We start from the raw sequence: 72,089 nt of genomic DNA, 5'->3' as shown, positions 1-72,089 counted from the left end.
CAATGAGTGGGAGTGGTTTGGAGGAAGAGAAAATGAGTGGAGAGCAGAGAGAAGCTGGTTAATGCACTGGGTTTTTAAGCAAAAAAAAACACCGAGCTTTTCTTTAGATTCTTCTTGATAGAATTAAGGCCTTTTGGTTTGGAGTGTCAGATTTAATGGACCTCGTTGTTAGCTCTTGTCAAAACTACATGGCACCCATTACTCATTCAGAGTTTGCAATCCCTTATGTCTGGCTATGGTTCCACTGGACTTCCTGACCCACAGTTTGGGAAGTCCTGATCAAGCTGAAGAGAACATGCCTGAATCTTGTCCCCTAGAAAACCCTAAGGAAATCAAAGTGGTTTCATGTAAGATGATCTAATTGAGGATACAGTATTTGTGAAATGTTTATACTGGTGTATTCCTGATTAGTACATCAGAATTTTTAAATTTGCTTACATGGCTCTTCCTCTCAAGAATCTTTTGGGCCCTCTTGTTCTGTACACTATTTCCTGCCTTGAAGAGAAGAGAGGCAGATGTTGTGCTTTGAGACTCTGCTCCTTGACTATCTAAAGAATACCTTAAAATTTCCCTTTTGACAAAGAGGGGAGAAAGATTTTGGCTTCACTTTCTCCTTCCTCAACACTGTCATTACTCATGTAATATCAGCTCTTACTACTCTAGGACAGCAGTATCACTGGCCTGTTTAAGTTGCCAGAGAGACCATCTACAAAGTGTCAGTTGCTGTTACTCAAGATTGGAATGCTTTGTCACTGTGGTTTGGAGTTTTAATTGATATTCTCAAGATTACTTGATGTGTGGTCTGAAGCTAATAATGCAAGAATGGAGAAGGTTGTGTCTAATGTTTTTCTTATGCCTAAAAATATATCAATCACCAGAACCAACACTGTAGATAATTTTATAGCAAGGCATGAATTGCAGACTAAAGGAATCACTGCATTTCTGCCAGATTCTGGAATGAAAATCTGGAATCCGTTTTATCGCTCCAGATCTAAACAACCTTGTGACAGTTTGACCCTACGTTTGGCATGTACTTGAATCAAGAATCCTCTCTCGATGTGAACTTTCTTATCATGTACTGCAGGTATAGCCTTAAAAAAAACTACACCACTCATGCACATATTGTTTCGCCTCCATTGCCTATTGCAATTATTTCTTTTATTAAAGCAAAAATGCATCCTACTACAAGTTGCACTGGTATGAATCCCCAATATTTAGAGAACTATTAAAAACAGGAATGGAGTTATAATTTATACTAATTTTTATAACAATTATAGTTTCTACAATGAGCTTTGTTCTTAAATATTTTGTTTATTTTATTTATAAGTCTGCTCCTGTTATGATATTTAATCATTGCTTCTGTGACATTGCTTCAATCGTTTGCATTATTCTTAGTATTTAATGATTTCTAGATTGGTGTTCCTTCTGAATTCAGAGTCCTTCTTCAATAATGTTAATGCCTCCTAGCTTTACAAACACTGGTAACTATGTTTGGTTCAGTTTCTCCATAATCTGTAACAATCTTTTCACTCTCCCTTAGTAGTACTCTTAAGCCACAGACCACATTGTGGTGGCAGAGTATGGCATCTTGGTTGAGAGGAGACAGTGAATCCTTGCCTGCCTTTTTGCCTGCTAAAGAGTAAAGTTGGTTAGACAACAGCTATGGACTCCATCTACTGTGAAGAAGTGATCTTACTAACTTGCTATTCAGCTGGAAATGAATGACAGCCTATCTAATCTTTCTGTGTTACCCTTTTAAATAAGTAGTCTATCATCAGAAAAAAGTGTTCTCTGCCCATTAAAAAGAACTCCAGATACTATTTTCAAAATAACGGATGACAACTGTTACTAGTATCCTTACAAACAAAAATAATAGAATTTTCAAATGATCATAAAAACCTTTAATGGATTGTATAGCGATCTTTTACTGTTTTAAAAAAAAACTACTGTGAATGCTGAAAATACTCAGCATCTGCAGGGAAAACCAAGAGTTCATGTTTCAGATCTGTAACCTCTGTCAACAATACTCAGTTCTGATAAATGGTCACAAGCCAGAAACATTGACTGTTTTTCTTTCTCCATAGATGCTGCCAGACTTTGAGTATTTCCAACATTTTCTGTTTCTATTTTAAGAGTCTAGTATCATGAAGAAAACATTGGTGGAGCTCCTTGCTCTGCAGTTGCTAATGTTTAGTGCTGTAAAAGGTACCAAATTAACCCTGAATAAAGAAAATCTTGATTTTTTTTGTGTTTCAACTTGACAGGGTGGGGTGTAGTAATGGAAATTATGAATTATCTGTGACAGTAGCAACAGTGCTAAAGGATGTGACTGCTCATTGTGTCACAGTGCCCCTGATATCTTGTCACATTTTCTATTACTGCATTTACTGTTGGTCTTATCTTTATAAATGAGAAAGCAAGAAATGGACAGCAGTGAGGTTCTGTAGACTGGAATTGAGATGAAACCAGCATCAGTATTATATTTGTTTACTGTAAGGAAAGTAAGAAAAAAGCAGAATCTTTTTTTCAAAAGATATGACAATGGTACGTTACAATTTGCACATTCTGTATATTTTTCCCCAGTTTGTTATTTTGCTATCACTGGTATTTTTTCTGTTCTTTGACTAGTAGGAGCAATGAATTAAATAGGCAGGTCTGATGTTATGTTGCTGTTTTCTGCTGCCTGAAACAACCCTGTGAAAAGTTCAGCCTGTACTCCAAGGCAGACCAAATAAAAAGCCTTTCAAGTAATTTGAAAGGAAGAACGTGTTTTCAAAATTACCCTTACTCTTTTCAGAATCAGTCTTAGATCGCATAAGGTCTCTTGAAAGCTTCATTAACCACCAAATTAAATCTGGAAATGATTTTATTAAATGTACTTTATCAGGTCACTGTCGCCACCATCAACTTTCCATTTTATATGTTTGAAAATAAAGTAGATGTGAGGAAATAATTCTCAGGTTCTTTTAAATAAAGATTCAAGTCTGAAAAACAAGTGGGCCAATATGTGACATTAGTTGAGTAATCTTCCATTATCTCACCAAAGTCAGCAATGTTTCTTAAACTTTCCAATTTTGTTTGCTGTCTGAGTGCAACATTACTTAGGGAGTAAGAGCAATATGGATACCTTGTCTTCTAAGACAGAAGTTCCTGGAACAACAAGCATCAAGTTATTTATACTTGGAAGGGCCAGATCTATCTTTTCATTTCTGCACTTGTACATACATGAGTACGAAATGCATACTTACACCACAATGCAGAAACATGCACATACAAGAAAGGGGGCACACAAATGGGAAAACATACACACCGAAGTCAAGTGCAGAGAAAATGCACAACAGCACACCCATTAACAGATGTACACGATAGAGCACATTCAACAGAGATAAGCGAGAGCATATGCACGAACATATAACCATGCACGTGTCCCAACGCGAACATGAATTTACAAAATGCACATATGTGAAAGCATAGACACTTGTGTACACATCCATGTACAAAATACATTTTTCAGAAAGTTTTTCACTAGCTTTCATTCTATCCAAGAATGGAGGGTAGTGCATCCACTACTATCCTGACTAAGATTAGTTTCTGCTTCTAACCTCCAATTACAATATTGAACAGTGTACTTGATGCCTGAATAGTAGTGAGGGGAATAGGGCAAGGCATAAATGCTCTGTGTCCTAAAGCAATGTTTTACAGCCAAAAAACCATTGGTGGTGGACTGCGTGTGACCTGAGGTAACATGGCATTACATCCTGCTTTTAAAATACCCATCTGCTCTTAGATTTTGTTTCTGGAGAATGTACCCGAGCCAGTAGTGACTGATCCAGAAAACAACCCTACGCACTTGGGGTGACATGAGTTGTGCTTTGTTTAAACAATGAGGTTTAATTACCTGTCTGCAACTTGATTGTGAATGTCTGTAGCCTCTCCTCCCTCCCTGGCCAAAAACGATTACATTTGCTGTAATGATGGTTCACAAATGGCAGCAGGAATCACTGCTTTTCAAAGCCAGATATCCTTCAAGCAGTAGTTTGGTGCTGTTGACTTATGGAGAGCAGAGCCTAACAAAGTAACTATAACTGTTTACGTTTGTTTTTTTTAAAAATGGACACTTTTACCTCATATGCTAAGTACCTTTACTCTATTATTGTCTTAATATAAAAAGTGGGCGATGGGTTGGGAAGCAAACAGATGAACCAGGAAAACAAAACTAGCAAAAATGCTATTTGAGATTATTTGGCTCATGCTTCCACGTTTAGTGCAGACAATTAAGGAGGAAGCGGCACCATGTTACTTAACTGTCCATTCAGGAGGGCAAAACAAACACTAGAACTGTTTGAATGTGCTGCACATTATGTAAAATGTATCATAACACTGGCTTACTATCAGTGTTTATTTTATTGTAAGATAGTGGTGTTCAGTTTTTTGAAAATTGTATAGATTTTTTTCAAGTTGGTTTGATAGGAAAAGGCAAATCCAACAAACTTTTTAAAATGTAATTGTTTTCTAATATTGTTTAAGATCCTGTGCTAAATAATTTTTGTTTCTACACTTGCACCAACTGTTTACTAGCAGTTTATGCCTCTTAATTACTCACTCTTCCCTTCTGTTTTAAAGCCATTGTGGTTTTTAATTGGTGGTGTATCTAGATAATAGCTGTACTAAAAACAAAGGACAAAAATTGAGATGCATCTGAAGCCTTTTGGATCAATTTGTATTTATTTTATTCTTTGCTAAGTAAAGATTGTACACATGCTTTTTGGACTGTTTTGATCATGTCTTTTTGTATGATGTAAGCCTGAACCAGCAGAAATATTTTTAGGATGACATATTTTGTTTTCTTTTTATTTTCTTTTGTTTTCTTTTCCTGAGGAAATGGTGGCCAAAATAAATTTTACTGGAAATTACAACCCTGCACCGTTTGCACTCCTCTGTATAACATTTTCAATCATTTGGGAAAATCTGTTGTGCACATTAATATTATTGCTTTCCCTGCTCATGTATTGGTATATCTAGTTTCGTCACTTTATTACCAGAAATGTCTAAAGAGCAGTTAGTGCGGTATTCTCACAGCTGAATTCTGGCTTTTACTGTTTGAAAGGCAAATTATGTACTGGATGATAAATAGACCCAATCAGAGTCTTCATGAACTTCAATCTTCAGAACCCCTCCTTTGCTGTATCTTTCCTTTGGAGATTTTATTTGCTCCCTAAATTGATTTATTTTAAAATTTAATTTGAATCTGGAAAAGTATTGCTTATTCTAGTTTACTTTAAATTTATTTCATTTAACTGGAATCTGTAAGTAGTTAGAAATGTGCTAAATTGTCAATAAATTTCGGGAGATGATTGGTTGCCTTCAAAATTCAAGCTTTTAAAAAACTGAGCAAAGCTAATGTAAGGAACAGAGTTCCTTCTTGTCCCCCTAACTTGTGTTTCCTGAATTTAAAGAATACTATTGCATTTCATGTTCTGAAGAGATTTTCAGTGGCTGGAGTTAAAAAATTGAATTACTTTTTTGCGGCCATCTACAATTGCTTCACTAAAATTTCCTTAACTTTAATGGAATGATTTTCTTCTCTTGAAATATGTGTCTTGTGGCTGGTAAGTTTGCGGAATAATTCATGTCGTGTAATTATAAAGCACAATGAAGATCCTTCAAGTAAGATTGTAGTAACTGCACTGTTTCTGACATTGACTCTGTGAACCCAGTATTGTACCAATGAAAAATTAGACACTGGAGTTCGGGTAACTTCTGTAAGATCTCGATCATTACTATAATTGGGGTGCATTTGGTTATGATTTAATCATATAAATAACAGGGAAAACAAGGATCACTCCCCTTTTCAAATGTAATTAAAAAACTCTTTAAACCATTTTAATTTGAGACATTAATGTGCCAAATATGTACATCATTGCTGTTTAATCAACTCCAGAGCTATGAGATTTTTATGCACTTCTTTCTGTTCCCCTTTAAGAAAATTAGTAGCTAATTTATCTCCCAAAGTTGCTGAGGGACTACTCCCCAAGTTTAGAAGTGGTAGCTTGCAAGCCACGATAACTATTTACTTTACCATTTCTAGCAGGAAATGATACATCCAAAGGCAAGTTGATGAATTAGAGAATCTGTGCATTTTTAGTTTATTTCATTTAAATGATGCGCATTATGGTCTTATGTGTACGTAACATGTTCTATAACGATATAGAATCATCAGCTTCTACAGAGTGTAAAGGAAGAAGCTAGACTCATAGTTCTGTGCTCACATGAGTGATCGCTATTTCTCCAAGATACCAGAGGTCCAAGTATTTCGAATCAACTTGTTTGAACATGTTGTGACACACATCTGCCACAGCTGGAACTTAACGCACAGGACCTCTCTGGCCAAGAAGTAGGGACAGTTGCTACAAGATCCCAATCTTTGGGCTGTGTCTTGGACAAGTAGGCTCTTTCTGGAGACTGGAGAAAATGTGCTTTTAGTGGAGGAAGCAAAACTTTTGTATTTTGCTGTCACTCAGTCTTTAGTTCTGAAGTAGATTCTGAATTAGTAAGCAGTCAGCATTTGCTATGCAGTAAATTACTGGAGTGCAATCAAGGTGCAGGATACTGGTGTTCATTTTATTCAGAGGACAAATGCCTACCAACTAAGGAGTGCTAACTGTACATTATTAGTAAGTACCTAACTTTTAAACAATGTTTGTTGCTCACTCCTCTGCTGTCTTAACATATTATTTTGCTCATTCTTCCTTCACATACACACAATTCTCACAAGTAATTTGAATCTTATTTTGAAATGTCATGGCATCATATCAACCTGTACCGGCAGATAACATTGCAAGTTTTCAAGACCATCTTACAGTGGAAGAGAATGTCCCCAAGTAGACACAAAGTATCAACCAGTAAAGTCTATCCCAACCAAAGCATTCTCAGTGGTAGCCTTTGCAATTTCCCACCTTTTACTTCTATATTTTAGCCTATAACATCAATAATTAGCCTCTTTCAAAAAATAACTTAATTGAAGTGCTTTTGCTGAGGTCCACAACTGGAGTCAGGATGGCGGGATTGCAATGAAGGTAGAGCAGAAACAAATCTTCCTTTCTCAATTACAGAATGCGTTTGATTAACTCTAAGCTGTACCTCTCAGCCTAATTCCTCTCACCACCTCCGTCTTTTCTCTAAAAGATATTAGGCTAATTCTTTACACAGAGGGTTTGAATGTGGAATGAACTTCCTGACGAAATTGATGTGGGTACAATGACAACGTTTAAAAGACATTTGGGTGGATACATGAATAGGAAAGGTTTGGAAGGATATGGGCCAAGAGCAGGCAGCTAGGACTAGTTTAGTTTGGGATTATGTTTGGCATGGACTGGTTGAACCAAAAGGTCTGTTTCCATGCTGTATGACTGACTCGAAGTCACATTTCAGCGCTCCACATTTCAGGACCGTTCTCTGCTAAATCTTCTCCAGTGTGTTCTCATTTGGAATAGAGAGCTATCCTTCATTCAGAAAGTGTTTTCATTATTTGTTGTTTATGAATATAAGTGCTGCTGCTTAGGCCAGTATTATTTCCCTCAAGAAAATGACATGAGCTGCTACCTTGTTATGGGTCTATCCATACTGCTGTTAGGGAGTTCCAGAATTTTGACCTAGTGACAGTGAAGACAGACTCCTAAATTGTGTCTTACTGATTGGCTGACCAGCTTTGAGTGTCAGGAGATGCATTACCTCTTGTTGAATTCCCAACCTTTTAACTTTTTATAACCACAGCATTGTATTATTGGTTTGGCTAACCAGTGGTAACATTCAGGATGTTGATGTTGGGGGAAATGAGTGACTTCAGTGCCATTCAACATCATTTGAGAAGTTTAGATTCTCTCTTGTTGGATGTGGTCATTGTCTAGCGTTCAGTGTTGTCCAGGTCTAGCTGCACATAGTCAAGAATTGTTTTATTGCCCGAGGAGCTAAAGATGAAATTGAACATTGATATCATCAACTAACTGCCTTGCATTGAAACAGGATCATGGCCTGTTTGGAACACAAATCTTAAGCACAACAACAGCTATTGATATAAGTTGGCATTGAAGAGGTTGAATCAGTTTCCATTAGTTATGGGTTAAATTTTCAATAGTATTGTAAAAGCAAATGGGGACCACAGATGTACAAAGGCAGGCTTTAAGAGTGGCTCCTTCACTCTCAGGAGAAAGTGAGGTCTGCAGATGCTGGAGATCAAAGTTGAAACTTTATTGCTGGAACAGCACAGCAGGTCAGGCAGCATCCAGGGAACGGGAGATTCGACGTTTCGGGCACAGGTCCTTCTTCAGGAATGAGCAGAGAGTGTTCAGCAGGAGAAGATAAAAGGTAGGGAGGAGGGACATGGAGGAGGGGCGTTGGAAATGTGATAGGTGGAAAGAGGTCAAGGTGAGGGTGATAGGTCGGAGTAGGATGGAGGCGGAGAGGTCAACAGTCTCGGACTCCTCCCTCCCCTTCCTAGACCTTTCTGTTTCTATCTCAGGCGACCGAATCAACACGGACATCTACTACAAACCAACCGACTCCCACAGCTACCTGGACTACACCTCCCATCCTGCCCCCTGTAAAAACGCCATCCCATTCTCCCAAATCCTTCGTCTCCGCCGCATCTGCTCCCAGGAGGACCAGTTCAAAATACGCACAACACAGACGGCCTCCTTCTTCAAGGACCGCAATTTCCCCCCCGACGTGATCGACGATGCCCCCCACCGCATCTCCTCCACTTCCCGCTCCTCCGCCCTTGAGCCCCAAATAAGAGTAACTTATTTGGCCAGGTCACAGTGAGGAAGAGAGTAATAATTTCTAAATCCAATCGACTGTGTGCATGTATGGGCCTGCGTGGAGTATGGCGAGTAAGATTGGGGAGTTACAGACCCGTATTACCAAGTGGAAATCTGGTGTTGTTGCTCTTACAGATGTGGCTCAAATGAGGACAGGACTGGGTGTTAAATATTCCTGGATACAAGGTGTTCAATAAAGATAGGAAAAGGGGAAGAAGGTGTGGGATTGGTTAAGATCGGTGCAGAACTGGAGAAAGAGGATGTCCCAGAGGGGTCAAGGGCAGAATGGATTTGGTTTGAGATAAGGAACAAAAAGTGTTGATTCGGTCGCCTGAGATAGAAACGGAAAGGTCTAGGAAGGGGAGGGAGGAGTTCGAGACTGTCCAGGTGAATTTGAGGTCGGGGTGGAAGGTGTTAGTGTAGTGGATGAACTGTTCAACCTCCTCGTGGGAGCACGAGGTAGCGCCGATACAGTCATCAATGTAGCGAAGGAAGAGATGGGGGGTGGGGCCAGTGTATTTGCGGAAGATGGATTGTTCCACATACCCTATGAAGAGGCAGGCATAGCTGGGGCCCATGCGGGTGCCTATGGCTACTCCTTTTGTTTGGAGAAAGTGGGAGGATTGGAAAGAAAAGTTGTTCAGGGTGAGGACCAGTTCGGTCAGTCGAAGGAGGGTGTCGGTGGAAGGGTACTGGGTGGTACGGCGGGAAAGGAAGAAGCGGAGTGCTTTGAGTCCTTCGTGATGGGGGATGGAGGTGTACAGGGACTGGATGTCCATGGTGAAGATGAGGCGTTGGGGACCGGGGAAGCGGAAATCCTGGAGGAGGTGGAGGGCGTGGGTGGTGTCACGAACGTAGGTGGGGAGTTCTTGGACTAATTGGGACAGGACCGTGTCGAGGTATGCAGAGATGAGTTCGGTTGGGCAGGAGCAGGCTGAGACGATGGGTCGTCCGGGGCAGTCAGGTTGACCTCCCATCCACTGCCTCCAACCTCATAGTCCCACAACCCCGCACCGCCCGTTTCTACCTCCTGCCCAACTAGCCACTAGCGGGGCTAGTTTTACACTCCACAGTCATAAGACTGGCTGTCCTTGCATGTGTGTGAAAATTAATGATCATAGACCCATTTCCCTCTAATCAATTTGCTATTGTGCAATTTGCAATGCATTCGGTTGAGTATGTTTTACTGCCTGTAGTCAGAGCAAGGAGCCACACTGGACAGATGTGGGCAAGAGCTAAAGAATCTGAAGATAGTTTTAAAATCTAATGGAGAATTCGGGACATGAGGTGGGCAGGTGAGACAGCAGATCGGCCTGGTAGAGTGGAAAGAGAGAGCCCAAAAGTGATGCAGAGATGAGTCCTTTCAGAGGTTGCCAGTGGAAAAGGTGATTTAAAATAAAGTTTAAAGTAGAACTAGGTCAGTTGAAGCCGTGCTGGTCAGAAACTAATGTTTAAGTAAGGCACATCATTTTTTCTCCATTCTTGTAGGGCAACCAGGAAGGAGACTATGTATTGATGACACACACAAGTAGTTTTTATGGAAACAACCAGTTTATTATGAATAAGCAGATATATTAGTGCCTGGGATCAAATAGAAATGTTTGATTTCTGTTTTAAGGATATTGATGGAATATTTTATTGGACAGGAATGGCAATTATGAGATGCCTCAATTTGAAGAGAAAGTTGAAACAGTAAATGTGTTTTGTGCATTTGGAATAATCTATTAAGGTACAACTCAAAAATATCAATTTTGCATTTATGTACGTATGTTATAATATTTTATATAAAGCTGGAGATGTCTGTAACCCAAGCAGTTAGTTGTACATTCCACAGTGATAAGACTGGCTGCTCTTGCATACTCATGAAAACAGTTGAGTGGCTGCTTGATTCCCGAGTACTCCTATCAGTTTGTTGAGTTGTCCAATAATTTTGTGAATTTGCTGAAGATTGGCATGTGTTATATGACAATGGACCACCTGAGAAAAGACATATAATTATCCACTTGACACTTCCAGCTGAAGATAGTTACAAGTTTGTCTTTTACACTCTCATGCTAGGCTGTGGCATTATTTAGCTGCCTCTTTGCGTTAGTTGTGAATGATCTCAGACAATTTCACAACTAAGTATGGCAGGGCCAAGGAACTTTGATCTGATCTATTGGTTGTGCCTGTTCAGCATGTACTCCTGTGTTGTATTTCCACCACGTTGACATCTCATTTTTAGGTATGTAATGATGCTTCTACTATGGTTTCCCACACTCAAAGGCAAGGAACCAATCCTGGTTCAAGGTTAGTCATAAAATGAGGGATATAATGGGCCGGGAAGTTACAAGTTGTGATGGGGTAGAATTCTGCTGATAGACCACATCAACTCAAGCATGTCCAGAATTCAACTGCTAGATCTGTCCCATTTAGCAGGGTGCAGATCAAGTCTGGCAGATATGTTGAACTTCAACACCTAGCCAACAGTGGTAAATAAGAAAATTCCTCATCCATAGTACATTGTGCTCTTGCTATTCTCAATACTTTATCCAAGTATTATTCAATGACATTACCATCACTGTTATAACTGATATCAAGAGTGCAACCATTAACTGAACGGAACACACCATGTAAATGCTGTGGCTACGATAGCTTGGAATTCTGCAGTGAGTAAATCTTACCACATGACTCCCTAAAGCCTATCCACCATTTACAAGCCAAGTCAGGATTATAATTGAATACTTTCCACTTGCCTGGAGAAGTAAGCACCAACAAATTCAAGGACTTTGACATGACCTGGACAAAGCAGCTTGTTTGATCAACACCTGATATAACTCCTTAAACATTCATTTCCTGTACCATTGACACACAGCAAGAACAGTCTGTACCATTTACAGTTTGAACTGTATCAACTTGCCCATGCTGCTTCGTCACTAACTTCTCGAGCAGTTGGAATACAAAGATCACACATACATGGGAACATTGTCACAACCTGATTTGGAATTATATTGCTGCTCTGCTATTGTTATCAAGTCCATATCATGGACCACCCTTCATTAACAGCACTGTTTGTGTCCCTACAATCCTAAAGATTGTAGTGGTTCAAACAGATCACCATCTTGTGGCAGGTGGGACTAGATTGGGTTGGGATCGCTGGTCGGCATAGACAGATTGGACCGAAGGGTCTGTTTCCATGCTGTACATCTCTGTGACTCTATGACCAATAAGTACTGGCATTGCCACTGATCTGCATATCCTGTGAATAACTTTTAAAAAGTTGTGTTAAAAATGGTTGGGATTGATTCATTGGTTGAAGGAAGATGATGGATGGTAATCAGGAGACTTCCTCGCCTATGTCTGGCCTGATCCAATGAGATGTTTGATGTCTAAGGTTGTTTTAAATCTTTCTCTACTAACAGGACCATCGAGAATTTTAAAACTGACTGGCAGAATGTACAAGTTTTTTTTAGATTCTCTAGTGTGGAGACAGGCCCTTCAGCCCAACAAGTCCACAACTACCTCCGCAGAACAACCCACCTAGACCCATTCCCCTACATTTACCTCTGACTAATGCACCTAACACTACGGGCAATTTAGCACGGCCAATTCACCTAACCTGCACATCCTTGGACTGTGGGAGGAAACGCATGCAGACATGGGGAGAATGTGCAAACTCCACATGGACAGTCGCCCGAGGCTGGGATCGAACCTGGGACCCTGATGCTGTGAGGCAGCAGTGCTAACCACTGAGCCTGTACAGTATCTTTGTTCAAGGTTCAGCTGTGAGAAAGGGAAAGGTCAGTTTATGTAAAGATTATTCACACTTCTATGTTTGGATAAGTCAACCCAATGTGAAACACAATTAAACATTTTATTTAAACTCTCTTTATCCAGACCTGCATAGTTCCGAGCATGGTGCTCGTTCGTTAACACATTGCCATAAATGGCAATTTTTAACAGATACAATATGGGTAAATGCACTTTAACTTTCTTTTTAAACTTAGAAACAAAGAAATGCTCGATTCAAAGTATGATACAGTTCATATGTATTTTATTTTAAAGTCACTTTGATCATCATTACATTATAAAACGAAGCAAATTACAACACATGTGACTGGTCTCCTGAAATTGAGATGGAGTGTCACCTCCCACTGACCAACGCACATATTAAAGCATTAGGTAACGAACAAGTGACTTGCAATAAATGTCAATAATATTAAGAAAACATACAGTAAACCCTTTATGTGGGTGAACAAAGTGTAGCACAACATAGTAAATTTAAAATAATAGGATGATTGTATTCTGTGGCATGTACAACTGTAATTTGTTTACTTTCTAAACCCCTGTCCAACACCTTCATTTTGAATTTGATTTTCCAGACAGGTATTATAAAAGCACGATTAAAGACTAAATGTACTCTGTCAAGGGGCCTATTTTGAATGTTAGGTAAGGGATCCAAAGCACTTTCATCTTTTATACTTGCAGCCACTTGTGTAATCAGCCATTCATTTGCTAACTCTGTAATGATCAAAAACAAAAATTAATCCACCCAGTTACCAATCTATAGGTCTGGTGACGAATATGTACTATTTGGAAAAGCACTTTGAAAGTTTTCTCTACACCCTTTCCCTTCCAGCGCACTATTACTACAGGTGTTTCTCAGAAAATTAAAACTGAACATAAAGAGATGCATTCTTAGAAATTCTCATTTTTATAAAAAATTGTTGCTGCCATAGTCATCCCAATAAACGGGACAGTTGTAATAAAAAGACGAGAGATGGAAGTTAAGTTATAAAATCACAAAACTAGAATGAAAAATAGCCAGGTTTCTAAAAATATTCTAACACTGATTGTCTGGGGAAGCAGCATAGAGAAAACAGTGTTGATCAGCAACATTAAAAGGCAGTCATATATTTCTTGACACATACATTTTAAAGACATAGTTTTAGAACAATGGGATACCAGCCAATTCTAGACATCACAGCAGGGATAAAGGAGAATTATGAGTGGATAAGCAACTCTTTGGGCTTTGGGACAAAGACTTTTTTCAGAGTGAACTGGGATTTACCCAGAAAGAAAGAAGCCTCAAAGAGTTTATAATCACCCTTTGTCCCAAAAAAACTTTTGATACAGTCGAACATATTATCATGTGATTCTTTGCACATCTCACACTTTGAAATTTTAAAATAGATGTTTCTATGAATGTGTCCGCAATAACGAGGAATGTGTCTACAATTGCCTACAAATGATCTACGTGCTAAATAAAATCTTAGGGCTCACAAGTGAAAAGATGAACCTAACAATGAAGTTACAGTCCTTGCATTTTCCAACTTTTATTCTTGGGTTTAGTTGGAAATGCTTGCACTTGTAGAACCCTACTGTAAAACAACTTTATCTCAACAAGAAAAACATTAGTCTTAGAGCAGAGAAAAAAACAGCCCAATAAAAGATGAATAACAGTGAGGTAGAAAAAAACTCATTCGACAGTACAGAAAAATAGTATGGATGAATAGTTGGCACATTAAAAGTTAGATATTCAGATAATAAAATCCTAGTCGAGTGTCACACAGCCCAATAAAAGATGAATAACAGTGAGGTAGAAAAAAAACTCATTCAACAGTACAGAAAAATAGTATGGATGAATAGTTGGCACATTAAAAGTTAGATATTCAGATAATAAAATCCTAGTCGAGTGTCACAAGTTTTTTAAAAAGCTTCAATTACTAAAATTTGTTTCCACACAACAGAAACAAAAATAAGGCAATCTCACCTTGTTGAAGGGAGAAGACAGCAGGATTTTATAAATAGCTGAAAGAACAAAGTTTGAGCAGGTGCTGTTTAAAGAAATCCTAAAATAGTTAAAAATCATTATTTATGTATATTTAATGCTTGCTTGTTGCTCCTTGCCCCAAACATGGAATAGATTTTTAAAGACTCAAAGATCAGAGAAGGAGCTGTACAGGATGTGCACAATTTGTTTAATCCTCATTTCACATAAATCTGAAAATGAGGCCAACAAATTGCAGCAAAGAAAAGCAAAATTCTGGAGACCCCAGGGGTTCTGTTACATAATTCTTTGAAACTTGCATCACAGACAGGGTAGTTAAGATGATGCTTAACATGATTGCCTTCATTGCTCAGACCTTTTTGAGTAGAGGAGTTGAGGCTGTGCAGGATGTTGGTGAGGCCTCTTCTGGAGTACTGTGTGCAGTTCTGGTCTCCCTGTTATAGAGGAATATTATATTGGAGAGGGGCAAAAAAGATTTGTCGCGGATGATGCTGGGAATGGAGGGTTTGAGTTATAAAAATAGGCTGGATAGAGATTAGGATTTTCTTTTTCCCTGGAGCGTAGGAGGTTGAGGGGTGACCTTGTGGATGTTTATAAAATCATGAGGTGTATAGATAAGGTGAATGGCAATGCTCTCTCCCTAGGGTTGGGGAGTTCATAACTAACAGGCATATTTTTAAGGTGAAGAGGAGAAAGTTTTGAGAAGAGTTTGTGTACGTTTTCTACACAATAGTATGTGTGTGGATTGAACTGGCAGAGGAGGTGTTGGATGCAGGTACAGTTATAACATTTAAAAGACATTTGGATATAAGTACATGATTAGGAAAGGTTTGGAGGTTCATGGGCCAAACCCAGCAACATGGGATTAGTTTAGTTTGGGAACATTGGTGGTGTGGACTAAAGGGTCTGTTTCTGTGCAGTATGACTCTGACTATTAAGCAACAGACTTTTAAATAACTACACGCATAAAAGAAAGCATATAACTAATGTACAGACTTCATACAGCAACTGTTTATGAATTTTGATTGAGGGTTTTGTGCATCATGTGAAATTTAGGTTACTGTTTCATAACTTGCTTCCTCCTAGTTAGATTATCCCTTTATGTAAGAGTTTGGTATGTTCATTGTATAAAGGGCACCTCAGCCAGTCTCCTCTCACCCCACCATAGCCCGACTCAGTTCTTCCTTTACGATTGTGGTGGATTTCATAACATCTGCAGCTAAACAAGAAAGTCACAGCAAGCAATCGTTTTGATATACAGATGCTTGTAAGTTTTGATTTGAAGGCTGGATTTCAGAGTGGTGGAGCTCCATATGGTCTCATCAGGCATGAAACTTCTTCAACGGAGGAGGACACTGCTCATTCCACTCCCAGGAGAGAGGGGAAAAGTTCATTAACCAAATGTAGTGAGCCACCTACATAATTGCCCCTGCTCTTTCAGATCCACTTCAAATTTACAATGTGATTGTAAATTTTGCATTTGTTTGTTTGGAATTCTGCTTTGAAATACTAGGACAACACAATGAGACAAATCTGAGAGCCAAACCTGAGATACGTACATTAACAGTCGTCTTACTTTGCTATGGAATAGCATTCAACAGAATCTGTATATTTCCGTTAGATGAAAACCAGACTTCATTGACCCTGGAAAATCACATTTCTTGGAAAGATGCCAGCAACGTAAAAAGGAAGGCAAATTATTAAAAGCTCCTGTCAATTCTAAAGTGTTGAAAGATTAAAACTGGTTGGAGTTTAATCCAATAACATCACTGCAGACGCTGCAATGATTTAAACTTGAAGTTTTAAACCACATATATCTCAATCTCATCTTTGCCTAATTCCTGATGTCCATGGTTAACAATAAACTCTCTTGGCGTTTAGCATTCGTTAAAAAGAAACTTCTCTAACATGCCAGGGTCAGTCAGTCTTGCAGGGAAGATGTGATCATTACTGCCCAATGTGGAAATATCTACTCTCCAACACAAATGCAATTACGTCCCTGAGGAGGAAGGATAATAATATTAAATAGTACAGGAATGCTCTGAATAACAATCAGTCAAGTCCACAGCAAAATATGGACAATTTCCAAAATGACACTGTATTACCAGTAATAAAATGAGGGAATTGCAAGGTAGAAACATGAATCGTGTTCAGGTTTCAGCATCATTCTTCAAATAAAAGCAGTTCCAGGAACAGTATTTAGAAATAGCCCATGTTCAATTTCTGAGCAATGCAATGTTGGATGATCTCACATGGAGGAAGGTAAATGAACTAAACAACAAAAAAAAATCATCACTAGAGAGTGGTAGAAATATGGAATGTGCTGCCAGACACGGTGGTGGAGCTAATACTTGCAACATTTGAGACTCTGCTGGAGGAATGTTTCAAAAGGTCAGGCATTGTGGTGGATTTCATAACATCTGTAGCTAAACAAGAAAGTGAGGTGGATCAGTGGGATTGGTTTCATTGGTCGGCGAAGGGACTGTTTCTATATTGTATGACTCTAAGATTGGAATATAATATTTAGCTTCAGCACACTGAAGAGAAAGTGGTGAAGAGTAGATGGAAGAGAAAGGAAAAACAGGATTCTTACTTCTGATCACTTTCCAACTTGACTGTTATTGGTGAGGATTGAGCAATCTCATCTGTGATGCCTAACATCATTCACTATCTAGGCTGAAATGTCCACTCAGTTCAGAGGTCCAGTACCTTGGCTAAGACCTCACACCTCCAGGACAGAAAACCAAATGAAGGGACATTAGTGGGTTCTTTGTTTATGGCGGAAGTGAGGTCTGCAGATGCTGGAGATCAGAGCTGAAAATGTGTTGCTGGAAAAGCGCAGCAGGTCAGGCAGCATCCAGGGAACAGGGGAATCGACGTTTCGGAAGGGGCTTATGCCCGAAACGTCGATTCTCCTGTTCCCTGGATGCTGCCTGACCTGCTGCGCTTTTCCAGCAACACATTTTCAGCTCTTTGTTTATGGCACTTATTAATCAAAACACGCAAAACCAAATTTTAGCAACACCATCAAACTCCACCTCAGACAGAAGGATTGCATTCATTAAGCAACACAAACCTAACATTTTGCATTAATCCATTGCAAACACCCCAGTGTTGTTTCCTTTCATAACATACAGGGAATAAAGTTATTCAGGGAAGTTTAAAACTTGCCTATTTCAATCCTTTCCTTATGCAACACCATTAAAATGCTTCTAAAATTTTGACTTCAGGTTGTAAGTTGTAATAAACAGTATTCCCCACTTCCCAAAAAATGTTTTAAAAATAATTTTTAAAAACTGCAGTCTTCATGGCTTCTGGCAAAATAATTAAGATACTCTATGGCAGATGGAAGATGCCAAATTCTGACCATATGCTTTTTTATCAAGTTAATGCTGTAACTAAAAGTGGTTTCATTAGCAGCTAAATCAGAATAGACTTAAGACTGGCTTTCTGGTCAAACGTTGGATTGCAGACTTTGAACTTGAAAACAAACATTTACTTTAGTAAATCATACACTTCAATGTCCACTAAATGAAAAGTATGTAAAGATGCAAGTTTACTGCCAATAATTTATTCACTTTTTTTGGTTTTAAATATTGAATGCTGATGACATTATCATGAGAACATAGAGAATCATTGTGATTCTCTGTCAAAGTTTAAAAATCACACAACACCAGGTTATAATCCAACAGATTTAAGTGGAAGCACTAGCTTTCAGAGCACTGCTCCTCACCTGATGAAGGAGCGGCGCTCCAAAAGCTAGTGCTTCCAATTAAACCTGCTGGACTATAACCTGGTGTTGTGTGTGATTTTTAACTTTGCCCTCCCCAGTCCAACTCCGGCATCTCCAAATCATGACTCTATCAATGTGAAATTGCCAATCAGTTATCACCAAATCCACAGTTAAATGCAGAACCCAATTTCATCCCTTTGAACAAGAGGAATTATGTTGGCCTCTATATTTGATTGTGGAATGTCAGTCAGGAGAAGATTAACAATGGAATGGCAGTTGAGCACACTGTTTCCTGAGACGACTCTTACAGTACAGAATCCCCACAGGTCTGACAAAATATTTGCTTAGTTTGCAGAGAATGACAACCTGGAGCATCTCAAGATAATGACAGCATTGGCTTGTTATCAGCTCATCTACTTCTAGCCTCAGGAACTATTTCTCTGATCAAGTTAGCTCCCATGATACCATCACTGACACTCAACAGATAACTCTCTCTTCAAACAACTCTTATTAAAACATTAAAACAAAAATTGCAACATAATGTTCTTAAACATCAAAAATTTCTAAGCTGATTAAACAAACACCATTTTGACATGCTGTTTCATCAGAATGAATTCCCAATTTGTTCTGACTAGTTAAACAAATGAAATATATACCCTGCTCTCCCACCTTCAGCTCTCTTAGACTGGCACAGGATCCATGAAAAAGGTACAGAAATTTTAATTTTGATAAAGTTGTACACAACACCATGAAACTGAACACCTTTGCAAAAAAAAAAAAATCCCTCGTTTAAAAATGGAATCAAAAATGTATTCATACTATTCAGTTTCAGGTGTATCCAGCATAGAAATATCCCAGCAATAATTGTTTTTTGTAAATCCTGCATTTTTTTTTCCAAAATTAGATGTTTAAATTGATTGAATGATTGATCTCAGCACACTAAAAGCACAAGGATAGAGCAGGAAATGTTCAGAATTTAAACCAAAGTAGTTCTCCAACATCATTCCCATTACAATAATTATCAAAGAGTCAAGGATTCCAGCCCAGACTCAAACGATTAAAGCCCCAGCCTGGACGCTTGTACAACCATAGAGAGCCACCAAATAGACCAAGCAGCGTTATGAGGTGCTAATCATCCCCTCAACTAAAAGGGTGCACCCAGTAATTTGTTGGCTTTTCTTCTGTGTGCTGCCACAAACATTTAGAAAGTGAAGGGCAATCTGATTTGACTCCAGTGGTTTAAGATGGTAAAGCTTTATCTTATTTGGCTGGAAAGATCTCAATATAATTTTCGAAGAGTAATTGAGTGAAGTTATTAATGGGGTTGATGGCATTGAGTGAAATTGCAGCATCCTTTGCCCATAAGAGAGCGGGTCCAAACACCAGAGCCAAGTTGGATGCAGTCATTTTATTCAGGTCACTGTTGTCAGCAATCTGAGGAACAGACAGGAAACACAACATAGTCAGGTTAAACATCATACATTAATTCTTCAATCAGGATTTAATGAAACCCTTTCCTTTAGATTCTTTCCTGTTTTCACTACTGATCTAACAGGATAGAAAAGAGCTTTACCATTGCTGATGTTGGCTTGTAGTTGCTAAATATGAGATACATTTCTTTATGTGGAAAATCATCTATTATCTTAACATTTCTACAGCTGACACACCTGGCAATGAATCACAGGTATAACAGTGTCTGCATCAAGTATTCATACTCTATCAGACTATGCTGTTCCATCAACTTAGATGTTTAGCTAGGGGAAACCTGTTCTCTGTTAAATCAAAACACTATATTTGATAGATGCAGTGTTGAGTGAAACTCTCACATGTTGGCTCTCTGACTGATCATTCAGAGATATTATCACACAGAGTGCAACAATGTATAGAGAAATGGGATCCTAGCTGTTCCCCTGCCATCCAAAAAAGACAAACAGGGCCTCAGTTTAATGCCTCAGCCAAATACGGCATTTCCGTCAGTGCAGCATTCCTTTCTAACTGCACTAAAGTGTCACCCTGCATATTTGTGCCTGTGTTTGATCTGGGCACTGATTGACATTCATTCTGCAGCCAACCTGCACCATACCCAATGAGAGCGCTTCATACTCACACCGTCTATCAGAATTGGAGCACTTTCATATGGCAGGAGTAACCATTGCTCACGTAGCAGACCTAAACAAAATCACTAAAGATTTCAAAGAATAACAAGTATCACTACAATGCCTGGGTACTTCAGTGACAGCGCTCCACTGTGGTGACGCAGGAATCATGAGAGCAATACTCTGAGGGATGCACAGCTACACTCAAAATCGGGGGGTCAACTAGAATTTTGCAAGTGCTCCATTGCTCCTAATGTAATTCCGGACTGCTCGAAATCAAACCTTTGCTGCCAGCCCTGCTGTGTTTGTCTCAGTTCTATGCCACATTTATCATACTGAAGAGTTGGAGTTCTCGAGTAATGGTAAGGTGGAAGGGTGAATGTGTTAAAAGGATATCTGCTTTCTGTAAAAATTGCAAAGTACCTACAAACAAAGTAAAGCAACACAAATATTTGGTATATCTGACGGACTAAACACGCACAAACAGGAAATGATGATGACTTGAAGCACAGGAACATCTAGAATACAATCTGCTAAAATGGATATAAGTCTTCTGCATGGGCTCTGTAAAGATTTGCACAACAGTGGTCCCAAATTACAAATGTCATAATATTCAATTTTTTCAGACAATTCTAAATCAACATGTTTTATAGTTGTTTCTAGCTAATGGACAGGTGGGAAGTCAATATGGTTAATATTTGGGAGATGTAGGAGTGCAGAGGAAGTGAGGAGATTGATACATCTAATAGAACTTATGAAAATGCCCTGTATGAGGTGACTGTTTTCAGTTACAACGCTGCCTAACAGCCAGCTATGCTGAGACCTCTTAACGCACCTGTGTAGCCTCATGATTTAGGTCCATGTAAAGAACTCTTTGCATGTCAGTGCCTTGTCAGGGAATCAGATCACATTTAGGTCTTTTGCAGAGGAAAGTTTTTGCAGATCTTCGCGAACAGTGTGGAGGAATTTAAATGCATAAAAACCCAGAAACTTTCATCCCTGGTTTTTGACTGAATGCAAATCCACTGCACTACCACAGAAAGATTATACCACAGAAGGACGGCACTCAGTTCAACATGTGGGCACGCTTGGGGAAAAAAAAACTAGTTGTCCATTTTAATCACACCTTCCAGTACTTGGGTCTGTAGCTCTGCAGGTTACAGCACTAAAGAGGGGAGTATTTCTGTCTCAATCACTAAACTGGGCAGCAAATTCCAGACACTCATCACCCTCTTATGTGGAAAAACTTTTCCTCATCTCCCCTCACTTCCATCACTTGAAACCTACACCAGTCAATGTTTCCCACCAGCCAATTAAAAATATGTCAATGAAAAACAATTTTTTTCTGGGCAGTTAGGCTACATGGGGCAAGTTATTTCAAAATTCAAAAACCAAAACAACCAAACTTACCTCTCCCAGGAACTCTACCAAGTAATGTAGCACAGTGTAGTTATCCTCCGGGAGAAACTGAATCATCTCAACAATCGCTTCTATCTGTTTATTTTGTGGTACTTCTATTCGGTGAGAGAAAAAAGGTTAGACACAAAACCTGAACACTGTGCAACTACAGCACAAACGTGCAAGAGGAAAGATAAAAATGATTAAATAAACATCATACAAAGTTGCAAAGGATGATGCCAATTCACCAAAGTGCTTGTATTAATCAAATCTGGAATGTGTTTACTGCTTTCTACTGCAGTGTATGAATTTAGCAAAGACCTGAAATCAAAACATTTTTTTCAGGTTTCTGTTCATTTTAGTAATAGTAGAGAACTTGGAAATCTGTCAGCTTCTGGGTGTACTCAGTGCTCTAGCAGCAGGGAAAATCATTCAGCAGCTCACAGAATTTACAGAGCTGTTTTCTGATGACAATTCCAAATTATAAAGGAAAAGGGATTTTAAGACAATATTGCAAATTTCTACCACCTTAGATCTCCACACAATGCATTCAAAGTTTCAATAATGCAGACAATTGGCTTCCTTCCATCTGTAAACTTCACCCTCAAGACAACGTGCTTTCCAACCTCCACTCGTTCAATGACCCTTTCTTTCAACTGTGGAGCTGAGATTGAGAGATTCATCAGGAAGAGATGAGCTATAACCAATCACTCCACAATAAGGAAACATACACTTGTACTTGTGCCAACATCTCATTCTGGACTTCCTCCTTCACATACTCAGTATGTTGAATTGTTCTCCTCCAATATAAGAGGCATGTAGCACACATTCCCTCTAACTAGTTCCACAACCACTGCAGTTTGAGGAGGTAAAGATTTTCTCTGTAACCAGCTCAGTAATATAAGCCATTTTTAATATATGGTTTAAGATAGTCGCAGCCTTGAAATGACTGTGAACATGCTGTAGCTTCCGCTTGAATAGAGAAGGATTGAAGCATTTGAAACCTGTTGTAAATATTTTATAAAAATCAATAGATTTTTGGTTAACATAGTGTTAATTAAAGATGAAACATTACCACTGGCAAATAGCATATCTCCCATTTCTGGTACTGTCAGCAACAAGCAGCCTCATGCCAGGTATAGTACAGAAAGAAGTAAAGTTCCATCTCCACAGTGTCTTGGTTTCAATAGAACACAAGATTCCTGAATTGGTGGTCCCTCTCTTTTTATTCCTTGTGAGCTATTATAACTGAGAATTCTGATTTAGTCTTTTGAATTAAGGCTGTTTCTGCATCTACACCCATTAAAAATGATTCAAGACTGTGATCAAGCTCATTATTTTCTGAAAGATGTAAACAGAGGTTCTGTCTGCCTTGTCAGTTTAACAGGTGAATGTGAATACAGAACAACCTCAATTATCCGAACGAGACAGATGGGGAGCATTTTGTTTGGATAACTGATAATGTTTTTACGGGACCTTGAGATCTTGTTTGGATAATTAATGTTCAGATGACTGAGGTTGTTCTGTTCAGATAAATATGATGAGGCACAAGCTGGCTATAATAAAACTGGGAAATGTTATTTGAAAGGATGATGGTGCATGGTCAATGGCAAACTATTTAGAGCACATGGAGGACTATAATAATTGTTCGTTTCTGTCTTGCACAAAATAAAACAGGAAAATTAAGGACAGTATTAGATCCAAGAATAGGGCACATAAATTGGTCAAAAAACACAGCAGATGTGCAGTTTAGATTTCAGCAAATAAGGGCAAAGGGACTGATTGAAGGGTGAAAAATCAGAGTATGACAGTAAACTTGTGGGAAATATAAAAACTGATTGCAAAGGCTTTGATAGGCAACGTGAAGAGAAAAAGTTGAATGAAGGAAAACGTAGGTCCCCTTACAATCACCAGAAGGGGAGGTTATAATGGGGAGCAAAGAGATGGCAGACTGATTTAATACATACATTTGTTCTGCCTTCACAATGGAGGCCCAGAAAACGTTAGGGAATACAGGAAATCGTGGAGGGGAGGAAATGAAAGCAATCAGTATTAGCAGGGAAATTGGTAAGATTAAAGGTGGATAATCTACATCCCAGAATACTTAAGGAAGTGTCCCTGGAAACAGTGGATGCATTGGTGGGCATCTTTTAAGAATCTATAGATTCTGGAAGAATTCCTAATGGACTGAAGGGTGGCTACAGTAACCACACACTCTGGAAAAAAAAAAGAGGTAGAGGGAAAACAGGGAAGTATAGATTCAGTGCCTATAGCAGGGAAAGTGCTAAAGTTTGTTATGAAAGATGTAATATCGGAGCACTTGGAAAACATTGACTGGATCAGTCAGCATCAGCATGGATTTATGAAATGGAAATCATGCTTGACAAATGTACGGGAATATTTTGAGGATGTAAGTAGTAAAGTTGATAAAGGGGATCCATTGGATGTGGTTTACCTGGACTTTCAAAAGGCTTTCAATGGGGTCCCACATAAGAGATTAATGCATAAACTTAAAGCGCGTTGGACTGAAATGGATTGAAAACTGGTTGGCAGACAGGAAACAAAATCAAAATAAACGGGTCATTTTCCAAGTGGCGGGGAGTGACTAGTAGAGTACTGCAAAGATCAGTGCTAGGACACCAGCTATTCACAATATAAATGATTTAGATGAAGGAACTAAATGTAATATCTCCAAATTTGAAGGTAACACAAAACCGGGTGGGACGGCGAACTATGGCAAGGACGCACAGATGCTTCAGTGTGATTTGGACAAGCTGGGTGTGTGGCCAAATGCATGACAGATGAAATGGAGATAAATATGAGGCTATCCACTTTGGCAGCAAAAAACAGAAGGCAAATGGAACGTTGACCTACAAAGCAGAAGATTTGAGCACAGGAGCAGGGACGTCTTGTTGCAAATTGTATTGGGCCTTGGTGAGACCACACTAGAGTGTTGTGAGCTGTCTTAGTCTCCTCTTATGGCTGTTGAGGGCGTGTAACAAAGGTTTACCAGACTGATTCCTGAAACAGGAGAACTGACATATGGAGAGACTGGATTGGTCAGGACTCTTATTTATTGGAGTTTGGATGAAGGGGATTCTAAAATAAATTTGTAAAATTCTAATAGGAAGAAGACAGAGTAAATGCAGCAAGGATGTTCCTGATGACCGGACAGCCCAGAACCAGGGGTCACAGTCTAAAGATATGGGGTAGGCCGTTTAGGACAGAGATGAGGAGAAATTTCAGAAAGCAGTTGAGGCCAAAGCACAGGCTTCATAGGCTGAATCGCCTGCCTCTTATGGTCTTAATACACTGAATGTTTTCAAGAAAGAGATATAGTTCTTAGAGCTAAAGGGATCAAAGAACAGGTGGAGAAAACAGGAACAAGGTACTATATTGAATGATTGGGCAGGCTTGAAGGGTCAAATGACCTCCTGCTTCTATTTTCTATGTTTTTACATTTATCCTTTAATCTTATCAGGAAGAATTGGTAAGATGAGGGCTTTCTCACTGAGAAAAATGAAGGTTATACAGTAATCTGCACGAGGTCCATAAGATAATGGAAGGCCTTGACAGGGTAGACATATAGAAACGATTTCCATCTGTGGGGCTGTCCAAACTAGAATTGATAAATGTATCACTAATAACCACAATCAGGAATTCAGGATGAGTGCTTTACCCAAACAGCTTAAGAATGTGGAAATCACTACCGCAAGGGGTGGTTCAGGCAAATGAAGAAGAAAACAATAGGTTATAACGATGGGGTTAAGCAGAGAGGTTTTGGGAGAAGATCCGTATGAATCATAATGCCAGCATTGATGAGCTGGCTGGCTGGCTGCAGTCTTAATCTTCTTCAGCGTGTTGCTTACATAGTGATATAATCTAGTCACTATCACATCTGTGGGATCTTGCTTTGTGCAAACTGGGAGCTGTGTTTTGCTCCAGCATCAATGCTTTACAGTCAGTGAAGTGTGGAAATGCAGCAGCCAAACAAAAGGTCATCTAGTTAGTACATTCAGGACAAAAATGAATCCAACTATTTTGTAAGAAAAGAGAGTAATTTGATCGATGAATGGTTTGGAGATATGGTGTTGGACTGGGGTGTACAAAGTTAAAAATCACACAGCACCAGGTTATAGTCCAACAGGCTTATTTAGAATCACCAGCTTTCAGAGCGCTGCTCCTTCATCAGATGGTTGTCTCCCAAAGCTGGTGCTTCCAAACAAACCTGTTGGAGTATAACCTGGTGTTGCGTGATTTTTAACTTTGATCTATGTACACTACATAAAATAGTGAAGTTTGATTGTTTAATAATTCAGAATAAGATTATTGCTTCCTGGGAACACTGTGGTTAGTGCCACTCTGCTGCTCAGTAACATCTGCTCCTATTTATACAGTGCAATGCTTAATTAGTGAATGGAGTAAGTGTAGCTGTTTTAAGTGAGAAACAATTTCTGGAGTCAATCTTTACTGAACATCCAATGGTATTCTTTCTAAATGCCACTCTTTCAAAGGGAAACTTACTGGAGCAGGACAATACAATAAATATTCGGGAACGTGCAACATAGGAACAAGACAATAGCAACAATGCCAAATGTTGGATCAAGTGCAGAACTTACTTCCCAATGAGACCACTTTGTTATATAGATTGTAAGTCAGCAGAGGCTCAGGCAATTCTCGAAGAAAAGTCTTCAGCATAACTGCTGCCAGATGAACATCATTGTAGGTTTCAAAATCCACGAGAACTCCTGCAGAGAAGTCACATCAGACAAGTATTTCAGATACTCATACCTCTGGTTAAATGCCAGGTGATAAATGAGCACGCATTTGATGTTAAAATGCACGATATGATGGCAATGCACAGAGCCCATGCGTGGACTGTGGCACAGCAGCTCACATTTCATGTATCCAAATTATATTTCATACTCTGCATTCCATTACAGTATTATTGTCAACAAGAACTGAGCCAGCACCAATCTGTATACACAGCATGTTGATTCTAATAAAGTGATGTGAACTGGGAGATTTAAAATTTATTTGTAGCAGGAATACCACCTAACGTGTTTTGATTATACCCAGCACATATATGTGTCATCACTGACCTTTGCAGGCTCGTTTTACATTGCCACCCGCGTGAAAAGTTAGAATAGCTAAACCTGATGGTATTTTGGTCATCATTTTACTTAGTTCCTCCATTATAAAGGGCTCCTGCAATGCAACCCGGCATTACAGATGTTGTAATGACAGCACACACAAAAGAGGTAACAAAAACTAAGTTCCTGTTTACGATCTTGCTTACGAATTAGTGCTGCAGCGAAAACTGACAAACGAGTCAGGAGGCGGCAGAAGTGAGTTTTGAGAAGATTTGAAAAGAAGAATTCCACCCCTACCTTGTACCACAGCACAGCTCACTACATGAACAATACAACCTTACAGTCCCTATGGTCATCTCTGATCCATTTTGATGTGCTGTCCTGAGGTTTAATACCATTTCTTTTCTTCTTACTCTTCAAGAGATACCAGTGGAGAATGCACAGGAATAACTGTGCTAACAGAATGAATGGGGGAGGACAGTTCCTATTGTTCATGTTCCCATTTTCCTCTACTCACTGACAAAACCATGTTTCTCTGGAGCTTCTTTCCCCTGCACCTACCCAACAGGCTCTGATTCCTTGTGGTCAGGTTTTCCAGCAGTCTCACCACCGCCATTGTCACCACTCCTGCTGTGCACACCTCAGGGTTGGAGGAAGTCACTCATGTTGGTGCAACTTGCTGCTCTTCAAATCAAAAGGTGTTTCTCTCCCATACTGGCTCACTAATGAGTCAGGTGGGCAAAAGTGAGGATGGCAGATGCTAGAAACCAGAGTCGAGATTAGAGTGGCGCTGGAAAAACACAGCAGGTCAGGCAGCATCCTAGGAGCAGGAGGATCGCGTTTCATCAGGACAAAAGGCAGGGAGCCTCCAGGGTGGAGAAATAAATGGGAGGGGGGTGAGGCTGGGGAGAAGGTAGCAAAGAGTACAATAGGGTGGGAAGGAAGATGGAAAGGTAGGGCAGGTCATGAGGACAGTGCTGAGCTGGAAGGTTGGAACTGGGATAAGGTGGGAGGAAACTGTTGAAGTCCACATTGATGCCCTGGGGTTGAAGTGTTCCGAGGTGGAAGATGAGGCGTTCTTCCTCCAGGTGCCAGGTGGTGAGGGAGCGGCGGTGGAGGAGGCCCAGGACCTGCATGTCCTCGGCTGAGTGGGAGGGGGAGTTGAAATGTTGGGCCACGGGGTGGTGGGGTTGATTGGTGTGGGTGTCCCGAAGATGTTCCCTAAAGCGCTCTGCAAGAAGGCGTCCAGTCTCCCCAATGTAGAGGAGACCGCATCGGGAGCAGCGGATACAATAAATGACATTAGTGGATGGCAGGTGAAACTTTGATGGATGTGGAAGGCTCCTTTGGGGTCTTGGATGGAGGTGAGGGAGGAGGTGTGGGCACAAGTTTTGCAAATCCTGCGGTGGCAGGGGAAGGTGCCAGGAGGGGAGGGGGTTTTTGGGGGACGTGGACCTGACTAATCACTAATGAGTCAGTCAATCAGCAACTAAAGTGGGAGAGAGATGACCTCTGAGTGGAGAAGCATTTCCTTGCAGATATACTCTTTCTATTTCCTGTATCTGGAACCCCAGTGGCAGGCTGGATCTAACCCCTTGTGGCTCCTGGACAGGCATGGTTTAGAAGCTGAGTACTCCATCTTTGCTGAGGTGAGAGTCTGATAAATTGCAAAGCCAATGTCAGTTTTCCCTCGCTGCTTGTCATCAATAGGCTATAAGGCAATGATCAAAAAGGCACACCTTAAGATATGCCTAAAGCATGCAGTGTGACTTGTCCAGCAGCCCACTCACCATTGTTGTACTTTTCCAGTACTTCCTTTACCAGGTACATGTTAGCCGACCTCCGGAATATCCCTTCCTTGTTCAAACCTGATGATGGAAAGCAGCACATCATCAAACTGAACTGACATAACAGACATTTTAACCCATTAATAAAAACCGAAAAACTGTGGATTCTGTAAATCAGAAACAAAGACAGAAGTTGACCGGAAAAGCTCAGCAGTGACCTTCTCTAATTACCCTTGAGAAGGGTAACTCTGATTTCTCTTCACAGATGCTGCCAGACCTGCTGAGCTTTTCCAGTAAATTTCTGTTTTTGCTTCTCTAAGTCAGCATTCCTTGCTCTTCGTGCTTTTCCACGAATAATAAGCTTTTTTAAAAAAATAAACCTAGTCCGTGAGCAACGGGGTTAAAGTCAGAAACAAAAACTTAAGTTGTCGAAAAGCTCAGCAGGTCTGGCAGCTTCTGTGAAGAGAAATCAGAGTTAACGTTTCAGGTCCAGTGACTCTTCCTCAGAACTGACGATAGCCAGGAAATAGTTGGTTTATGTGCAGAAGATGGGGAGAGGGTAAGGAGTAAACTTTTAGGGAGGGATAGAACCCAAAGAGACAGAAGAACTGTTGGACTGTCAAAGGAGAGGCTAGGAAGGTGAATAGCGTTAATGGAAATTGTTAGCGACTAACGATGTGTAATAGTGGACCATGTGATAACAAAGTCTGTTATTTGGGGGTTGAGGTAAGGGCATGGGAGACCTCAAGCCTGAAAACTGTTGAACTCAATATTGAGTCCAGAAAGCTGTAGAGTTCCAAGCGGACAATGAGGTGCTGTTCTTCCAGCTTGTGCTGAGCTTTGCTGGAGCACTGCAGCAAGCCTGAGACAGAGATGTTGGCCAGGGAGCAGGATGGGGTGTTGAAATAGCAGCAACTGGGAGCTCAGGGTTTCTTTCTGCACCCAGACTGTTCTTTGTTTCCCTAAGTAGAGAAAACCACATTGTGAGCAGCAACTGCAGTAGATTTACTGTCTAAAAGACATTTAGACAGGTACATCAATAGGAAAGGTTTAGAGGGATGTGGGCCAAATGCAGGCAAGTGGGGCTAGTTTGGGATACTTGGTTGGCATGAAGGATCTGTTTCTGTGCTCAATGGCTGCATGAAAAAAATGGTCATACTTTAAATATACATCACTAACCATGCTTTCTGATGTAAGCGGAAGTCTGTTCCATTACTAGCGGGATGGCTTTGTGTTCAGGGTCCTTTTCTCTGAGCCTACAGCAAACATAACAAAATATAACATTAAATATACGAACAGAGCTCCTACATAATGGAGGTGTATATCCCACTGTTTCTCTACTGTCACACACAGCTACAAGGAGTGACTATGGCATTCGCGAAGATGCAGGCTGAAATACACTTCTGCAGCCAAAGAGAAACTCAAATGTTTCCTTTAAGTACATATGGCACAGACACACAGCTCTGTTTTACCGTTTCTCCAAACTCCCGACAACAACTCCTGGTTCTGAATGCATATATATGTACGTTGCGAAACTGTAGGGAGGGTAAGGGGATGCTCAGAAGGTATCAATCTGGCTTAATACTTCACACAGCGATGCTGCCAGGAATATGGGGCAGGTTTGTGGGACACTGAGGAGAACTGAAACTGCTGCCCCACAGCCAATCTAAACTGACCGCACTCATTAAGAATGGGGGAGGTACCAGGGCCTACTGCTGCCTACAAAATATCAACTTCAGAAGGAATCATTGCCACCAGAAGAGGTAAGGGAAAAAAACAGCCAAGCACAGCCTCTGAGGAGCAGGAGAGTGGTGGATGTTTCGGGTGTAAGTTCTTCATCGGAAATGGGGAGGGGGAATGCTGAGAGATAAATAGGAGGATAGAGGTGGAAGATAGCTGGGAAGGTGATTGGTAGATGTAGGTGGGGTTGATGGTGATAAGTGGGAAGGAGGATTGACAAGTAGGACAGGTCAAGAGGGCGGTGCCAAGTTGGAGAGTTGGATCTGGGATGAGGTGGGGGGAGGAGTCCCTTCAACTTGGCGCCACCCTCTAGAGCTGTCCCACTTGTCCATCCTCCTTCCCACCTACCCGCTCCACCTTCCCCACTGACCTATCATCACCTCCCCCATCTTCATCTACCTATCGCATTGCTCCAGTCCCCACTCCCCAAACATTCCTGATGAAGGGCTTATGCCCAAAACATTAAATTCTCCTGCTCCTCAGATGCTGCCTGACCTGCTGTGCTTTTCCAGCACCACACTTCTCAACTCTGATCTGCAGCTCCTCACTTTCTCCTATTTATTAACAAAGCCAACATCAAAACGTATGAGAATACTTACTCTTGAAGAGGGATTCCAAACTGTTGATGAGGTAACTGCTTTTTAGGTTCTTGTGGCTTGAGTCTCTGTGCTGCCTGAATACGCTCATCAAATCTAAAGAAAACCAATAGATCAAGATAATGAGGACATTGAATCATCAGACACAATCCTGCCATCAAGCAACAAAAATCATGGCGTCAATTCCAAGTTCTAAGAACTTTAAAAATGCTTCAGGGCTAGGTAAAACTCTTGAAGTAGAGTCACTTATTATGCAAACAACTGGTAAACAAAGAGCCACAAACAGCAAATAATGTTTCTGGTGGCATTGGCTGAAGGATAAGTCAGCAGGGACTCCAAAAAAACTCTGCTCTGCAAGTGATTCCCCTGAAGTTTTACAACTCTGCTTACACAGACCATCAAAGTCTGCATTTCATATCTTCTCTGAAGATCAGCACTTTTTTACAGTACTTTTATGACAGTCACTAATGGGATTGAATGATAGGGAGGACCTATTTAGAATGATTGTGGCACAGGAGGAGGCATTTTGGTTCACTGAATCCAAAGAGTAAACAATTTTCAGGTTAAGAGGCAAGGGTTTGAACTGAGCCAAACTGACTGGTTCAAAGATTTTAAACAAAGGCAATGGATAGCTTCATCTTTCTAACATTTAAGAAGATTAACAAGACCCCTCCACAATGAAGTATCAGTTTTGCAATCTCAGTGAGAAGGTTAGTGTAGATAACAGGGCATTAAGAATGCTGCTATTTCTGTGCAAACCGCTGTAGTTGAAAAGACTGAAAGATGTAGTTACCAACTTACACACAAGGCTTTTGTATTTAGTCTCTCATTTGAGGCTGTCATCCTTATTTTCCAGTCTAAACCTGACTGAATATACAAATGTCTGTGTGTAAACTCCATTCCTTTACCTTTTATTCTGGAAATTGGAAACCTCTTAATCCATTTTTGCCCCCCTCTCTCACATTTCTGAGCTCAGTCTCAATTGCTGATCTGAGCAACTGAGCAACGGTCTGTTTCCAGGCTGACATCATGGCTGTTTGAATTATGATAGGGTCAGACGTTTGAACCTTTCATATCCTTAGTGCCCCTTGCAACAGTTTGAACAGTGATAGCAGCATGCACTTGTATACTCTTAGGATTCAGCCTCCTTCTGTGCAATTACTCCAAATAGGTCCTCCCTATCACTCATCACACATTATAATTGCACACAAAAATAGCCTGTGTACAACTGAAAATATCTGATACATTTTCCAAAATAACAAGTACGCAAAGATGAAACTTTCCTCAAAAGAAACACTATGATTACAATCCCTCTGCCAAACTGGGTCCTGTACAAATCTTGGATACATTAAAAATGAACACCTCTCTCTCAGGGATGTGGTTTAATGAACATACCTTTTCACACACTGTGGAATCACCATTCGCTCGCACTTTAGGTACTGCTCAAGTTCCCCCAAATGATTCACATACAAGATTTTCCGCCCAAACTTCATGCTGGAGCAAAGAAAAGTAGGAATGGAAAGAGAACATACATGGGAGGATGCTGCGTTGTTTACCGCGCCATTTACCAAACTTACTTATTCATTACTTGTTTCACTCAGCAAGTCCTAAGCGACTTAATCTGGGGAGAGGAATGAAAGTCTTAAGAGGTTCATTGGACGAATGCCCCACAATATCTCCCAGTCACACTGGCCAAGAAATTCAATGACTTGCCCAATGGCCCCTCCTAATAGAAGACTGTGGTGAGTGTGTATGGGCCTGTGAGTATACGTGAGCCAGGGGTTGGTGTTTGTTCGTGAGAATGGGTGCAGCACAGCCCAAATGGACTGCACGTGAGAGACAGCCTGCCGAGAGTGAGCATTTTCATACAGCGACTGTGATAGGGGACACTCTAGTGAGAGGCACAGGCAGATGTTTCTGTGGCCAGCAGCAAAATAACAGACTAGTGTGTTGTTTCCCTGGTGCCATGATCAAGGATGTCTCAGAGAGGGGGCAGAATGTTCCCAAGGGGAAGAGGGACCAGAAGGAGGTCATTGTCCACATTAGAACTAACGACATAGGAAGGGAAAAGGATGAGATTCTGAAGGGAAAACATAGAAAGTTAGGCAGGAATTTAAAAAGGAGGTCCTTGAGGGTAGTAATATCTGGATTACTCCCAGTGCTATGAGCTTGTGAGGGTATGAATAGGAGGATAGAGCAGATGAATGCATGGCTGAGGAACTGGTGCTGGATCATTGGAATCTTTTCTGGGGTAGAAGTGACCTGTACAAGAAGGATGAATTGCATCTAAATTGGAAGGGTGATTTGTTAGAGCTGCTTGGGAGGATTTAAACTAGTAAGGTGGGGGTTGGGGGTGGGACCCAGGGAGATAGTGAGGAAAGAGACTGGTACAGTTGGGAAAAGGAGCAAGTCAAACAGTCAGGGCAGGGACAAGGTAGGACTGATAAATTAAACTGCATTTATTTCAATGCAAGGGGCCTAACAGGGAAGGCAGATGAACTCAGGACATGGTTAGGAACATGGGACTGGGATATCATAGCAATTACAGAAACATGGCTCAGGGATGGTAGTCAGAGGGAAATTGAGAAACAAATTTGTAAGGAGATCTCAGCTCTCTGTAAGAATAATAGGGTGGTTATGGTAGGGGATTTTAAGTTTCCAAACATAGACTGGGACTGCCATAGTGTCAAGGGTTTAGATGGAGAGGAATTCATTAAGAATTTTCTGATTCAGTATGTAGACCTACCTGCTAGAGAAGGTGCAAAACTCCTGGGAAATAAGGCAGGGCAGGTGACTGAGGTGTCAGTGGGGGTGCACTTTGGGGCCAGCGACCATAATTCCATTAGATTTAAAATAGTGATGGAAAAGGATAGATCAGATCTAAAAGTTGAAGTTCTAAATTGGAGGAAAGCCAATATTGAAGGTATTAGCCAAGAACTTTAAAAGCTGACTGGGGGCAGATGTTCGCAGGTAAAGGGACAGCTGGAAAATGGGAAGCCTTCAGAAATGAGATCATGAGAGTCCAGAGACAGTATATTCCCGTTAGGGTGAAATGAAAGGCTGGTAGGTATAGGGAAAGCTGGATGACTAAAGAAATTGAAGTTTTGGTTAAGAAAGAGAAGAAAGCCATATGTAAGGTATAGACAGGATAGGTCGAGTGAATCCTTGGAAGGCAGTAGGAGTATACTTAATAGGGAAATCAGGAGGGCAAAAAAGGGGCATGAGATAGCACTGGCAAATAGGGTTAAAGAGAATCCAAAGGGTTTCTACAAATACATTAGGGACAAAAGGGTAATTAGGGAGAGAATAGGGCCCCTCAAAGATCAGCAAGCCGGCCTTTGTGTGGAGCCGCAGGAGATGGGGGAGATACCAAATGAGTATTTTGCACCGGTGTTTACTGTGGAAAAGGACATGGAAGGTACAGAATGGAGGCAAATAGATGGTGGCATTTTGCAAAATGTCCATATTACAGAGGAGGAAGTGCTGGATGTCTTGAAACACAAAAGTCAATAAATCCCCAGGACCTGATCAGGTGTACCCTAGAACTCTGTGGGAAGCTAGAGAAGTGATTGCTGGGCCTCTTGCTGAGATATTTGTATCATCGATAGTCACAGATGAGGTGCTGGAAGATTGGAAGTGGCAAATGTGGTTCCACAATTTAAAAGGTGATAAGGAAAAGCCGGGGAACTATTGACTGATGAGCCTGACGTCACTGGTGGGGATGTTGTTGGAGGGAATCCTGAAGGACAAGGTTTGCACATATTTGGAAAGGAAAGACTGATTAGGGATAATCAGCATGGCTTTGTGCGTGGGAAATCGTGTCTCACAAACTTGATTGAGTTTTTTGAAGAAGTAACAAAGAGGATTGATAAGGGCAGAGCAGTAGATGTGATCTATATGGACTTCAGTAAGGCATTCGACAAGGTTCCCCATGGGAGACTGATTAGAAAGGTTAGATCTCACGGAATACAGGAAGAACTAGCCATTTGGATACAGAACTGGCTCAAAGGTAGAAGACAGAGGGTGGTGGTGGAGGGTTGTTTTTCAGACTGGAGGCCTGTGACCAGTGGAGTGCCACAAGGATCAGTGCTGGGTCCACTGCTTTTCATCATTTATATAAACTATTTGGATGTGAACATAAGAGGTACAGTTAGTAAGTTTGCAGATGACACCAAAACTGGAGGTATAGTGAAGAAGGTTGGTCAGATGGGCCATTGGGCCGAGGTGTGGCAGATGGAGTTTAATTTTGATAAAATTCGAGGTGCTGCATTTTGGAAAGACAAATCTTAGCAGGACTTATACACCTAATGATATCTTGGGGAATGCTGCTGAACAAACAGACCTTGCAGTGCAGGTTCATAGCTCCTTGAAAGTGGAGTCGCAGGTAAATAGGATAGTGAAGGCGGCGTTTGATATGCTTTCCTTTATTTAGTATAGACGTTGCGAGGCCACATTCCGGCTGTAGATGACACTGATTCGGCCACTTTTGGAATATTGTGTGCAGTTCTGATGACCTCCCTATCAGAAAGATGTTGTGAAACTTGAAAGTGTTCAGAAAAGATTTACAAGGATGTTGCCAGGGTTGGAGGATTTGAGCTACAGGAAGAGGCTAAATAGGCTGGGGCTGTTTTTCCTGGAGCGACGGAGGCTGAGGTGTGACCTTATGGAGATTTATAAAATCATGAGGACCATAGATAGGATAAATAGACAAGGTCTTTGCCCTGGGCTGGGTCCAGAACTAGAGGGCATGGTTTAGGGTGAGAGGGGAAAGATATAATAGGGACCTAAGGAGCAACCTTTTCACCCAGAGGAAGTGGTGAAGGTTGGTACAATTGCAACATTTAAAAGGCACCTGTATGGGTATATGAATAGGAAGGGTTAGAGGGCTATGGGCCTAGTGGTGGCAAATGGGACTGGATTAGGTTAGGATATCTGGTCAGCATAGATGAGTTGGACCGAAGAGTCTGTTTCCGTGCTGTATATCTGTATGACTATGTGATTGAGCAAGCAAATGAGCAATTGTGTGTGCATTAGGGGGAACATAGAGAGACTGCACGTGCAATTTTGCAAGCTGCAATGAAGTGTGGGCATTCCTGACTGACCTCGCCCCTTCTGCAGAGGAACCTCGATTATCCAGAATTCGATTGTCCGAACATCGGAATATCCAGCAAGATCGCAAGTTCCCCATGCCTTGCATTCGAATATCCGGAATTCGATTAACCGAACAAAATACTCCCCACCTGTGTCCTTCGGATAATCGAGGTTCCTCTGTACATAAACATAAGCTCAGCCAAAACGTTCCCTGGAACCTCTTCCTTCCGTGCAATCTTCCAAAATATCTGGACTCCAGCAATTCTTGCCTCTTGTACATCCCATTGGTGGATGTTTCTTCAGCTTTGGAAGTCCTAACCTCTTCCATTTCCTCCCGAAGCCTCATTTTCCTAGTTCCCCCCCCCCCACAAGAGGGTCCTTAAAAACTGTCTTCATCAAATGGCCTGAACAGGACTCCTCTGACACGCCTTGGAACGTTTTGCTAGCCTAAAGGACTACGGAATTTAACAAGTCATTGTGAGTGAGGATTAAGAGCATGTAAGCTCCATGTCTATGTGCATGTTGTCATGGAGATGGGCTATACATCATGAAATCATTACAGGGAGAAAGTGAGGATTGCAGATGCTGGAGATCAGAGTCAAGAGTGTGGTGCTGGAAAAGCACAGCCGGTCAGGCAGCATCCGAGGAGCAGGACAGTCGATGTTTCGGGCATAAGCCCTTTCCAATGAAGAGTTTATGCCTGAAACATTGATTCTCCTGCTCCTCAGATACTGCCTGACCGGCTGTGCTTTTCCAGCACCAAACACTCAACTACGAAATTGTTACAGTCAACTTCAACCCTAATATTATGTCTCAGCAGTCATCAGTGGGTAACAATCAGCATTAGAAACATGCCAACCACAGAGTATTGCACTGCTGGCCTGACTGAGATTAGCTAGGACAATGCTAACCTGTCTAAGAGAAAACTGTGACAGAAAAGTAAATTATTAACAGCAATTTTTAAGATGCAAGTAATGAATTTGTAACTGTTTTTTTAAATTCAGAATGAACTAGCATGGACCAACCTGATTATTGGTTTAAAGACAACCAAGAGTGCTTTGATGAACCTGGTAGGGTGGACGATGTACAGAGCCTTGATGTTCTTCTTGTATCTGTGTGGATGAAAATAATCCAGGTTTCTGAATACAATGCACTCTTTTCACGGGATTAATTTTACAGGGAAAATTCATAGCTTTGACAGTTCAATCACGCTGGGTTCCTCCATCGCTGGGGAGTGACGGTTAAAAATCGTTATGGTATTGACTGAGTTTTGTTTCCTTGATTGCTGATGAAGAGGAGAAGACACGGCCCACCCAGAGTGAAGCTGTTTAAATATGGCTCACTTGATGAACCACTGCCTGCAACTCTTTTGGGACAAGCTTCACGCACTTGGCTACCCTTAATTAAAATCCATCACATGCGAAAGCACATAGGAACGTGCGGATTAGGAGCAGGTAGGCCATTCAGCTGTTCGAATCTGCTCTTTTAATAATATCATGGCTGATCTGTTTGCAACCTCAAATCCACATTCCTGCCTACCCCTGATAACCTTTTGGTTCTTCCTCAGCAAGAATCGCCTTACCTTTGCCTTGAAGATGTTCAAGGACTCAGCTTCAATCACCTTTTCAGGAAGCACCTCGTAATGAAACAGTTCCTTCATATCCAGGATCAAGCTAGTGCTATCACATCTCAACTCAGCTTAACCCACTCATAAATAGTTGCTCAGCAGCTGGGAGCAGGAATCCTAACACGTTTTCTAACCCAAAGAACAAGATCAATCACAGCATTCTATACAGAATAGCTGAACAACCAAGGAACTGAATCTAATGTAGCCTCCAATACAGGTCATTCTGGCACACAGCAAGGGCAGAATTACTAAAAGCTTTAGCCCTGGCATAGTGGCATCATTGGGTGGCATGGTGGCTCAGTGGTTAGCACTGCTGCCTCCCAGCGCCAGGGACCCAAGTTCGATTCCAGCATCGGGTGTGTCTGTCTGTCTGCCTGGAGTTTGCACACCCTCCCCGTGTCTGCGTGGGTGTCCTCTGGGTGCTCCGGTTTCCTCCCACAGTCCAAAGATGTGCAGGTCAGGTGAACTGGCCGTGCCACGTTGCCCAGTGTTAGGGGAATCCATCAGACGGAAATGGGTTACTCTCCGGTGTGGACTTGTTGGGCCGAAGGGCCTGTTTCCACACAGTAGGGAATCTAATCTTAATTCTGTCAAAAAGGTGTGAATTCAAGTACCAGCTCAGGGTTTGAGCACACACCCTAACGTTTAAATACATCAGTGATGGACAGCTGCAATGTCAGTGTTGTTGCCTGCAGCTTGAAATGCTAAAATCAGGCCTGCTCTGAAGAACAGAGAAGGCCTCAGCATCATTCATTAAAAGGTACCTTTTTCCCAACACAATTGGCTGCCTTGGTTACCTGGATTAACTGAACCTGCTTTGATATGAAGGACAATAATGCAGCGGTCACTGAACTGCTTCAGCTTTCACACCATATTGTATCAAGTAACAGGAGCTGGCACAGAATATCAGGAACATCAGGTGCTTTGACCAGGTTTGTTGTACAATTTTCTCCAATCTGACTTACATTCTCGGACTTGGCTTGTATCATTTCCCCCAACCCCACCCCGAACCACCAGCAGGAGAAACACATTCATTTTATCAAATCAACAGACGACCTGGAAGAATCCACTTACCAGATCTAAGCACTCCTCCAGACTGGACACATGCATTCTCTCTTGTATGAGTACAATGCAGCAAAATGCACTGAACAGAATGGGAGATCCAAGCTCATTTAATTGAAATGTTGAAAAGCCTATCTAAGGTACAAATATACTTACTTTCTGTCAAATTCCTTGTAGGCTTCCAGTAACCAAGCAAACGAAGGTTTATTCTGACTGTTGAGTCCATAGTGGAAGTACACAACTGAGTAGTCACTCTCTACATACTTGTCCAGCGTGTGCTTCAGGTATCTAATGTTGAGGAGATAGAAACAGATTCAATACTGCAAGCCCCAAACTCCACTGATGAATTGATATTCATTAATTACAAAATATGATCAAAGATTCAAACAAAACTAAAATCCAACACCTTAAGAAAAGACGATAAAGAAAGGAGCAGGAATAGACAACGTGGCTATCCATCATTTGATACAAATATTTTCTGCCATTTACACTTTCCATTCACCTCCACATCTCCATCCCCTGAAAGGACAATCAGTTTATCGCAGCCTTGAAAATACTCAATGATGGTGCGTTCACAACCCTCAGGGATAGAGAATTCCAATGATTTGCACTCTTTGGAGTGATGAAAATTCTCCTCATACCGGTGCCAAATGATAGTCTCCTTATTCTGAGACTGTGCCCCTCTGCTGGAAATCTCCCAGCTACAGGAAGCAATATCAAATACTTTCAGGATCACGCATGTGCCAACCTCTCATTCTTCTAAACGTTACAGTGCAGACCCAATTTATTCAGTCTCTTATCATAGGACAACCCTTTTATACCAGGCATAATCTAGTAAACCGTCACTGCACTTTGTCCATTACAAATATATTCTTCCTTAGACACAGAAATCAAACCTCAGACAGTACTCTAGATGTAGTCTCTGCAGGTCTCTGTATAAATGTAGCAAAGCCTCCTCATTATTGCACTGACTGTCAACACGCCACTTGCGTTTCTATTACTTGGTGTACCTACATGTTACCATTGTATAAGTACACCAAAGTCTGTCTGAACATCAACACTTGCACATTTCATGCCTTGTCCAGGACATCCTGCTTTTCTATTCTTACTACCAAAGTGAATAATTTCACAGTCCTCATGTTATACTCCCTCTGGAACCTTGCTGCCCACTAACTTAACCTGTTTTTACCTCTCCAGCCTCTGTGTGTCCTCCTCACAGCTAAGGTTTTCATCTTGCTTTGCATCATAATCAAACTTAGATATATTACTCTCGGCCTCCTTGTCCAAGTCAGATTGAAAATAGCTGAGGTCTCACCATTGATACCTGCAACACTGAAGTCATTGTCTGCCAACTTGATAATAACCTGTTTATACAAGCCCTTTGCTCCCTGTCCATTATCCTGAATATAATTCTGTATCCATGTATATTACCCTCAACTCCATGAGGCCTTATCTTGCATATTAAGGGTCTGTTTCCATGCTGTACATCTCTATGACTCTATTATTCTTTTGTAAGGCACCTTATCTAATGGACTTTATTAATCCAAGTGAATTACAGCTACTCGTTCCCCTTCATCTATCCTACTAATTCCACCAAAGAAATTCTGATATACTTTTCAAAAATGCTAGCTTTTCTGATTATACTATTCTTCTCTAAGTGCTCTGTTCAGACTTCTTTACCAAAACAGCCGCATTTAGAATACTGTGTACAGTTCTGGTCGCTACATTACCAAAAGGATGTGGATGCGTTGGAGAGGGTGCAGAGAAGGTTTACGAGGATGTTGCCTGCTATGGAAGGTGCTAGCTATGAAGAGAGGTTGAGTAGGTTAGATTTGTTTTCGTTAGAGAAAAGGAGATTGAGGGGGGAACCTGATTGAGGTCTATAAAATCATGAAGGGTATAGAGAGGGCAGATAGAGATAAGCTTTTTCCCAGGGTGAAGGATTCAATAACAAGAGGTCACGCTTTCAAGGTGAGAGGTGAAAAGTTTAAGGGGGACACACGTGGAAGGTACTTTACACACAGGGTGGTAGATGCCTGGAACACGTTGCCAGCAGAGGTAGTAGAGGCAGGGACTGTAGATTCATTTAAGGTGCATCTGGACAAATGCATGAGTAGGTGGGGAGCAGAGAGTAAAGATGCTTAGAAATTGGGCGACAGGTTTGTGGATTTGGATCAGCTCAGGCTTGGAGGACTGAACGGCCTGACCCTGGGCTGTAAATTTTCTTTGTTCTTCTTCTTTAAAATATTTCAGCACTTAACCGATGATTGATCTCAGGCTAACTGAGGTGGCCGATTTTCACTCTCTTTCCTTTCTCGGGTACCAGGGTTACATTTTGTCATTTTCAGTCTTTTGGGACAGTTCAGGAAAATAGGGAATTACGGACAATCATAGCCAGTGCACTCACTATCTCAGCAGTTTTTTTTTTTTTAAAACCATAGAGTGTAGACTATGGTCCTAGGGATTTGTCAGACCTTAGTTTCTTTCATTTCCCAATAAATTTTCTCTGCTGTTATTATTTACTTAAGTTTTTTTTTACTTTTTATCTCCATGGTTACCCTCTATTACCAACATGTAATTTGCATCCACTATGAAGAGAGATACAAAGTGTTCATTCAATATCTGTCTTTAAAGACAGGTTGGTCACAGTCATGATTGAAATACACCCCAGACCGAGAAAGAGAGTGCTCATTTCCTGACAAGATGTAAGGCCCTAAGTGGGTTTGGGTAGGTTAGCTCCAAGTGGCACAGCATAATAAGAAGGACTCCTGGATGGCTGGTGTGCAGAGTGGCAGGTTTAGGCCTTCTACACGCTTGAAGATAGTTGAGACACATTGTCAGGGTTCTAATAGAAACATTTAGGTGTTTTATCTGTACTGGGAGTACTTAGTGCACACTGTGCACCCAAAATGAACAGTCTGCCACAACCTTCTAGACCCACAGTATTATCAACACTTCAACAAAAACAGAACTCAGTTCAAAGAGAAACTTGTCCCACTCTAGTTCCTAAATAATGACAACTGAAAATGATTGTGGTTACGATGAGACAATGTTGAGGATCAAGGAGCTCATCAGCATAACTGAGTTAATCTTTAGAGCGAGTCAATTAACAACTGCAGAAAATGCTGGCAGAAGCTAAGCTTTGAGAATGGAGAATGCTGAGCCAACCTGGACAGTAGTATTTTGGGGCTTTTGACTCCTTTCACATCAGCCACCTCCTGATAGCAAAGCTTATCACTCCAGAAAGAATTCCAACTGTGTGCCACAAAACAGTTCAACAATGAGAAAGGAATCAGGAGGTTAGGCTTTGCGGGAAACCAGCTGCTGACTAAGATCCAGCTCAATATCGCAAAGTCGCTGATTACCCAAAGCAGTAAATTGCTAGGAAGCTCCACACCGTCATATCTACTCCAACTGGTAGCCACAAGTTCCAGATTAAGATTAATCAATTTCATAGCACTGCTGACTCTCTTGCCCCATTAAACTGGCTACTCTGTTGACCTCTGGGTGGGGGTTAAGAATCATAGGCTGTCAAGCAGCAACGTTCCACAAGGGGACCCAAGAAGTGTGTGGTGTTTGGCCAAGAGACAGTCCCTCTAACTCCACTTGCTGATTGATCTTGGCCAGTTCAGGAATGGGGTGGGAATGATAGAAAGCGCTCTGTTTTGAAGATTTTCCAGCAAAGAGTCTCATTATTCGTTGATTATAGCCTCCTGAAAATTCTATTTGCTATTCCATTAATTCCCTTAATCCCCTCTCAAAATAACTCGTTGGTGTACAAATTCAACATTATATCCAGGCTCAAGAGGATATGGTGTTAATACTAGACAAAACAAAAATTCTACCTCTGTTGGATTTTCCATGATAACTTAAGATCCCCAGTTATCAAACTGTCCCATGTCCTCTAAGTCAAGTTGCATTCAAAGATTCATTTATTCTGGGTGTTTAGGGTGTGGCACTTTACGAGACAAAAAAAAAAACACGTTTCTTGTGGCAAACTCACTTAAGCAGTTGGGTATGGTCCAACTGGTGACTGGGAGGCATCCGACAGGCACTGACCACTATCACCTTCCTGCCAAAGTTATCATCCCCTGTAGGAATAGACAGGCTGGGTCAGTTCATTTCACACAAACCAGCGTTCTCTCCAGTGAACCAGTCAGAGCCTTTCACTGAAAAATAAACCTTGAATAATCACATTTGCAAACTAAACATTGTGGATACCAATCAATAATTTTTCTTTTTAAATCTGGTTTGAGTATTGTCATGAGGGTTTCCTGTAGCCTTGGTTCATCTACAAAGGTCTCAGAATGAAGAACAGTATTTGGACACAACCAAATGTGTGATCCCTCCTCACCATCTCCTGATGGTGCTCTTCTAACCCCACACTGTTACAGAGTTCATCACATCCAAAATCCAAGGCTTGTTTGTGGGAAACAGTGCTCAGGAACCAAATAAAATTGTCTCACTATGAAGGAAGGGGTAAAAAAAACCTCAAAGCATCAGCAAATATGTGAATGGCTATATCATATGTAGTAGCTGCAGTATTATTTACAGGGAAAGCAAGCGAAGCGTGAGAAAGAAAGCAACACAAGATGGATGGTTAAATCAAGTTAGGTGGGAGGAGAGTCCTGTACAACATAAACAATGGTACAGACCAATTGGGTCAAATGGCCTCGCCTGTGACCTGTACTTTCTATGCAATCCTTTCTAAATATTTGAAAATAGTTTCTTCCCCTTCACACACATCAAACTGAAGAGGAAATTCCAATCCAAATCGAACGTGGGGTGCCAATTAGAAACATACAATTAAACAGCTTACTGATCAGTTCCACAACACTTATAATGCAAGGAACAATGCTCCCAGAATTTTGAGAAGTACAAAGCATATTGTACCTAGTGGCTCTGGTGCTGCAACGTCAGGTAGAACTGTCATTTGTGCAACATACAAAACCACATCAAACTGAGCCTTACTACATGGTGAAAAGTGCATGTGTCCCTATGGAAGACAGTGTGCACAAGACATCAGACAAACAGAAACTCTAGCAGCATGGATTTCAACCATGTAGAGATAGCCTTTCACTTAGTGGTAACATTCCAATTAAATCCAGAAAGTTTTTACTGCATTCCAAATAGGGCTGACAATGGCAGCCGTAACATTGTGTATATTCAGCAAGACACCCACATCTAGCAGGTGTAGCTGGGACTCTCTACTTATACTGTGAATGATATTATATCCACCCATCATAGAGGTCAGGGCACTAAATGAAAGTAACACATCACAGCCTAACAAACTTAGTCTGTTCCAAATCCGTTCAAGATTCACATTATTCTAGGAGAGAAGAACACATGGAAACAACCACAGTTTAGTTAAGGGACCCAAACATGACAATGGCTTCTATTCGCATCCAACACCTCACAAGGTAAAGCAGCACAATTTCTGCATCCCCAGCCCTGGGCAAACCGAGGGACAAATCGGAACACCAGAATAGAGAGAGATTTGTCTAAACTCTGACAAAGATACGAAATAAAAGACAGCAGATACAGAGATAACACATGGGGGAGTTTGTGTGTGTGGGACGTGGAGAGGTGGGCATACCTAAAGACCATAAGATAATCAGGATGAAATCAAATAGGGAATTTATCTTTACTCACGAGTGTTGAAAATATGGACACTGCTACCACGAGGAGTAGTTGAAGAAATTAGGACAGAAACACATATGGGGAAGATAGAGAGCATTTGAGGGAGAAGGGTTATGATGGCAGGTTTAGACCAGGAAAATTGGGAGGAGACTCGGGCAGAATCCAAACAATTGCGCACCTGGTTTGCCTGAATGACCTGTTTCTCAGGCATATAATCGATGTAATCTTAAATTTAAAAAAGTTGAGGTAATTTTAAGAATCCCTTTCTCATGGCAGAAACAAAAGGGGAAGCTGCTCACAGGAAAGAACACTCCTTCATTGAGATACTACAAAACCTGGCAAGCACAAGGAGTTGCATCAGAAGGGTTCCAGTTGGATTTTTCCTCCTCATCCAACTCCATAATTGTATTCTGAACAATAGTAATTACAGACCATTTTATGCCACTTACCTGCTACTTCCACAATTTGGCGTCTTGCAATATCATAGTATGGATCGTCCCACTTCAGATCAGGGGGAGTATCAACAACTTCAGGCAAGGTCTCATTGTCTGCTGGAAATCAAGAGAATATTTAGCCTCCAAACTCACATCATATACATATATATAAGTATTAGAGGGTGTGCTCTACACCCAGTAAAGCGTAGGTAGGTATCAGTCAGTAAACACAGGCAGTAAACTGGTCAGAGATTTGAACTAGATAGGTATTACACATCCAAATACCGACCTAAAATCATTACACTCTTTAGTGTAACTTAGGGATTCCACTAAGCACCGCCCCCCCCCACCCCCCACACACAATCATACTCCCAATCCTCAATGAGCCACCTACCACCTCAGCTCAATCTCCCATTCACTCACTCTCATGTCCTCTCAATTGACATCTTTAAATACTTACCTGAATATGGCAGCTCTCCCTCTTTGCCATCTTTCCTTGCAGAAGACTGCTCTGAAACTAAAAATCAACCATGGTGTTAGGATAACATCAGTTCAAGAAATCAGGATGTATAGGCAGCTTCTTAAAGATAAAAATGCCAAAGGCAATCAGGGACTTCTTGAGAAGTGGTTTACAGACCTCCTTAAGGATGGGAGGTTGAAGTGTTAAAGGAAGAGGCAATTGGAGTTTATCAGAGAGGCACAGAGATAATCATAGGGGATTTTAATCTACTTGAAGACTGGAAAAGTTAGACGGGAATAAGTAACCTAGACAAGGAGTTCATAGGATGTTTTTGGGACAGTTTCTTAGAACAGCACTTTCTGGAACGATTCAAGACAGCAGTCTATACTAGACCTGGCATTGTGCAAAGAGATTTGATGACTTTGCAGTGAAGATGCCTCTTGTTGTCAGCAAACGTGTAAAATCATTATATTTTGCGGGAGAGAAGATGGATCCCAAGCCTAGCATTTGAAACTTAAACAAAGGTGATTGTGAGGTCATGAAAGCACAGCCAGCTAAAGTGAAGTGGCAAATTAAGTTAGGAATAGGTTAAGAGAGATGCAGTGGTGGATATTTAAGGGGGGTATTTCAATATGTACAGAGTAGGTACACTGCAACAAGAAAGAAAAGTTCCAAGGAGAGAATCCACCATAAAAAGTTGGTTTCAAACTTAAAGAAAACGCACATAATTGTGCAAAGAAGGATGGCAGGAGAGCAGATTGGACAGAATTTTTTTTTTTAAACCGGAATGACTAAATGATTAATAAGGAGAGAAACATTACAGTACTGCACGAGAGAAAATCAAATACAAATGTGAAAAAGTTAAGAGTTTCTACAGATATTTAAAAATGAAAGTTAAAAGTGAGCTTTAATTCAATAGAAAGTGGGTGTGGAAAGTTATTAATGGAAAATAAGGATGAATTGAATAGGTATTTTATACTAGTCGTTATTACGGAGAATACAAGAAATCCCAGAAATAGGTGTTAATCAGGAAATAGAAAGCTGGGAGGAACTCAAGAAAATCACCAGGGAAGTGCTGCTGAGCAAACTGTTTGAGCTGTGAGCTGACAAGTCCCCAGGTTCTGATGGACTTATCTTAGGATGTCAAAAAAACTGGCTCATGAAAAACTTGGTGCAGTGGTTTTAATTCTTCAAACTTTCCTGCATTCGGTGAAGATTCTATCAGACTGTAAAACAGCAAATGTAACTTCTTTCCCCAAAGGTGGAGGGAGACAGGAAGCAGGAATGTACAGGCCAGTTAATTTAACATCTGTCACAGGGCAGATATTAGGAGCTAGTATTAAAGATATTACAGTAGGACACAGGTTACTTCATGGTTTTGTGAATGAAAAATTACGTTTAACCAACACATTGGAGATTTTTGAGCTATAAATAAAGAGGAACCAGTTGATGCACACTTAAGCTTTCCAGAAGCCAGTTGATAAAAGGGCTACGTTAAAGGTTATTGTGGAAAATAACAGCTGAAGATTTAGGGGATAACATATTAGCATGGAGAAAAGATTATTTTTTGTTAGCTAGGCTTAAATGGGTCATTTTCCGGTTGGGTAGATATAACAAATGGTGTGCAACAGGGATCAGTGCAAGGGCATCAACTTCTTACAATTTATATATGGAATTAGATAGGCCATTGTAACCCATGTGCATGTTACACCCTCAGAAATTGTGCTCACTTGGATAAAGGGAATTTGAGAGACCATATCTGAGCTATTGTTTGACAGTATTGCTTACCTTATTTAAGAAAAGATGTACTTCTGTTAGAGGCAGTTCAGCAAAGGTTTACTGGACTAATATCTGGGCTGGGCAGGTTGTCTTATGAGGAAATATTGGATAAGCTAATCTTGCTTCTGTTGGAGTGTACAGCTGAAAGAGGTGATTTTAATGAAACATATGGAGGGTACATGTAAAGATACATTCCTGTTGTGGGAAACTGTAGAATCAGGAACTAGTGTTTAAAAGTAAGGGCTTGCCCATTTGGGTCAGAGATAAGGAGACATTTTTTCTCACAAAGGATCGTGAGTCTTTGAAATTCTCTTTCCCAAAAAGTGCCGGAAGCAGAGCCCTTGAATATTTTTAAGGCAGAGGTAGGTAGATTCGTGATTCCTAAGGGGATGAAAGGTTATCATAGGAGCATGTGCATGTGAGGTAATCAGATCAGCTCCAACACACACCAACCACACAGAGAAAGAAGGGTATTTACAACACCTGCCTTTTCAATTGTGCAAATAATTTGGAAATCGCCATTGTTTAGAGATTTATACATCACAGATTAATAAACAAATCTGTGCAAATTTCTAAAGGAAAGCTCAGGGAAAAGAACAGTAGGGTAGAACTGATTGGTTAGCCAAGTCAACGTAGATATAATAGTCAATATCACAGAGCTCCATTAATATCTTAAAGAAACATCAAGCCTCATTAACTCAAACACATTCCTAGCAGTTTTCTTTTCCCTCCCTCAGACAACTGAAGAGGAGGAGGTGTGAAAGTTCTTCAAGATTAGTAACATAGATTTGTTATTAGCTGAGCCTAAGCTACATTTCACATTTGAGAAAGTTAATAGTAACTAGCTGTGATTAGTCATATCATTCAGTTCAGTCTCCTGGAGTTTACAATGTTGCATTCAAGTCTCAAGAATATCTAAGAAATATGCCAAATTAAAAGTTTCCCAGGAGCATGCACAATTTCTGAGGGTGTAACATGCACATGGGTTACAATGGCCTATCTAATGCCATTAACTACAAGCACTGAGTCGTTCACTGCTAATGAGGGCCACATTGGAAGCCCAACTTCAGTGTAGCCAACTTATACTCAAAGTTGGCCATTGCCAAGAATGGCTGCATGGGAGGCTATATTAATGGTCTATGGGATCACTTGGGCTCTTTTCCTAATACTTGGATTGGTTTTACATTGATTTATTTACAGCTGTTCACAACAGGCACAAGACTCGCTACCTGACCTGCATTCCCTGTCAGTGGTCGAAGTGCTACCTTGCCGAGGTATTTGTATCAACGATAGCCAGGTGAGGTGCCGGAAGACTGGCGGTTAGCAAACGTGGTGCCACTGTTTAAGAAGGGTGGTAAGGACAAGCCAGGGAACTATAGACCAGTGAGCCTGACATCGGTGGTGTTTTTGGAGGGAATCCTGAGGGACAGGATGTACATGTATTTGGAAAGGCAAGGACTGATTAGGGATAGTCAACATGGCTTTGTCCGTGGGAAATCATGTCTCACAAACTTGATTGAGTTTTTTGAAGAAGTAACAAAGAAGATTGATGAGGGCAGAGCAGTAGATGTGATCTATATGGACTTCAGTAAGGCGTTCGACAAGGTTCCCCATGGGAGACTGATTAGCAAGGTTAGATCTCATGGAATACAGGGAGAACTAGCCATTTGGATACAGAACTGGCGCAAAGGTAGAAGGCAGAGGGTGGTGGTGGAGGGTTGTTTTTCAGACTGGAGGCCTGTGACCAGTGGTGTAACACAAGGATCGGTGCTGGGTCCTCTATTTTTTGTCATTTACATAAATGATTTGGACGCGAACATAAGAGGTACAGTTAGTAAGTTTGCAGATGACACCAAAATTGGAGGTGTAGTGGACAGCGAAGAGGGTTTCCTCAAATTACAACAGGATCTGGACCAGATGGGCCAATGGGCTGAGAAATGGCAGATGGAGTTTAATTCAGATAAATGCGAGGTGCTGCATTTTGGGAAAGCAAATCTTAGCAGGACTTATACACTGTTGCGGCTGTACATGACATTGGTTAGGCCACTGTTGGAATATTGCGTGCAATTCTGGTCTCCTTCCTATCGCAAAGATGTTGTGAAACTTGAAAAGGTTCAGAAAAGATTTACAAGGATGCCAGGGTTGGAGGATTTGAGCTATAGGGAGAGGCTGAACAGGCTGGGACTGTTTTCCCTGGAGTGTCAGAGGCTGAGGGATGACCTTATAGAGGTTTACAAAATTATGAGGGGCATGGATAAGTAGACAAAGTCTTTTCCCTGGGGTCGGGGAGTCCAGAACTAGAGGGCATAGGTTTAGGGTGAGAGGCGAAAGATATAAAAGAGACCTAAGGAGCTACTTTTTCACACAGAGGGTGGTACGTGTATGGAATGAGCTGCCAGAGGATGTGGTACAATTGCAATATTTAAGAGGCATTTGGATGGGTATATGAACAGGAAGGGTTTGGAAGGATATGGGCCGGGTACTGGCAGCTGGGACTGGGTTGGGTTGGGATATCTGGTCGGCATGGACGGGTTGGACCAAAGGGTTTGTTTCCGTGTTGTACATCTCTATGACTCTAATTGGCCCAAGACCAGCTCTGGTAGACACAGGATCATGGAGTAAGGTTGCAAGCAAAGGGTTTGAGCAATATTCGGTGGGGTATTGTGAAGGATTCCAGAGGTGACGTGGTGGAATTGGTGTTAGGCAAGTCATGGAATGGTGAGCAGGTTCAGGAGTGGCAGGGGAGGTTAGTTTAGCCGAAAGGCTCTGGGGGCCATGGACGTGGAATTAAAATAGATGGAGGTCGAGAGAAAAACGCTGAAACCAAGGAAACTAAATGGGGTGGTCTTCATATGAGGAAAGGGATGGCATCTCTGAAACTAGGCCATTACCACTAGAACTCCCTCACTGATTGTTCCAACAAATTCCTACTGGGGTCTACCTAGATGCTGTCTACCTAGATGCTGTCTACCTAGATGCTGTCTACCTAGATGCTGTCTACCTAGATGCTGTCAATGTTGTAATCCACCGTGTTGCTGGAGATTCAGATACAGGTATCAAGATGAGAAATAGTAGATGTTTCATTTGATCTTGTCCTGTTTCATTAACATTCACACTGGCTGCAAGTGCCAGGACTGCCAGCTCTGAAGTATCTCTCAACACTTTTGCTCCACCAGCTGACAACTCTCATTGCCTTTGGGTGTTTACAGCTTTCAGTAACGTGCCGTAATAGTTACTGATGCCCCGAGTCTACACAGTAGAGGTTTCAGGCTAACTGGACATGAGAAGTACTGAATTCAAACCTCTTATCGCATGCACGTATGGCTGCTCTGCGGAAAACAAAGATAAAGACTCTTAGATATTCCCTTCCCTTGCTTTGTGATTCAGAGAGCAGTTGGACTCATGAATAATACTACCTGACTGAGATTAGTTAACTTTCCAAACCACAATCTCAACCAGCTAGAACGATAAGAATGGGAATACAAAAGTCTCTAAGTGCCCCCTTCTAGCCGTACACATCTTGACTTGAAAATAACACACTGGCAGCTGACCACCATCACCTTGGGAACAATGAAGGACGGACAATAAATACCAGTCCACATCCCATAAATGAGTAAGTAATAAAACATGGAACCTAGGACCTGGGACCTGCAGATGTATCAATACCAAACTGAAGGCTGCCCTTAAACCAGTAAGGAATTAAGAGGAGCCCGAGGTTTACTGTGATTTTAACTAAACCACAGTTGGAGTCCCATGCAATCATGTGACCTACCTTGCTCCCGAAGCTTGAAATCAATAGCTTCACATGCCTTCATGGCCACAGTCAGTTTCACTTCTCGTGTGGTGTTTCAAACAGCTGATCTTCAGAGGTCCTAGTATTGCTTATGAACTTAATTTTGGGTTTAAAGTCTCTCAAGGGACCAGGTAAATCAGTTTAAATGACTTTTCTTACCTCGTTTCCTCTCAGCTGAAAAGACTTTGCGTATTAAGGAACAAAATCCACAGTCAATTAACATTCCACTGTTGGTGGGTGATAGCCTTAGGTCTTTGTGCCACAATGGGATTGGTCACCAAGACTGACTGACAGGCCAGACAGCCAATCAGGGATGGATATACCCTGGTGATGTCACAAAACACCAAATCTGCCTCAACTCTTCTGGCCCAAGGCTCGAAAATGTCACTGGGGTGAGAAAGATTCAACACACCCAAATGGGGACAAGATACTGTCTCAGATTTAGAAGCTCTAAGATACCTCAAAATTAAAGATTAAAATTTGACCCACCGGTTAAATGAGTACAAATGCAGGAGTAATCAAAATTAATTTGCATTCAAATAACTACTGCAATATCTTAAATAAATCAACATGGGAGACTACCTAAGAACTGAGGTGAAATGCATGGACCTTGGAAGACCTTTATAAAATTGTAGGTATTCACTTTCATGTAGTTGGACAATCACTCTGTGTGACTGCTGAAAATGTTAATATTCTTTTGACTTCATTCTTCTGATCATCATGTGCCCCCCCCCGCCCCCACTCTTCGGTTCACTCACTAGCAATTAGCATGCCAATACTCACTGCCATTCATTAAACCATACCCAGCAAAGGCTGCTCCATCAGGATATTACTGGAAGGACTGGCTGACAAGGGAGGGCAAGGATATTTTGCAATGGGAATTTCTTCCTTCTCCCCTCCACAGTATCGCCTCTTTACTCAACAACATACTTGCTAGAAGTTGCCCAGAACCCCATCAGCTTTCTCAGATTATTTTGCTCCTTGATTTGGAAAGTGCTGTCTCACCGTCCCGTGATTCTTTTATTCGTATTGGTGAGGAGGCACTGACAGTGTCACATTGAGACTATCGAAAAAGCTTCTATACACAGAACATTGAACAATACAGCACAGTACAGGTCCTTTGGCTCTTGAAGGTGTGCCGGCCTTCTATCCTATTCTAAGATCAGACTGACCTACATACCCTTCTCCACGTAAGTCTGCTCACTGAGCTGGAAGATCCGTTTTCAGACGTGTTGTCACCATACGAGGTAACACCAATAATGAGTCTCCAGTGATGCTCTGGTGTTATGGCCTGCTTTCTGTGTTTATATTTCCTTGGGTTGGTGATGTAATTTCCTGTTCTTTTTCTCAGAGGGTGATCCCATCTCTCACCCTCTGAGAAAAAGAACAGGAAATGACACCACCAACACAGGAAATTGCATCACCACAGGAAATGACATCACCAACCCAAGGAAACCTAAACACAAACAGAAAGTGGGCCATAACACTGGTAGCTCACTGATGATGTTACCTAGTATGGTGACGAAACATCTGAAAATGAACATTCCAGCTCAGCAAGCAAACTTACATCCAGAACCTCAACCTGAGCTGCGAATCGTCTCCAAGCTCGCTACATTGCACTATCTTCCATGTGCCTATCCAAGAGTCGCTTAAATGTCCCTAATGTATCTAACTCCACTACCACCGCTGGCAGTGAATCCCACGCACTCACCACTCTGAGTAAACAACGTATCTCTGATATTTCCTCCAATCACCTTAAAATTATTTCTGGCATTTCCGCCCATGAGAAAAATGTCTCTAGCTATTCACTCTATCTACGCCTCTCAACATCTTGTATACCTCTATCGAGTCACCTCTCATTCCTTCTCCGTTCCAATTAGAAAAGCCCTAGCTCCCTCAACCTTTCTTCATAGAATATGCCCTCCAGTCCAGGCAGCATCTTGGTAAATCTCCTCTACACCCTCTCTAAAGCTTCCCGAAAGAGGATTCATTACAGACAGAGAGAGGAGAATTTATAATCGATAATACAGTACTAACAGAAAAGGTGCTGGGTCCACTTTTGTATGTCATTTATATAAACGATTTGGATGAGAATTTAGGACACATGCTTAGCAGGTTTGTGGATGACACCAAAATTGGTGGTATAGTTGAACGTGAAGAAGGTTATCTAAGATGACAAAGGGATCTTGGTAAATTGGGCCAATGAGCTGAGGAGTGGCAGATGAGGTTTAATTTGGATAAACGGGAGATATTGCATTTGGCAAAACAAACAAGGACAGGCCTTCCACAATTAATGGTGTGGCCGTAGATAGTGCTGTTGAACAGAGAGACCTAGAAGTTCAGGACATTGTTCTTTGAAATGTGCATCACAGGTTGACAGGGTGGTTAAGAAGTGTTCAGCACACTTGCCTTCATTGCTCAGAGCTCTCAGTTTCCGAGTTGGGACATCATATTGCAGTTATACAGGACATTGGTGAGGCCACCTTTGGAGCACTGCGTTCAGTTCTAGTATCTTGCTATAGGAGAGGGCTCAGGAAAGAGTTACCAGGATGTTGCTGGGACTGAGGGGTTTGAGTTATAAGGATAGGCTGGGACTTTTTTCACTGAAGCATAGGAGGTTAAGGGATGACCTTACAGAGGTTTATAAAATCATGAGGGGCATGGATAAGGTGAATAGCAAAAGTCTTTTCCTTAAGATAGGTCATACTTTTAAGTTGAGAGGGGAAAGATTTTAAAGGAATCTCAGGGGCAACCTTTTCATACAGAGGGGGGTTTGCATGTGGAATTAACTGCCAGGGGAAGTGGTGGATGCAGATATACTTAGAACATTTAAAAGACATTTGGATCGGTATATGATTAGGAAAGGTTTCGAGGGGTTGTGGGCCAAGTGGAACTAGTTTAGTTTTGAGGTAAGATGTCTCCCTAATTGGGGAGAGGAAAACCAAGAGGCACAACTTAAAATTAAGGGTCATGTCACAAAGGATGATATGAGAAAACTTCTTTTTTTACTCAAAGGATTATGGATATTTAAAGTAGAGACTGATCACTTTGCATTATCAATGGTGTAAAAGGTTGTACAGATAGTGAGATTAAAAGGTATTGAAGTGTTTGATCAACCATAGTTGTATTAAAATGACAGAGCAGGCTGGTCAGGCTGAATGTCCGACTGTTATTCTAATGAGTGCAACTGTTTGACAGGGAGATTTGAAACAGTCCCTTTTAAAACCCAGACCTTAACAAACCAGGCACCTGACAGTGGTTATTTACTTCAAAGATCACTGAGCAGGAGCATTAAATTCTATTTGGATCGAGAACTCTTTCAACCCAGTTATCTCCATGTCAAAACTAAACTAAACTAAAGTGGTCAATTCTCCTGCGAATGCTTAAGATATCCAAGCCAGCAGCGTCTGATGATATGTTAGGAAAATTACAAAAAAGGTGAAATGCCAACTGTAGGGCCAAATCCTCCCGACAGTGAATGACATGGACAATTCAAGGAAGTTGGGACAACTGCGCAAGATTGAAAGCAAGGAGATCCCCAATTTTGTGAGCAAAAATCCCATTTTCCAACCAAGTGCCGAACAACGAGAGGAGGCTCTCACCGCTGAGCAGCGAGAGGCCTATTTGCCTGTAGTAATATCCTCACTATCATGTCATCTCAGCTCACTGATATGTAGTTTTCCGTTCTCCCACCTCTGGATAGAAACTAGACAGCAACAGTTCCTAACATGACAATCAGAGCGGTTTCCTGGCAACTCCAGCTAGCCACTTGCTCTTACTGCCTTCTGTCAGCCAACATCTGAAGGCACATTCTGTGGACAGTCACCACAGGTAGATCCTTTGTCCACCAAGGCCTTCAAGTCCTCATCAGCAAAGCAGGCTGCCAAATTCTCCTTCTCTGATATGTCTAGGCCAAGTGCACACTGCCAATACTTCACGGTGTCCATAGCTCAGCTTTAAAGATCGTTAGAATCCCAGGAATCACAGCAGCAGTATTTCCACCTGGGGTAAGTGGGATAATACAACAAGCAGGGTGCCATGGGGACATGGTGCACGAGGCTGGTTTGGGAAGAAAGGTTGAGAAAACTCGCTCGGCCTCGTGGAGAGAATCTCTCCGTGAAACTCCCAAATTGGTTCAGGCCTAGCGTCAGAATTGGGAGTCCAGCCTTTTGCAACATAAATCTTGCATCAATCATGCAGCAGAGCAAGGAACCTTTTCTATATTAGACGGAAGACCTAACCTTTTTAACCAGAAAATACTAGATTCTTACATCTTGTTGCTAAATAGGACTATGTATGTGGCAGGTTTAAACGTGAGAGGTGCAACTTCTGTGAGCTTTATAAGAAGGAACTGATGCTTATCCCGCATTGAGAGTGGTTGCTTGACTCGAAGTCTCGGTTTGGTCAAGTTAGGGGAGCGAATTTTAGCCTGTTATGGTGTTGAGTTCTAGTTGATGCTGACTCATGTCTATAACTCAGGACCTAGACTTCACACAATGCTAGATTGCAGTATAGAAGTCAGGCATGCAGAAAGCAAGATTCTAACCCATGTAGAGGTACTGCATGCTGGCAGATATTGACATTGAGAGTCTAAGAAGACAGCAAATAGGAATGATGGCTTGTGCAATGTCAGCTGAGGGAAACCAGTCTGGAACTTTCCGCAGTGAACACGGGTGTGGAGAGAAATGGTCAGCTAGAGATTTCTTTTGTGTGTTTCAGTCAGTCATGAATGCCTTGTGTAGGATCTATATGAGCACAGCTTTGGCGATTAGGTAGAGTTCAGTTTCTGTTCAAAGATAAGAGAGGGACTCAGTATATTTTTTTCAAGGAATCCTCTGTAGATTTTCTCAAGGGCTTTGAGAATTTGACTTGCAGCAACTCATTAATGGCTGTCATGGGGATCCTTTTCCAGTCTCATTAATTCCTTCATTAGGTGATGCACTCACAACAAAACCTTCTGCGTTTTCTGTCATGCCAGAGTCCCTATCAGCTGCAAATGCCCAGAGAGAGGCAGCCAGTGATTGACGAAGCAATTCCTCACAGATTATGTTAACTCTGCTCAGGCAGGAGAGAGGAGAGCCTGCTTGGGTGCCTCCCGCGATTTCTTTTTCTCAGGATTTTTAGGGTGACATCGCTTGCCGCCCCCATGTATTTGAAACATCCATCACAGTTTCGTATTTAGAGGCTCTGCACTGAGCCTGCCCCTTAACAGAATCACAATCACAGGTAACACTAACCTGGCTGTAACTCGCCATCACACTCTGTAGGCCAGGTCTTTTCATCCAGTGGAGAGAGTTTGAGCTGTCCAAGTGCCTTGGAAGTATCGTCTGACACCAGGTCATCTTGTAAATCCACCAACACGTCAGTTGTTGCCATGGCTGGTTTTTCCACCTAAACAAACTGTAAAGATCATTGCCAATAGACCAATTCTGGGAAAGCGGCTGAGGATTTGTTTTTTAAACTTAACCTAGTTCATCAAATCAACCTGCTCAGAGATACTATTACATGCCTGTGGAGCAGGTGGGACTTGAACCCAGGCCTCCCCATCCAGGAGTAGGGACACAAGCACTGTGCCACAGGAGGCTCCCTAGAGGGGACCCTACTCTCTGGCCAGTAATTTAGGTCAATCAGTTTCAAAATTAATTAGAGTTAAGACAGAAAGTGACTTTCCCTGTCTGGAGGTTAAAGACCAAACAACAACAGACTAGAGATTCTCTATCTTGCTCACAAACAAGTGGAACCGACATCAGCGTGCACACCCTCAGCTGTGACATGCCTCCCTCCATCCCGCTGTCTGTTCACATTTACTTCACAAAATTGTACATAATAAGCATTTGGATAAAGTAACTGGAAAGTTAGCAGCATCCTCAGAGTGACGCCTCAGCAAGCAGTGTAACTTCCAAGGGCAGGTGAAGGGGCCACATTGAGCCTTAGAAAAGCAAAACAGTAATGTTAAGTTTTGTGAATAATTAAAAGAATAAGTTAGAAATGTGAATGGTATTTTGACGGATGACTTCACAACCAGGGGCAGATCACCGTTAACCATACTGCATGGCTCAGCAGTGAGTGACAGAAGGCTACTTCAGCTGTGGACATCACAGTCATAGTCCTATTGGGCCATATCTCCATCAGCAGAAGCCAGTGGGTACTAATTAACAGTTTAACCCTGACCAATTCTCATTTCATGGTTTCAGCTCTCTGTGGCTACTTGTAGCATCCTGGCTGAGATCATCTAATACAGCAAAGAGCCTGGCACTCTGCTGCCTGAAAAGCTCTAACAAAATCATCTAAAGGGAGTCCCAGTTCAATATTCTGTTATTCTGGGGATAGAAAAAACATTTTTGTAAAAACAAACAACTTGAAAGAGAGGCTACAATGATTCTGAAATAGGTGAAGCCTTTGTAGCAACAAAGTAAGGCTTGCTTTCTGAGGAAGGATCACTGGACACAAAAAGTTAACTGTTTTCTCTACACAGATGCTGCTACACTCAGCCCTGCTGAGTTTCTCGAGCAACTTCTGTTGGTTTGTTTGGATATAAAATACATTTTAGACATTTATAAGCAACTTGTTCCGACACAGTGAAGTGTGGGGGAAAATGCTATTATAATAAGACATAATGCCAGAGATTTGGAAAACATCAACCGGATTGGACAAAGTCAGCATTGATTTATGAAAGACAAATCATGCTTAACAAATGTACTGCTTTTCTTGAGGATGTAACTAGTATAGATAAGGGAGAACCATGGATGTGTTGTATTTGGGTTTCTGGAAGACTTTTGATAGGGCCCCCTATAAAAGATTAGTGAGCAAAGTTAAAACACATGGGATAAGGGATAATTAATATATTGGCATGGATTCAGAATTGGTTGCCAGACAAGAAAGAGAGTGGGAATGGATTGGAGTTCTTCTGAGTGACAGGCAGTGACAAGTGATATACCAAAAGGATCAGTGCTTGGGCCCCAGCTATTCACAATACCTACATTACCTAGATGAGAGAACCAAATTCAACATTTCCAAATTTGCTGATGACAGAACTGGGTAGAATTGTAAGGGGGAAATGTTAAATCAAGGCCCCTTCTGCTCTCTCAGGTCAGTATAAAAGATATTTTGAGAAGAATGGGGAATGGGACATATTTCAAGTATTTTTTAGATTAGATTAAATTCCCTACAGTGTGGAAACAGGCCCTTCAGCCCAAGCAGTCTGCACCAACCCTCTGAAGAGTAACCCACCCAGACTCATTTCCCTCTAACTAATGCACCGAACATTATGGGCAAGTTAGCACGGCCAATACACCTGACCTGCACATCTTTGGACTGTGGGAGGAAACTGGAGCAAACCCATGCAGGCACGGGGAGAATGTGCAAACTCCACACAGAGGGTCGTCCGAGGCTGGAATCAAACCTGGGACCCTGGTGCTCTGAGACAGCAGTGCTAACCGCTGAGCCAAGTAGTTTGATTTTTGAACTGTTGAGGAGTTAAGAGCTATGAGCAAAAGTGGGGTTTTTGTTGAATGGCGGAGCAGGGACAAATGGTTTTCCAGTTTTATTTAATATTTTTATGTCCTTCTTCTGTATCATGGCACATACTTTAATAATACTGGTTCGGCAACAAGTATATGGTTATGATTATTTGAGGTGGACTGCCGCTGCATTTCCAAAATGACAGAAGTCAATACCCCTTCAAAGATACTGCATTCCATTAGCGTAAAATATCAGGGTTCAGAAAGGTGCTACATAAATTGCAAGTTTTGAATAAACTGAATGTGACTGAATACTCTGTGAAACAAGCATTCTAATTGGTACTGGGGAAGAAACACAAAAGAAAACTGTCCAAGAAATGAAAAATCACGTGGAGCATTATTATAGAAATGGCATATGGTGCCCCTTGCAAAAATACTTCTCATGGTGAAATGGTGAACAAGTAACAGACAAGAGGCTGAGATTTGCTGGATCACTAACTGTTCCACAACTCCATTACCGAAGGATACAGAGGAACCTCAATTATCCGAATATCAATTATCTGAATTTCAGATTATCCAAAGGAGATCCCAAGGTCCCGATAGAAACATTACATCAAAGAGGTGTTACCAACACTGATCAGGTCTTTTGTTTACAATGATTAAAAATGAACCCAGTTTACTGAACTGCTGTGGAGAACAGTCCTGGACATCGATGGGATTCCAGGCACGGTCTCCACAGGGGTGTACCCTAAACCCCCCCTTCCCCAGATAATCTCTCCAACATTGTCCTGTACAGGGCAAAGGCAGAACCTGTCAAAACGTTACAGCCAAAAGGGGGTGTGTGCGCGTATGTATATATGTGTGTGCGTGCGCGCTCTATTTGGGAAGGGGAGGGGGGATGGTGGGTGGGGACGGACAGGGGCAGATAGTGGCGTGGTTGGATGGGTTAGGGAGTGGACAGGGGGCCGGGGGGAGGTGGTGAGCTCACGCGTGGTGTGCTGCTGCCTAGTCTCCTGTATGGGGAGTGGACTTAGTAAGTGCTCACTGTGTTAACTGATTGGGGGGCTTCAGCAATGCCTTACACACAAGTGTGTGTCTGCTCAGAAACAAACCCTGAGACAGACAGAGGGAGCAAGGCAGGCAGAGAGAGGACAAAGGAAACTTCAGAAAACTCCGAATCCCAGAGGAAAGGCATTCAAGCAATTAATTGAATTATCAATTTTCCAAAAGAAATAGTGCCCACCCATCTTGTTTGGATAATCGAGGTTCCTCTGTATTTGGAACAAGATGCCCTCCAATGTAAGTTGTTTGATTACCAAGGCTATAAAAGACTACACATTTGGGAAAATAAAGGTTAATTGATCCTTTTCATGGGAAAGCTAGACAGACACTGGGGAAGATATAGAACAAGATTTCTAAGGTCAAAATGTAGATCTTTTCCCTTTCAGGAAAACTGGGATGTTCCTCTCTCGATAAGAGAAGCCAAAGAGAAAACCTGTTGAGACTTCAAAATTACAAAAAGTCGTGATAACGTAGATGTAGAGAAGCTGATTCTATTTATGAGGAAAGCAAAACCAGTAACCTTAATGTAATAAATCCAATCAGAAATTCAAACACAACTCTTTACCCAAAGACTGGTCAGAATTCACTGGAACTCGACACCACTGGGCATGGTTAAGGTGAAAAGCATGTGGGTATATTGAAGGGGAAGCTAGACAAACCTGAGAGGGGAAGAACAGAGCAATATATTGACAGGGTCAGATGAAGAGGACTGTGATTGTTTTATGTCATCTAAAAACAACTAATGAGGTGGTTACTTAGCCTGCAATCATATGGATGACCCTGAAGAATATGGAGTTGAATTATATAACAATTAGGGAATGGGTGTATTGCACTCTCTGGTGTCAAATAAGGTCCTCTTGTGCATCAGAATTGAGAGTGGGCTTGGGGCAAAGTAATCAGCATGAGAAAATAAACTCTTCAGAATACCTTCTGATACAATGCTCAATCATTATCATTAAACTGCTAGAAAAAGCAGCAAAACATTATGAGCAGAACCAAAGTTTTATATCAAAATTAGTTCATTACACAATCCAACAACTGTAACACCCATCTCTCACGTGTGACCTTTTATCAGTACAACCATGTAAACTGCAGCATGGTTTATTACAACCTCATATCCTTCTGCATTTCTGGGAATAACGTTGCACATGAAAACATCAAATTTAAGTCCTCACCAGTAAAACAAACCAATGATGAATCAAATAATGGAGATCTCTGAAGTTGAGTGTCATTCAAAAGGATTTTAACTAAGTCCTTTAAGCAGTAGCCTTGTTGAAAGGCTTCAATTAAAGGGCTGAAGCTTTTTAATCGGTTGAACGTCAGCTTGTCTGAGGCTGCATGACCATTTGGTTTGATGCTCACTGTCAGCTTTGTCTCAAATGCGCAGCTTTTTAATGGATACCAGCAATACTGATTGACACAGTCAGTGACTATCTTCACTGGCCACATGAAACAGAGAAAGATGTGAGTGGAGGGGATTGGGAAAAAACAGAGGCAATGATGACGGCAGTTAGCCCCTTACACACAGACATGCTTCACCCTCATCAACAGAATTACACAATAGTGAGGGGGCAGCACAGTGGCTCAGTGGTTAGCAATGCTGCCTCAAGGGACCCCCAGGTTCAATTCCAGCCTCGGGCGACTGTCTGTGTGGAGTTTGTACATTCTCCCCGCATCTGCATGGATTTCCTTCCACAGTGCAAAGATGTGCAGTTAGGTGGATTGTCCATGCTAAATTGCCCATAGTGTTCAGGGATGTACAAGGTAGGTGGGTTAGCCATGGGAAATGCAGGGTTACTGGGGTAGGCGGAAGGGTCTGGGTGGACTCAATGGGCTGAATGGCCTGCTTCCACACTGCATGGGATTCCATGTATGAGTGCTCATTGTTAGCCTAATTGAAAACAATCTGTAAATATGGGCTACATTGCCTCAATAAATTAAACATGGCCTTCAACACAGACCACTCCCCTATGTAGGTCACAAGCTCATATTCAGCCAACATCAGGAAATACTAAAACAGGCAACTAGCGGTTTGGAAATCAAGGTGGAGAATACTCAGGGAGAAAGTGAGGACTGCAGATGCTGGAGATCAGAGCTGAAAATGTGTTGCTGGAAAAGCGCAGCAGGTCAGGCAGCATCCAAGGAACAGGAGAATTGATGTTTCGGGCATAAGCCCTGAAAAAAGGGCTCCAGCTGGAGAATACTCAGGGTGCTGGTACCTGAAGACAAAGCACACTGATGGTGAAGCAATGAAAATTGGAAACACTGAAGAGGCCTTACTGGAGGGGAGGAGAGATCTTAGTTGGTTTTGATTAGGGATAAGTTTTAGATTAAGTTATATTAATACAAAGCATATGTTTAGGGTTAGGTTTAGGGTTGAAGTTCAGATTAGCATTGGGGGTTTTGTCGGTGAGTGGAGGTTACAGAGTTACAGAGTTAGCATTGGGGGTTTTGTCGGTGAGTGGAGGTTACAGAGTTAACATTGGGACTTTTGTCGGTGAGTGGAGGTTACAGAGTTACAGAGTTAGCATTGGGGGTTTTGTCGGTGAGTGGAGGTTACAGAGTTAGCATTGGGGGTTTGTCGGTGAGTGGAGGTTACAGAGTTAGAGAGTTAGCATTGGGGGTTTTGTCGGTGAGTGGAGGTTACAGAGTTACAGAGTTAGCATTGGGGGTTTTGTCGGTGAGTGGAGGTTACAGAGTTAGCACTGGGGGTTTTGTCGGTGAGTGGAGGTTACAGAGTTAGAGGTGGGACAATAATCGATACGATGCCCAAGCGGGAGCCAATGAAGGTCAGCAAATAGACAAAGGAAACATAATTTGTTCACTAGATTGATTCACTGATTGACAGGATTTTCCTAAGATGAGATGGTGAGTTAATTGAAACATGAAAGTTTCTGAAAGGGCTGACTAGGGTAGACACAATTTGTTTCCATAGGGTGAGGAACCTGAAACAGTTCAGAACAGTTTTAGAATAAATAATCATTTAGGACTCAAATATGAATTTTTGGAATTCTGTACCCTTATGGGGAAGTGCATGCTCCATCACTAAATAAATTGAAGGTATATAGGGAGTGGGCGCAAAGATGGAATTCAGGCTCAAGATCATCCTTGATCATATTAGATAAGCACAGGAGATTCAAGGGGCCTTATGAGAGCATTTCTGCTCATATCTCTAAGACTTTACACGAAAGGAGCTTGGTATGAGGTAAAAATTGTAGCTCAGCTTTGTACAAGTTTATAAAGGATGCAGATAGGGAGTCAGATAACACGGCTTTTGAACAGATCGGTCTACAGGCTGAGAGTTTCAGCAGCAAAGGCAAAGTCAGAGATGGACAATGTTAGGCACTTGGAAGAAGGTAGTCTTGGTACTGGAGACCATGCGTGTCAAAATGACCTCAGGTTTGTAGCAGAAAATGTGTTGCTGGAAAAGCGCAGCAGGTCAGGCAGCATCCAAGGAACAGGAGAATCGACGTTTCGGGCATAAGCCCTTCTTCTTAAGCCCGAAACGTCGATTCTCCTGTTCCTTGGATGCTGCCTGACCTGCTGCGCTTTTCCAGCAACACATTTTCAGCTCTGATCTCCAGCATCTGCAGCCCTCACTTTCTCTCAGGTTTGTAGCAACCTGATTTATCCTCAGAGGGCTATCAGAGTGAGAGGAGTCAGTGACAAGGGAATGAAGTTTGACATGTTGTGGCATTACATGTATCTATAATCAGGTCACCATGTAGCTTTAAGAGAGCAAAGTGATTACATCAGTATGACATTGTGCCACGTGATGTAAAGTTTTCAGCTCCATCTTAAATAGCTTCTAATATGCTTGATAATTCATCAGGAAAATCAGTTTATGAACAAACTTGAGTTCAGACAATAATGTACTTAACTGCTTTATAAAAATATTTTCTGACACTTGTTACCCTAGGCAAAATTGAGGACTGCAGATGCTGGAAATCAGAGTCTAGATTAAAGTGGTGCTGGAAAAGCACAGCAGGTCAGGCAGCATCCGAGGAGGAAAATCAATGTTTCGGGATTCCTAATGTAGACACTTGTTACCCGAGTCTGTGTTCATACTATCAGAGTTAACAACTCAAGAGAACATGACCTGGGGTGACAAAGATAATGGGACACTCTTTTTCTAGACTGAATTTCTATTTGCCCAGTGCTGAATAAACAATTGGATGGTGGAGGCGAGACAGGTGGCGGTGGTGGTGAGGACACAGTCACATTTGGAAGTGAAACTACTTCAGTCAACAGTTTGTTCCAATCGGACAGAATCCTGGCCAAAGAGCAGCCAACCTTTGATGAGAATGAACCAGGTAAATAGTGTTTAACCAGCAAAGGAAATCAATCAACCACAGTCCAGCACAACCCACCACGTACCAACACAACCCATCACAGACCACCACGTACCAACCCAACCCATCACAGACCACCACGGTCCAGCACAACCCACCACGGATCATCAGAGTTCATCACACACCAACGCAGCCCACCACGCACCATTACATTCCCACAAGGACAACCACGGTCCAGCCCAGTGCATCATGGCCCAGTGGCTGCACACAGAGCTGGGGCAGGGGGCAGGGGGCAGGGGTGGTTCGCCATATTCACCTCCTGAGGAGAAAGTGAGGAAGTGCAGATGCTGGAGATCAGAGTCAGAAAGTGTGACGCTGGAAAAGCGCAGCCGGGCCGGCAGCATCCAGACCGAGAGTAACCTCTCACCGCACGGGGATTGGCCATTCTTCACCCCTCCCCCCCTATCCCCTCCCCTATCATTGTGTGTGTCCCTCACCCTCTCCCTCTCCCTCAGGCTCGCTCACCTCTCGGCGTTTTCTCTGGTGATCGAATCGACATCCGGGAGAAAAACCCAAAACATCAGCTGCCAGGCGGCTGCTTCCGGTCCCTGCCGTGGCCTCCGGTCCGGCTGACATTACAGTCCCCACCCCCACGTTAACCATTTCCGGTCCGGCTGACATTACAGTCCCCACCCCCACGTTAACCATTTCCGGTCCGGCTGACATTACAGTCCCCACCCCCACGTTAACCATTTCCGGTCCGGCTACCATTACAGTCCCCACCCCCACGTTCACCATTTCCGGTCCGGCTACTATTACAGTCCCCACCCTCGCGCCCACCATGTCCGGTACGGCGCTCCGGTCCGGCGACCATTACAGTCCCCAACCTCGAGCCCACCATTTCCGGTCCGGCTACCGTTACAGTCCCCACCCTCGAGTCCACCATTTCCGGTCCGTCTGCCAATACCGTCCCCACCCTCAAGCCCACCATTTCCGGTCCGTCTGCCATTACAGACCCCACAATCATGTCTACCATTTCCGGTCCGTCTGTCGTGAGTGTCCCACCTTCACGACATTTATTTCCGGTCCGACTGTCATTACATTCCCCACCCCCCCCCCACGTTCACCACTTCCGGTTTGTTGTTCCAACCCAAGTTGAATGTCCCTGTTGTTATCTATTATCAGACTTTTATTTTGTTGTACATTTTGCACATTGGAAGCAGAAAATACTGAAAGAGCGCAGTCGGTCTGGCAGCACCAGCAGAAATAGTTAATATTCCAGTCTGACTTTCATCAGAAAAAAGTGAAAATGTCAGATTTTGAGGCTGGAAGAGGGAGTGTTTGCAGCATTTGTAATTTCACTTTCCTTCTCTATTAAAGTGATTATAGGGCTAGTCAGTGAAATTTGGATGTTACAATGTAAGGGAAGACCTGATGGACTGTGGGAGGGGAGGAAGATTGGGAGAAAAATGTTCATGGCACAAAGCCACATGGATAAATACACTCTGTGTGTGTGTGTGTGCCCCTCTCTCTCACTTACCTGACGAAGAGGCTGCGCTCTGAAAGCTGGTGTGATTTCAAATAAGCCTGTTGGACTACAACCTAGTGTAATGTGACTTCTGACTTTGTCCAGCCCAGTCCAACATGGCACTTCCACATCAAAAATACGTGAACGTTAGTATTGTGTGTATGAGAAAGGTCTTTATTCAGTGTCCATTGTTTGTTTTTTTTTTACTTGATATGCAACTATACTGAACGAAATGGCGTTTGTGACAATGCATATATGCTTTTTTTTACGCATAAAGTATATTTTTGAAATTAAAATAAATACAAAAAGCAAAAACATTGTCCAGAGTACGTGTCAATTTCACACTAGTGAACAGCTGGTATCCAAAAACTAAACAAAACAAAGTGAGAGCAAGAACAACCAACGATGAAAATGGAAGCTCAGTTAAAGGAGAGGCCATGATTTGGAATTGTGGCACCTTGTGTTCAGTATTGAAGGCTGCAGAGAGCCCATTTGAAAAGTGAGGTGATGTTCTTTGAGCTTTATTGAAACATCTCGGGAGATTGATGTCAGGATCGGGGTAACCAAATCTCATGAGTGTGGTGCGGTGATGTGTTGCAATCCAGATTGTAGGAATGACTGGGTGCTGTGCTGATAAAAGAGCAACTCGCCAGGAGAAGAGCGCAGTACACATGCAGGTGCATTGTGCTTGGAAATAAAAGGTAAAGTTGCTTACTGTCCAAATGTCGAGCCTTCAATTAAGTTAAGAGAAAGGCAGTTAAAGTGGTGTGGGGAAACAGCAGCAAAAAAACACATAGTGGACAGGCAGATGTACAAGCTGCTGTGGACAACCACATAAGTTAACAGACAAGAGTAAATTTCTACATTTGGATCAGTCTACAGAGCCTGTAAAAAGCCCAATCATGAAGTAAAGGTGTGCTATACAAAGAAAGAAGATGGTAAACGAGCTATTGTAGGCAGAGCAGCAGTGTGACTGATAATGAAAATAAACCTAAGCATCCACAGGCTGGAAGATGGCAATCAGCTTGAGAACACAACAGACACACATATCATACAACTACATGGAATCTCAGGGTATGTTAGTTCCGGAATAATTCACACAATATTTCATGGAAAAATAATCATAAAATAATTAAAACCTGAAGCCTGATACCACAACCCAGGGAAACATTATTATGGCATACATCACAACAAGAGGCAACAAGACGCAGAAGTAAACCAATTGGTCCCTCGAGACAGCTGCACCGTGTTATAAGGTCATAACTTGGAGGAAGGCTAATTTTGACGGTATTAGGCAAGAACTTTCAAAAGCTAATGGGGGGGCAGATGTTCGCAGGTAAAGGGATGGCTGGAAAATGGGAAGCCTCCAGCAATGAGATATCGAGAGTCCAGAGACAGTATATTCCTATTAGGGTGAACTGAAAGGCTGGTAGGTATAGGGAATGTTGGATGACAAGAGAAATTGAGAGTTTGGTTAAGAAAAAGAAGGAAGTATATGTCAGGTATAGTCAAGATAGATCAAATGAATCCTTAGAAGAGTATAAAGGCAGTAGGACTATACTTAGAGAGATCAGGAGGGCAAAAAAGGGGATATGAGATAGCTTTGGCAAAAAGAGTTAAAGAGAATCCAAAGTGTTTTTATACATACATTAAGGACAAAAGGGTAACTAGGGAGAGAATAGGGCCCTTCAAAGATCAGCAAGGCGGCCTTTGTGTGGAGCCGCAGGAGATGGGGGAGATACTAAACGAGTATTTTGCATCAGTATTTACTGTGGATAAGGATATGGAAGATATAGAATGAAGGGAAATAGATGGTGACATCTTGCAAAATGTCCAGATTACAGAGGAGGAAGTGCTGGATGTCTTGAAACAGGTAAAGGTGGATAAATCCCCAGGACCTGATCAGGTGTACCCTAGAACTCGTGGGAAGCTAGAGAAGTGATTGCTGGGCCTCTTGCTGAGATATTTGTATCATTGATAGTCACAGGTGAGGTGCCGCAAAACTGGAGGTTGGCAAACGTGGTGCCACTGTTAAGAAGGATAGTAAGGGCAAGCCAGGGAACTATAGACACACTTAGCCTGACGTCGGTGGTGGACAAGTTGTTGGAGAGAATCCTGAGGGACAGGATGTACATGTATTTGGAAAGACAAGGACTGATTAGGGATAGTCAACATGGCTTTGTGCATGGGAAATCAGTTACACAAACTTGATTGAGGTTTTTGAAGAAGTAACAAAGAGGATTGATGAGGGCAGAGCGGTAGATGTGATTTATATGGACTTCAGTAAAGTGTTCGACAAGGCTCCCCATGGGAGACTGGTTACCAAGGTTAGATCTCATGGAATACAGGGAGAACTAGCCATTTGGATACAAAACTGGCTCAAAGGTAGAAGACAGAGGGTGGTGGTGGAGGGTTGTTTTTCAGACTGGAGGCCTGTGGCCAGTGGAGTGCCACAAGGATCGGTGCTGGGTCCTCTACTTTTTGTCATTTACATAAATGATTTGGATGCGAGTATAAGAGGTACAGTTAGTAAGTTTGCAGCTGACACCAAAATTGGAGGTGTAGTGGACAGCGAAGAGGGTTACCTCAGATTACAACAGGATCTTGATCAGATGGGCCAATGGGCTGAGAAGTGGGTATAGAGTTTAATTTAGATAAATGTGCTGTGCTGCATTTTGGGAAAGCAAATCTTAGCAGGACTTATACACTTAATGGTAAGGTCCTGGGGAGTGTTGCTGAACAAAGAGACCTTGGAGTGCAGGTTCATAGCTCCTTGAAAGTGGAGTCGTAGGTAGATAGGATAGTGAAGGTGACCATATAAACCTCTATACGGTCACCCCTCAGCCTCTGTCGCTCCAGAGAAAACAGCCCCAACCTCTCCCTATAGCTCAAATCCTCCAACTCTGGCAACATTCTGGTAAATCTTTTCGGAACCCTGTCAAGTTTCACAACAACTTTCCGATAGGAAGGAGACCAGAATTGCACGCAATATTCCAACAGTGTCCTGTAAAGCCGCAACATGACCTCCCAACTCCTGTACTCAATACTCTGACCAATAAAGGAAAGCATACCAAATGCCTGGTATGATTGGAAGGGTTTGGAGGGATATGGGCCGGGTGCTGGCAGGTGGAACTTGGTTTGGGATATCTGGTCGGCATGGATGAGTTGGACCCAAGGGTCAGTTTCCATGCTGTACATCTCTATGACTCTATAACTGATCTGATTTTAATCTCAAATCCATATTCCCTCTTTGTCTAATAATCTTCACTCTCTTGCTTACCAAGGATCTGTCAACCACTGCCTTAAAAATATTCAAAATCTATTTTTCCATCTCCCAATGTTTTAAAGACTCACTGCCCTTTGAGAGAACAATATTTACTTCATCTCTTTTAAATGAGTGAGTTATTGTTGGTACACAAAGGAAAAGATGTTAACTGTGTGTTAAAAGCTTCTTTCTTTGTGCTGCATAAGTCAGTAATTTTGGAGAATGTAACATTCAGGAAGACACTCAGTTCCAAGTTGTCATTATATTTTGCTGTTCCAAAATATTACTTACTTACTACCCAGAAATGGGGGCGAAGTTAGTCTAAGAATGGGTACCCAACAATTTTTTTAAAAATTAAACACAACAGACTTTGTAAACAAATTTGAAATTATCCAGTTGGATCATCCTGACCCCCACCCCAGATTTCCATTGCATTCAACTGTGTGATCTTGGCTCTCTGGAATGAATCACATGCAACGTGATAAGGTTTTCAACAGGTCATTCAGGACTGTTAGAGGACTCTTCCACAAAAATGAAATTCAAAAGTGCTAGGCAAGGAGATGGCAAGTCAGTGAGTATGTGTGCGCGAGTATTAATAGACTCTATACAGTAGTACTGCTTTTAGGTATACTACTAGGAAGGCAACCAAACTATATTCAGTCAGAAATCCCAAGAGCAGTTGGATACCTCTATGCTGCAGATGTTCTAGGAGTTAGTAAGCAGCTAGTGAGTAAGAATTGGGATTCTGGAAAAGTCTTGGAGTAAACCACGTGCCACTAATAGTTCAATACAATTGAAAATCGGGGCCCACAGGCATTAATTGCTTGATGCAACTGAACAGGATTACAACTCGGGGAAAACGCCAAGGTGTTTCTGGCTTGGGAAAGCTAGCTGTCGGTGAAAAGCTGGAGTTGTGCCTGTGAATAAATGCTGCCGTACAGTTTCCAGAATCCAGGAGAGCACTAAGTCAGGAAGGGAGGGAGACCACCCAGTGTGGGAGCAGTTGTTGTGGCAGTTCATGTTAGAATGGTTTTTGAGAGGTACTTTCAAAACCAGAGCAACAAAAATGAAGAATTGTACTCCCTAGTGAAGTTTTAATGAGGTTTGATGATCAGCTATTGTTGTGGAGAAAATATAGAGAATCACCAGGAGGTGCAGAGAGTTCTTCAAGAAGTAGGTCTTTTATTTGCAAACAAAAAAACCGTGAAACTGAGAAAGCAGATTCTCGAATGCTCATGAACCTCGTGGTCCGTGGATTTTTATATTTTTTATCATGTTTCTGTTAGCTTATCAGCATGTCCAACTATATTAATCAAAGTACCTCACTCTAGCTACACAATAAACCAGTGATGTTAGTTCCCATTATCTCTTTCGTTGTACATTCTACTTAATGTTATTCTAATGTCACGGTTAGATATTTATTGCTAACTCTGCTACAGTGATCTTCCATTCCAGACTAACCTGTCATGATAGATATTTAGCTATTCCATCTATTACACTAGTCTACTGTCTCAAGCTGACTCTACTACCTACTAATTAGATATTTTAATGTTCTGTCCCAAATATTTATGGTCCCAATCCTGTCATAATAACACTTAACAGAGAAACTTGCTTTGTTACTTGTGTTATCTCATCTCGCCATAGTCACCTTTCAGCCTTAACCTTACTCTGCTAATTAGTGTAAGAGCATTCCACTATTCTTATCCCATCCTGCCTTCCACAGACCACAGATCGCCAGTGGTCTTCATGCTTTTACCCTTCCCATGCTTTCATGCTCTTTATTTTCCACACTATGTCATTGAAATCTACGCAAAACTGTTGAGAAATCCATGGAATCTATCGTGATTGCATTTTCTCTTTGATGTATGCAGAAAATCTATTAGCCATATTCACCACACATTAATTCTGGGTTTTCAAAATAAGTCGTAAATGCAGATTATATCACTGTTTTAACCTTGCATAGTAAGGTTTGTTGAAATCCATGCAATCCAGTGGCTTTATCTGTTTAGTAAGTGCCTTGGATCATCCACTTTGTCTACATTTTAAAAAAATGTAATAAGTCCCTCGATAGATCATAAGCTTGTGTTGATGATCTCGCTATCCAGGATAGTTGAACAGTTGCAAATAGATGTAGCTAATCTTAAAAAACAATGAGATGAAGGAGGGTTCACTGGGGTTTGAAGATGGCATACCCATTGAAAGGCATGTTCTGATCAGTTTTAAGGAATATTTGGGGCAAATATATCTAAAGGGTTTTGTTGAGGTGGTTGGCTACTTTGAAGAGCTTGAATATTATATAACTCTTGACCACTGATTCACCCCCCAGTGTAATGAACAAAATAAAAATATAATACAGCAAAAAAGGAAAGTTTGAACAGATAGAAACAAGGGAAGTAATCACGTGAGTACACACTCTACAGATTAGGTAAGTTCCATCGCTCTGAAAGCAAAGATGCTCATTTACGGAGCATGCTCAAGACAGAAACTGATTTACAAGGTGCAAGCCTTCATCGCTTTGGATGTGAATTATAGGAGGTATGGTTAGTAAGTCTGTAAATGACACCAAAATACGAGGTGTAGTGGACAGTGAAGAAGATTTTCTCAGAGTACAGTAAGACTTTGATCAGATGGGCCAATGGGCTGAGGAGTGGCACATGGAATTTAATTTAGATAAACTTGAGGTGCTGCATTTTGGAAAGGGAAGTCATGGCCGGCCTTATACAATTAATGGTCGGGCCCTGGGGAGTGTCGCCAAACAAAGAGACCTGAGGATGCAGGTGCATAGTTCCGTGAAAGTGGGGTCACGGGTAGACAGGGGGTGAAGAAGGCTTTTGGCACACTTGCCTTCATTGGTCAGTGCACTGAGTGTAGGTATGTAGGAGTTGGGAACGTCATGTTGTGGCTGTATAGGAAATTGATGAGGCCACTTTTAGAATACTGCATAAAATTCCGGTTGCTCTTCTATAGGAAGGATGTTGTTAAACTTAAGAGGATGCAGAAAAGATCTACAAGGATGTTGCCAGAACTGGAGGGTTTGAGCTATAGGGAGAGGCTGAATATGCTGAGCCTTTTTTCCCTGGAGCAAAGGAGGCTGAGGGGTGACATTAAAGAGGTTTATAAAATCATGAGGGGCATGGATAGCGTGTAAAGCCAAGGGCAGTACAAAGCTAGAGGGTATAGGTTTAAGGTGAGAGAGGAAAGATTTAAAAGGACCCAAGGAGCAACGTTTTCACACAGAGGGTGGTGCGTCTATGGAGCAAGCCCCAGAGGAAATGGTGGAGGAGAGTAGAATTAAAACAATTAAAAGACATCTGGACAAGTAGGTGGATACGAAAGGTTTAGAGGGATATGGGCCAAATGTTAGTAAATGGGACTAGGTCAGATTGCATTGTCTGGTCAGCACGGTCAAGTAGGACCCAAAATCAGTTTCCGTGTTGTATGACTTTAAGTCAGGAGTGTGATGTAGTAATCCCCACCTGTCTGGAAGGGTGTAGCTCCAACAATGCTCAAGAAGCTTGATACCTTCCAGGACAAAGCAACACTTTATTGGCACCACATCCACAAACA

The 72,089-nt window shown here is 41.7% G+C and overlaps 1 protein-coding gene across 4 annotated transcripts; it reads right to left on the bottom strand.

Annotated features, from left to right (window-relative positions):
* Positions 1–18,373: 18,373 nt before the first annotated feature.
* On the bottom strand, positions 18,374–64,361 carry arhgap1 (Rho GTPase activating protein 1). 4 transcript variants are annotated; one of them, XM_043706228.1, is made up of 14 exons: positions 64,255–64,361; positions 56,153–56,315; positions 45,344–45,400; positions 44,899–45,000; positions 42,813–42,900; positions 38,966–39,097; positions 37,146–37,232; positions 32,425–32,523; positions 31,033–31,125; positions 29,873–29,949; positions 28,697–28,774; positions 26,433–26,561; positions 21,826–21,929; positions 18,374–19,753 (listed from the first exon to the last, which is right to left on the bottom strand). In XM_043706228.1, exons 2-14 carry the CDS (start codon positions 56,289–56,291, stop codon positions 19,580–19,582), a joined length of 1,359 nt encoding a protein of 452 aa, XP_043562163.1. In that variant the 5' UTR covers positions 56,292–56,315; positions 64,255–64,361; the 3' UTR covers positions 18,374–19,579. The 4 variants fall into 4 exon arrangements, with proteins under 4 accessions (XP_043562163.1, XP_043562164.1, XP_043562165.1 ...); XM_043706229.1 differs by having other exon boundaries at positions 44,899–44,997; XM_043706230.1 differs by lacking the exon at positions 45,344–45,400.
* Positions 64,362–72,089: the final 7,728 nt, after the last annotated feature.

This window comes from Chiloscyllium plagiosum, chromosome 16 (assembly GCF_004010195.1).
Source record: "Chiloscyllium plagiosum isolate BGI_BamShark_2017 chromosome 16, ASM401019v2, whole genome shotgun sequence".
Classification (NCBI taxonomy): Eukaryota; Metazoa; Chordata; class Chondrichthyes; order Orectolobiformes; family Hemiscylliidae; genus Chiloscyllium; species Chiloscyllium plagiosum.
Note: the sequence above shows the minus strand (reverse complement) of the source record. Positions and strands in the feature narration are given on the sequence as shown.

Coding starts and splice junctions, on each gene's coding strand:
- arhgap1 (XM_043706228.1), bottom strand. CDS start 56,291: ATGGCAACAACTGACGTGTTGGTGGATTTACAAGATGACCTGGTGTCA. Junction 37,233..38,965: donor TACAAGGAATTTGACAGAAA/GTAAGTATATTT, acceptor TCATCCACACAG/ATACAAGAAGAACATCAAGG. Junction 19,754..21,825: donor TGGTAGAGTTCCTGGGAGAG/GTAAGTTTGGTT, acceptor TCTGTTCCTCAG/ATTGCTGACAACAGTGACCT.